The 72,089-nt window shown below is 39.9% G+C and overlaps 3 protein-coding genes across 5 annotated transcripts in view; 2 read left to right on the top strand and 1 right to left on the bottom strand.

Annotated features, from left to right (window-relative positions):
- Positions 1-9,874, top strand: part of LOC143034549 (dehydrogenase/reductase SDR family member 11-like) — a 37,752-nt gene extending 27,878 nt beyond the window's left edge. Inside the window, exon 7 of the mRNA XM_076200758.1 lies at positions 9,687-9,874. Within this exon, the coding sequence (XP_076056873.1) occupies positions 9,687-9,728 (42 nt within the window). The 3' untranslated portion in view covers positions 9,729-9,874. The remainder of the gene's footprint in view (positions 1-9,686) is intronic.
- A 10,678-nt stretch (positions 9,875-20,552) lies between these two features.
- Positions 20,553-58,893, top strand: LOC143034548 (dehydrogenase/reductase SDR family member 11-like). 3 transcript variants are annotated; one of them, XM_076200756.1, is made up of 8 exons: positions 20,553-20,576; positions 31,949-32,041; positions 36,088-36,243; positions 36,552-36,720; positions 37,378-37,507; positions 42,426-42,555; positions 50,287-50,445; positions 58,702-58,893. In XM_076200756.1, the coding sequence occupies exons 3-8, from the start codon at positions 36,112-36,114 to the stop codon at positions 58,741-58,743; spliced, it is 762 nt and encodes a 253-aa protein (XP_076056871.1). In that variant the 5' UTR covers positions 20,553-20,576; positions 31,949-32,041; positions 36,088-36,111; the 3' UTR covers positions 58,744-58,893. The 3 variants fall into 3 exon arrangements, with proteins under 3 accessions (XP_076056871.1, XP_076056870.1, XP_076056872.1); XM_076200755.1 differs by lacking the exon at positions 20,553-20,576 and adding an exon at positions 31,528-31,673; XM_076200757.1 differs by lacking the exon at positions 20,553-20,576 and adding an exon at positions 31,759-31,780.
- A 12,350-nt stretch (positions 58,894-71,243) lies between these two features.
- LOC143034547 (gamma-butyrobetaine dioxygenase-like) overlaps positions 71,244-72,089 on the bottom strand; it is a 38,589-nt gene continuing 37,743 nt past the window's right edge. The window contains exon 10 of the mRNA XM_076200753.1: positions 71,244-71,961. Coding sequence (XP_076056868.1) covers positions 71,801-71,961 — 161 coding nt within the window. The 3' untranslated portion in view covers positions 71,244-71,800. The remainder of the gene's footprint in view (positions 71,962-72,089) is intronic.

Below are 72,089 nucleotides of genomic sequence, written 5' to 3'. Positions count from 1 at the left end.
CTTTCTCTTCCCATTCGATCTCTCCAGGTTGTATGTTCTCCCTTGTAAACACCTATTTAAAATGCTTGTTCATAATTTCTGCTATTTCTATTTCCTCTGTATTCAATTCCTCCTTGTCGTAATTTCTCTAATTCTTGTTTGTTTTTCTGTTTGTTGTTTACAAATCTGTAAAATAGTTTTGGTTGATCTTTACATTTTTCTATGACATCTTTTTCATATTTTCTTTTTTCGTCTCTGCACGCTTGTACATATTCATTTCTATAACTAGTGTATATTTTCCATTTTACAGGTCTTTTGTCTTTCTTCCATTTTGTCCAAGCTTTGTCTCTTTTGTCTTTTAACTCCCTACAACTTTTGTTGTACCAGCATTTTACATATTCTTTTTCTTGTTTTTGTCTTGGGACATACTTTTCCACTCCTATATTATAAATTTTTGTCAAAATATTCCATTTCTCTTCTACTGTTGTATCTTCTTTGTGTATTCTTTCCCAGTTTTCATTTTGAAAGGATTCTCTTATTGTATCAAAATTTGTTTTTTCATACATCAATCTTCCTTTTCTATATTGTTCATTTCTTTTCATGTATTTTTCCTCATTTAGTTCTAGTTCTATCAATATGTGGTCACTTTTACTTATTGGTGCCTGGTATTCTATCTTTTCCACTATTTCAGGTTCTGATGTGATTATTAGGTCTAGTCTCGATGGTTCTTCTTCATTTCTATACCTAGCGTTCTCTTGAATCCATTGTGTCATTGTATGGTCAATAATCATCTCAAGTAGAACATTTCCCCATGAATCTTCTCCACCCTTTACTGTCATCTCTTCCCAGCAGACTTCTTTGCAATTAAAGTCGCCCATCATAACTATTCTTCCTCCATCTTCCATTATCTTATTTAATGTTATTCTTGTGTCTTCTAACATACTTTTATATTCACTCTCTTCCCACGAGGCTGTTTTTGGGGGCACGTAGTTTATTACAAACTTTCTGCTCTTCTTATCTCTGTCTTCTACTTCTATCATAATCATCTTTACTGTATTCTTTCCATATGTGACACTCTTCACGTTTATATCCTTCTTAGTCAGGAACATAACTCCACCCCCTTGTTATCTCTTTGCTTCTAATCCAATAATTATATGCATTGTGTCCTATGCTGTTGGGTGGTAGTGGACCTTTTAATTTTGTTTCTACAATTCCCATTATATCCGGTTCTTTTTCCTTCAGATACTCGTTCAGTTTATTCAGTCCTGTTATTAATCCATCTATATTTGTGTAGGATACTCTTAACTTTCTGTTATTTCCATTGTATTTTCTGTTTCTTTTTTGTTTCTCTCTGTTATGGTCCATTCAGCTTCTTGCCTTTTCATTTTTTCTTCCTCTCTTTCCTCTTTATTCATTTCTCTTTTTATCCATACCTTTTTATATTGTTCACTTGCTGTCAGTTTCCCTGTTTTTGCTAAGATATTCTCTGCTGTTGTTTGTGACCTGAATTTAATCTTAATTGGTCTGGTCTTATCTGTACTATATTTTCCGAGCCTAAACATCTCATCAATCTGTTTCATGATTTCAGGTTGATCTTCCTGAACTAATTCTAGTAAACTGTTTACTTTTTCTTTTTCCTCTTTAATTCTTGTGGTTCTATTTTGGTTAAATTTGTCTTCCATTCCTCATATAATTATACATTTCTTTGTCTGCTAAGTCTCCTACTATATTCTCCTTCTGTCTCATCACTTTAATAACTGAGTCTTCAGTTTGTTCTTTCATTTGTTGCTTAATTATGTCAGTAAATGCAACTTTACTGTTTTCTTGGATTTTTTTCCAACCCTGTGCTTCCTTTGCTATGGCCTCTTTATTGTCTTTATTATTCGTCTTTAATTTCTCATTCTCATCTTTTACCTCTTCTAACTGTTTTTTTTATTCTTCTATTTCTAAAGTTAAGTTTTTGTTCGCCTTCTCTAGTTCTTCCAATCTTTCAACTCTCTGCACAATCTTGGCTACGTTACCGAACTTATTTTCCCAATGCTCGGTCATTTTATCAATTTTTTCCTCTAGTCTTGCTAATCGGGGGAGGTTGGTATCCCCCCACCCTATTTAAATCCCTGGAAACTATTATCATCACCTTCCACTGTGTTGCTCTTATCTTTATTTCTAATCTTTATATTTTTGTTGATCCCGTCATCACCAAAAATCATCGTCATCATCGGTCCGTCTTTTGTTTACAAGACGCCTGGCCTCCTGGACCATGTCCCCCTCTTCCTCATTTCCTTCCATTTCTCTCAATAATTCCTCCCCTTCTCCTTTTTTATCACTTTCCCACTACACCACGAGTTTCCCCTTCCCTATAAATACAATTAAGCACTTCCTTGACGTTGAGATCCACGTATATTTTCCTTTTTCTTCGGAATTCCAATTCTCGCCGTCCATCCGACGAAAGTGTGTGTGTGTGTGTGTGTGTGTGTGTGTGTGTGTGTGTGTGTGTGTGTGTGTGTGTGTGTGTATTTACCTAGTTGTATTTACCTAGTTGTATTTTGCGGGAAGGGGAGCTATGCTCGTGTTGTCCCGACTTTGTATCTTGCAGTGTCTAGTTTGTTTTTAAACTCATGAATGGTTTTTGCGCATACTATTTCATTGTCCAGTTTGTTCCAAGTGTCCAAAACTCTATGAGGAAAACTGTTTTTCTTCAGTTCTCTTCTATAGCTATGTTTTTTTATTTTCTTTCCATGTCCTCTTGTGTTTCTTTTGTCCCAGTTAAGTAAGTTCTCACTATCGAGTACCTCTGTGCCTTTCATGATTCTGTAGATGGTCAATAGGTCACCTCTCTCTCTTCTTTGCTCCAGTGTCGGTAACTCCAGTTTAGCCAATCTCTCTTTGTATGATAGGTTTGCAAGTGCAGGTGCCATTTTTGTAGCTGCTCTTTGGATTCTTTCTATTTTCTTTATATTCTTTTTGGTACTGGGGGACCACAATGTCGCTGCATACTCTAATCTAGGCCTTATCAATGTAACCAATATTTTTTTCATCATGTCTTCGTCCAAGTATGTAAACGCCACTTTTATTGATCTTAGCAAATTGTAAGTCTCCCCGACAATTTTGTTAATCTGTATATCATAGGACAAGTCGTTCGTGATAATTACTCCCAAATCTTTTTCGGATCCTACTTTCTTTACTTCTTTGGTTCCAATTGTATATTTTCCTGATATTCTGTTTTTGCTTTTTCCAAACTCCATTATGCTACACTTCTTAGTATTAAAGTCCACTTCCCATTTCTGACTCCAGTTCCATACCCTATTTAGGTCTTCTTGCAGTGCTTCACAGTCCTCATCAGTTTCTATTTTCCTTAGCAGTTTGGCGTCATCGGCAAAGAAGCTCATGTAGCAGTTCACGTCCTCATCCATGTCATTCATATAGATAGCAAACATTATTGGTGCCAGCACAGATCCTTGCGGTACTCCACTGATCACCTCTTTCCAGTCTGAATATTTTTCTCTGAGCACTACTCTCATCTTTCTACCAGTCAGAAAGTCCTCTATCCATTTTAGTAGGTTTCCCTGTATTCCTCCTATGTGTTCCAGTTTTTTTAGTAGTTTTCTGTGTGGTACTTTGTCAAAGGCTTTTTGCAAGTCTAGGAATGCACAATCAGCCCATCCATTTCTTTCTTGCACTATGTCTATTAGTCTTGAGTAAAAGCATATTAAGTTTGTGGAGCATGATCTTCCTTGTCTGAATCCGAATTGTCTTGGGTTTAATATGTCATTGTCTTCCAGATGTTTTACCCATCTATTCTTGATTATTTTCTCACAAATTTTGGCAATGGTGCTTGTTAGTGATACTGGCCTATAGTTGGTGGGTTCTTCTTTGTTTCCTCCTTTGTGTATTGGTACAATGTTAGCGTTTTTCCAGTCCTCGGGTATCTTTCCTTCTTTGAGTGAGCTGTTTATTAAGATGTGTATTTTGTCTGTTAGTTCTTCTTTGCACTCCTTTAGAATCCAATTTGCAATACCGTCCGGGCCATGTGATTTTCTGACATCCAGCCTTGATAAATGTTCTGATATTTCCTTTAGTGATGCTGTAAACTCATTCATGAGGGGAGATTTCTTGTTTTTGTCTATGTCACAATTCGGTATTTTCTCTCTGGTGAAAACAGATTTAAAGTGATTGTTCATGACTTCGGCCATCTCTAAATCTTCTGTGTATTCTATGTTTCCTTGGCATAGTTTCACCAATTCCTGTTTGTTTTTAAGTTTACCATTCACATACCGATAGAATAGTTTGGGTTGCTCTTTGCATTTGTCTATAATATCCTTCTCATGGTTCCTTTTCTCCTCTCTTCTCACATTAACATACTCATTTCTATAGTTAACATAAATTTGCCATTTGCTTTGTTTTTTGTCTTTTCTCCACTTTTTCCAAGCTTTGTCCCTTCTGTCTTTTGCCTCACTGCATCTTTTGTTGAACCAACATTTAATGTACTCTCTCTCTCGCTTTTGTCTTGGTACATGCCTGTTTACCCCTTCATTGTAGTTTTCCATCAATATATTCCATTTCTCTTCCACTGCTGTTTCTTCCCTGTAAAATATTTCCCAGTTTGCATTCCGGAAGAATGTCTTTAGTTTTGTAAAGTCTGTTTTGTTGTACCTCAGTCTTCCTTTCCTATGCTTTTCGTTCCTCTCTATGTCTATTTCTTCCTTTAGTATAGTTTCGATGAGTACATGGTCACTCTTTCCAATTGGTGTCTCATACTGGACTTTATGCACTATTTCAGGCTCTGTTGTAAATATTAGATCTAGTTTCGATGGCTCTTCATTATTTCTGTACCTTGTGTTTTCATGGACCCATTGGGTCATTGTGTACTCCATGGTCATATCTAGCAGTACATTGCCCCACGAGTCATCTCCTCCTTGCACTGTCATGCTGTCCCAACAAATTTCTTTGCAATTGAAGTCCCCCATAACTACCAGATTACCCTTACCCATTAGTATCTCATTGAGTGATTTTCTTGTGTCATCTAGCATTTTTTTATGTTCAATTTCTTTCCAAGCGCTTGTTTTTGGAGGCACATAAGTCACCACAAACTTTCTACTTTTCATATTCTTGCCTTCGACTTTTATCATGATCAATTCAGCATTACCTTTGCCCTCTGCAATTTTTGTCACCTTTAGGTCTTTCTTGGCCAAGAACATGATTCCCCCTCCCTGTTTCTTGTCCCTGTTTTTTATCCAGTAGTTGTATAAACCTTGTCCGATAACAGTGGATGGTATTTCACCTCTTAGTTTAGTCTCTACAATTCCCATTATGTCTGGTTTTGCTTCTAACAGATAATCATTGAGTTCGTTCAGTCCCGAAATTAGTCCGTCAATGTTGGTATAGGCCACTTTTAATTTTCTTCCTTCTCCCTGGTTTCTTCTTCCCTTGTTTTGTTCGTTTTGAAGCGCCATTGTCTTAATCTCAAGTCTATTACTCTCCACTGGAATTCTTTGCATTCTGTCTCCGATCTTTTCAAGTTTTTTTCCTTTGCTTCTTCTCTTAGCGCCCTTTCTTTTTCTAATTCCTCAGTACTCATTTCTCTTTTTATCCATATCTTATTGTATTTTTCACTCTTTGCCAAGTTACCTACTTTTTCAAATATGTCTTCTACTACCACTTGTGACCTTAGTTTTATCTTTAGAGGTCGATTCCTATCCTTAGTATAGCGACCAATTCTGTAAGTCTCTTCTAAGTCTGTGCCTGAATCACTATCTCCCCCCTGAATTTCATTAAGGATTTCTACTGCTGTCTCTTTTTCTTCTTTTTCTCTCATGTACCTCGCCAATCCTTGTTTTTCTTTAAGCCCATAAACCACAATACATTTCTTCCTATCTACTGTGTCCCTGACCCAATTTGCTTTTTCGTTGTGTGTGTGTGTGTGTGTGTGTGTGTGTGTGTTTACCTAGTTGTATTATATGGGAAGGGAGTCATGCTGGTAGTGACCTGTCTTTGTATCTTTCAACAACATCTAGTTTGTTCCTAAATTCTTGTATGGTTTTTGCACACACTGTTGTCTCATCGAATTTGTTCCAGACATACCACTCTGTGTGGGAACTATTCTTTTTCAGATCTCTTCTATAACTATCCTTTTTGAGTATCTTTTCATGTCCTCTTATTTTATTTATTTTTTTATCCCACTTTAATAAATCTTCTCTCTTGAGGACTTCCATGCCTTTCATGATTCTGTAAATGGCCAGTAGATCTCCTGTTTCTCTTCTTTGTTCCAGGGTTGGGTCGTGTGTGGGTGTATTTACCTAGTTGTATTATACGGGAAGAGAGCTATGCTTGTAGTGACCCATCTTTGTACCTTTCAGCATCTAGCTTGTTCTTAAATTCTTGTATAGTTTTTGCACACACTATTGTCTCATCCAATTTGTTCCAGGCATCTACCACTCTGTGTGAGAAACTTCTTTTTCAGATCTCTTCTATACCTATCCCTTTTGAGTTTTTTTTTTTCATGTCCTCTTGTTTTTCTTTTATCCCATTTTATTCAACCTTCTCTCTTGAGGACTTCCACCCCTTTCATAATTTTGTAAATGGTCAGTAGATCTTCTCTTTCTCTTCTTTGTTCCAGGGTTGGTAGTTGCAGTTTGGACAATCTTTGTTTATATGTCAATTTAGATAGTGTTGGTACCATACTTGTTGTTGCTCTTTGGATTCTTTCCAATTTCTTTGTATTCTTTTTTTGTACTGGGTGTCCATAGGGTCGCAGCGTACTCCAATCTTGGTCTTATCCATATGACTAATATTTTCTTTACCATTTCTTCATCCCAGTGGTCAAAGGCCATTTTCATTGATCTTATTAAATTAAAGATTTCTCCAACTATTTTGTTTATATGCTTGTCTGGTGACATGTCATTGCTGATAATTACTCCTAGGTCCCTTTCCGAGCTAACTTTTTTACTTCCTTTGTACCAAACTTATATTGCCCTGATATTCTATTTTTACTTTTTCCAAAATCCATTATACTATATTTTTTGATGTTGAAGTTCACTTCTCAGTTTTGACTCCATTCCCAGACTTTATCTAGGTCTCTCTGTAGTGATACACATTCTTCCTCTGTACCTGCTTTCTTTAGTATTTTTTAATCATCTGCGAAGAAGTTCATATAACATTCCACACTTTCATCTATGTCATTTATATATATAGCAAACATGATCGGAGCCAATATAGAACCCTGTGGGACTCCACTTATCATTTCTTCCCAGGTCGAGTTTTTGACTCTTAAGTACCACCTTCATTTTTCTCCCATTCAATAAAGCTTCCATCCATTTCAATAACTTTCCTTGTAAACCACCTATTATTTTGATTTTTCTTAGTAGCTTTTTGTGTGGTACTTTATCAAATGCTTTTTGTAAACCTAGGAAAGCACAATGAGACCATCTGTCTCTTTCTTGCATTACTTCTATTAGCCTCAAGTAAAAGCAAACCAAGTTAGTGGCACATGATCTTCTGTGTCTAAAGCCACATTGTTTTGGATTCAGTATATTATTTTCTTCCAGATGTTTAACCCATCTACTTTTGATAAGTTTTTCACATATTTTTGCTATTATGGTTGTAAGGGAGACCGGTCTATAGTTTGTTGGGTGTGTGTATGTATATGTATTTACCTAGTTGTATCTTACAGGAAGGGGAGCTATGCTTATGTTGTCCCATCTCTGTATATCGCTGTATCTAATTTGCCCTTAAATTCGTGTATTGTTTTTGCACATACTATTGTTTTGTCTAGTGTGTTCCATACATCCACCACTCTATGGGGAAAGCTGTTCTTTTTCAGGTCTTTTCTATAACTGTCCTTTTTGAGCTTCCTTCCATGTCCTCTTGTGTTTCTCTTATTCCAATTTAGTAAGTCTTCTCTATTAAGGGCTTCTATATCTCTCATAATTCTGTGATGGTCAACAAGTCACCTCTTTCTCTTCTTTGTTCCATAGTCAGTAATTCTAGTTTTGACAATCTGTCTTTATATGACAGTTTTGATAGTGTTGGAGCCATCTTCGTAGTTGCTCTCTGGATTCTCTCAATTTTCCTTATATTCTTTTTAGTAATGGGTGACCTTAGTGTCACTGCATACTCCAATTTTGGCCTTATCAGTGTGACTAGTATTTTCTTTACCATCTATTCGTACAAGTTAGTATAGGCCACTTTTATTGATCTTAGCAAGTTGTAGGTTTCTCCAACAATTTTGTTTATGTTTATCAGGAGAAATATCCTTTGTGATGATTACTACCAGGTCTTTTTCAGATCCCACTCTCTTTACTTCCTTTGCACCAATTTTATGTTGTCCAGATATCCTTTTTTTACTTTTCCATTTTTTTTACACTACATTTCTTAATGATAAAGTCCACTTCCCACTTCTGACTCCATTCCCAAACTCTTTTCAGATCTCTCTGCAGTGGCTCACAATCCATTTCAGTACTCACTTTCTTTAACAGTTTTGTGTCATCTACAAGGAATGGTCATGTAACATTCCACACCCTCATCCATGCCATTCACATAATGGCAAATGTGTGTGTATGTGTGCATTTAAGGAAGGTAGATGATGCATAGAAATTTTCATAGCAAGACATTTGCAAGAAGTTTTTGGCTAGAGTAAGCTTGTCTTTTGAGCATCTATAGAATTGGAGAAGGCTTATGACAGGGTTAACTGAGAGGCATCATGACATCTGTTGCGGATGTTTGGGATAGTGAGAGAAATCTACTGAGGGCAGTCAATTTTTTTTTTTACATGAGTAGAGCTTGTGTGAAAGTAGGAAATGGAGAGAGTGAATAGTTATGGTAAAGTTGGGACTGTGCTAGGATTGTGTATTATTACCTTGGTTGATGTGTTTGTCATACTTTCTATCTCCTTAAATATATTGTGTTAAGAACTTGTAGGACTGCATCTTGAGTTGTCCATTTTTATTTTCCTAAGTTTTATGGCATAATCTACAAATATATTTCTCTAGTTGTCTGTTACCCCAGAAAATGTGTATTTAAATCTAGTTAGTTATTCTATTTGTATACCAAGGACTTTTTCCCCCTTATAAGGGAGGTAGCTTAGTCAGGGCACACACCCACTCCCATCCACCACCCTTATTTCTCTCTTTAACTCTTAGCTCCTCATGGATGAAGGGTCATGCCTGTCTCGTGCACACTGTCTGGGTCAGAAGCAATGCAGCAGGACACAGCACATCCACAGCAGGGCTGCTTCACTTACACGGCAAACCCCACTTCCCATCCTCTCCTGTGGAAAATAGAGAAAACAGGAAGAAATAATTATTGTTTCTGTCCTTTGTGACACTGTCATGCAAGGGATGGAATCATATAGGTGGTAAAGGATAACTGGGCAGTAGAAATGAAGAATACAAGAAGTTAAAAGAGATCAGAATTGATTGTGGATTATAGGTTACAGGTCTGCAAGAGAGGCCAGGGGCAACGGATTGATTGATTTATTGATAATCATTCTCCATTAATTGAAAAAAAAAAAAAAAAAAAAAATTGTGTGACTCTGGTCCATAGAGATGTCTCTAAAGTCCCTAAATTATTGACTGCATGAAACTTATGCCTGGACTTGCTGTGTTAACAGTATTATGTACATGGACATATAGATTTAAAACATCACTATTAATTAGATGTTTTGATATTTGTTGTGGTATCATCTTTATGGTCATTTCCTTATATTTCAGATCCATGACATCCTGATGAGGGCAACTGAACAAAAAATGTGAAGTATTAGTATCTTAAAATGGTATCAAGATCATATCTTCCAATTTGCCCATAGAAAGACTGATTTGTATGGTATAGATCAGTCCTGGCAAAGAGCATTATTTTGATGGTAGCCAGTACTTGTTTGGGATCATAAAATCGTCATAACTTCAAATTGTTTCTTTTATCCAACATAACTTTGATTGAGCCAGCTTACCTTATATGGGGGTGGTAAGTAAACAAGTCATAGAACAAACCCAGTGCATATAAATTAAAACTCGTGTAATGCTCCTTCCATCTGACCACTCATAGATTGTGAATGAAGGGTGAACCCTGTTCCCAGCCACACTGCTTGGGTTTAGGGCAGTAAAATGAGGCACAGCATTTCCACAACAGGATCTGACAGTCTGAGCTGGTCTACTGCTACTGCTTCATCATATGATCATTCCCTTCCTGATGCTCACAATATAATTCATGGAGCAGAAACGATTCCTTTTGGGCAGAGTCATCCATTCACACTCCTGCCATTCATCCATGTCTTTTGTACTATCTCTTCCCTGCTTTACAGACATTACACATATATCATCAATCCCCTGTACCCCATCCATCTACCTATACAAACCCCTACACCCCCTTACCTCTGCAACAAGAATTCCCAGCTCAGCCCCTTACTCTCTATACATCTGAAGTACAAAAATCCCTATACAGCCCATCTCACCCTCCAGTCCACCACAAGACCAACCCATTCATTTGCCTTGTCTCTTCACCCACCCCAACACCTACAACTCATCCAACCCAAGAAAAAAATACCACTCTTCAGGAGAAGCCAGAGAAGACATAATGGAGTATATCAACTTCACCACGCCAGTAAACTCCTCACCCTAAAAACCCATCAAAACATTTCCCCTCCAAATAACAAACAACTGAAATAAATTTTCATCACCCATAATACCCATTGGAGCACTAGTGGGCTCAAAACTTAAGATTACACCTGGAATCTGTCCTACCCCAATACCAAATGCAGCAAGATGGGGGCGTTGCCTTTGTGTCCTCATACTCATTGCTTTGGTCTTGGCTGTTGAGATCTTCAGTCCCAGCCTTCCACATTCCTAGGAGAGGGGGTTAAGTGTCGTATGAGCCCTGCGAAGGAGACAACTGCCCCCAGTGACCACTAATGCAAGGTCATCCGCATAACAAAGGAGGCAAGCATTGTCCCCGAGATCAAGGAGAACCAGGTTCTCTATGAGCACGTTGAAAAGGGTATGGTATGAGGATAGGTGTCCCTGGAAGTGCACTCTTGCTACTCTCTCCTTGAGATAGTCTACAATCTAGGTCAGGAGTCTGCCTTGGATCCCCTTAGCAGACAGGGATGCAAGAATAGCAGAAGCCCCTGCTAACTCGAATGCTTTTTCCAGACCCAGAAACACCACAATTGCAGGCTGACTATGGACCAATCCAAGAAGAGTTGCTACGACTAATACCATTGTTATTGTACAGTAACATATGCATGTATTCTGTTTATGAGTTGTTAGGCTGGTAGTCTGCCCCATGTTGGGCAGCCAGTTAGGCTGGTTGAGGGCAAACTCTTGTGGAAATAGAGTTGGTTTTATATATTGATGAAATGTTGGGCGCCAGTGTGTGTGTGGGGGGGAGGGAACGAGACAGCAAGGGAGGTGACTACTATGTTTCAAGTCATGTTCCCGGGCAATCTGCTTGAGAGTGAGCACAGGAGGGCGGGGGGGAAAGCAAGAAGCAGCGGGCTATGCTCACGTATGCTTCTCAGAGGCTATTTGAATCTTCGGGCGTTGGTCCATCCTTTATATACACGGGCAGGTCATTACCCGTGCTCCTAATTAGCGTGCGGTCACGTGTGCTGCGTGGGAAGTCGGAGCCAAAACGTTCTGACGCCGCTGACTCACGAAGATAGAGGGTAGGCTTTCCTCAATGAATCCAGTGTTATGTTACGTGGCCGGTCGAGGTAGTCATCGCTGAGGCTGGTGAGCTGCACGTGTGTTTCTTGAAGAGGTCTTTGTTCCCACCCGTGGGCCTCAAGAAAGCTCTGGGTCGCGTCGTAGCTGGGTAGACGCGAGTGTGACCCATGGGACAGCTTGCGGATCAGTAAGGTCATAAGACGCCGAGAAGATGTGAGGCGAGGAAGTGAGGACTGGAGTGAGGACTACTAACACGCCCCCACGGAAGTCGAGGCTGGAAGTGAAGTCATGTGGAGCCTCGACAAGAAATCGTCATGAGAGTCGTCCTCACGACTGGGCCAGAACTTGAAGGCGGGGTTGGAGCTGACCCTCAGACTGCAGGAGTAGCAGCAGGTGGCGGTCCGTTTACCACAAAGATGACGTCGTACGGTGGCATTAGAGTTTGCTCAGGAGATCTCGTACCTTGAACGCGTCCTGGGATCACGTCGTACGGTGGCATTAGAGCGTGGTTACAAAATTTCCCTGAAAAGATAAACACTTGAGAATGGTCATGATTGCTGGGACGTTAGGCCACCCAGGGTGTCGTGGACTTGACAGTTGATGTTGCTAGTCATTAGACTTACCAAAGTCGAGGTACAGGACCTTGTGATCTCCGCTGAGCATGTGAGTGGGTCAAGGTGAGGACACTCACAACTCTAGTTCACAAAATTATCTAGTGGTGGTGTCGGTAGGCGAAGGAGTAGGTAATTGGCAGACCTGGCAGGCAGCGATGGCAGACGGCAGAGCAGGTAGGCGAACTGACAATCACGGTGGCAGGTGATCTAGCACACAATGGCGGCAGGCGATCTGGCAAACGATGGCGGTAGGCTATCTGGTAGACAACGGAAGATACCTGTGGTAACGAGTGTAGGGAATCGAACTGGCAGTCACGTTGGCAGGCGATCTGGCACACAATGGCGGCAGTCGATCTGACAGACAAATGACGGCAGATATCTGGTAGGCGAGAGTGTGGCAGTCGGACTGGCAGTCGGCAGACTTAGTAGGCGAACTGGCTGTCACGGTGGCAGGCAATCTGACAGACGATGGCGGCAGTCGATCTGGCAGACAAGTGACGGCAGATACCTGTGGTAGGCGAGAGTCAATCTGGCAGTCACAGTGGGAGGCGATCTGGCAGACAATGGCGGCAGTCGGTCTGGCAGAAAAATAACGGCAGATATATAGTAGGCGAGAGTAGGGGAAGTCAAATTGGCAGTCGGCAGACCTAGCAGGCAGCGACAGCAGTCGAGCAGGCAAATGGCAGTCTTGGTTAGTGGCGATATTAGGACTATGAAAGTGGGAGGGCCAGCTGAAAAAATAGGGGGGGGGGGCTTCCACCCCACCCCACCCCGGTTTTCAGCCCCCACCCCATCCCGGATCGCCACTGCGTGTGACGCCGTGACGCGGTCGGTACCTCAGTAGTATTTACCAAGGTGTGTGTGTGTCTATGTATATATATATATATATATGTGTGTGTGTGTGTGTGTGTGTGTGTGTGTGTGTGTGTGTGTGTGTATGAGTGTGTGTGTGTGTGTAATTTAAAAATAGGATATGAAAAAAACTGGGGGGGGGGCAACCAGCTGAAAAACTAGGGGGACCATGCCACCCCCCCCCCCGGCGAACTGGTAGGCAGCGGCGGCAGACGACCTGGCAAACACGTGGCGGCATACCTGTGGCAGACGAGAATGTAGGCAGTCGAGTCGGCAGACAGCAGTGGCAGGCGATCTGGCAGATGAAATAGAAGCTGGCAACAGTCGACCGGCAGACGATCTGGCAGATCAAATGGCGGCTGGCGATTCGCAGAGCAGGATCGGGGGGCTCCAAACATTGGGCAGCCAACTGTTAGGCTGATAGTCTCCCCCACGTTGGGTGCCAAAAGTTAGCCTGGTAGTCTGCCCCATGTTGGGCAGCCAATTAGTCTGGTTAAAGGCAAATTCTGGTTTTATTTATCAATGAAGTTTTGGGCGCCAGTGTGTGTGGGGAGGGGAGGGGCAAAACGGCGAGGGAGGTGACGATTGTATTTCAAGTTGTGTTCCCAGGCGATCTACTTGAGAGGGAGCACGGGGGGGGGGGGGGTTAGATTTTTTTGTAACAACATATGGAAATGTGATAGCATCAATTAGTTTCTTGGAGCGGCTTTCGGAGGCGAGGTAAACGGCCGTGCGTTTTCTGTGTTGATTCTATCCCGCTCTCCGAAGAGAGCATTTTCTTTATATACATCAACCGTGGCAAGGTTGCCGACAAGGGAAATACATAGTCGCTGTTTCCAGCGAGACTAGACATTGAAATGGTTTTAAGTTGATATACCAAACAATAGAGAATTATAATACATCGCTGTGTAACAGGTAGAAAAATAACCTTGTGTTTCCTGAAGGAGTCGTTGTTCCCACCCGTGGGCCTCAAGAAAACTCTGGGTCGCGTCGCAGCTGGGTAGACGTGTGCGTGTCCCATGTGACAGCTTTCGGATCAGTAAGGTCGTAAGACGCCGAGATGTGAGGCGAGGGAATGAGGTCCGGTGAGTGAGGACTACTCCTAATATTGGTAAAATGTGTTGTTACAAATATAGGAAAGTGAACGAGTAAGTAGAATGTAATGATGAGTCATAATTGGAAGAAATGAGGGTGTAAATCGGAGTTGAGGTGAAATAGGTGTGGTAGTACTAATTAGTAAGGATGGTTGGGAATGAGTATGCATGCACAAGTAATTTATTTTTGTGAAGATGAGAATGAGTGTTATAAATCTGGTGATTGTGTATACTCTATGTGTACAAGAGGAAGAAGAGAAACGACTTTGGATTGATAAGAGTGGAGTGACTTTTAAAATTGGATAGAAAAATTATAGTTTAAGCGAGGGGCTACGAACCTGGCACTATCGAACACCTTTGTTGATTATTTTGTCAGTACAGTTTCAGTTGTAAGATTGTGCACTTTCTGTAGGGTTGTTTGATAGCTGATACTCGAAATTAAAACTTCTCGTCAGCTATTAGCATACAATGTTTGATTTCACATATAAAATAGTCTTAAGGCCACATAAAATAATCAATTGGTGATTGTCCTTTCAATTATTCAAAACTGGACGGGCGGGAGGTTATTATTATTATTATATTTTTTGAAAATCTAGAGTTTATAATTTGATGACTCTCCTCAGCATTCACATAAAAATACCCTTGCAATAGAAAATTAAGGAGGAGCTGAATTTCCTAAGTTATTGTACATGGGACAAAAATCAAGGACGAACACCAAGGTTTAAAACATATTGTAATATTATTTCAAGATTACATGCGAATTACTAGTGATGTAATATAGATAAATTAGAAACTACATGAATTTCAAAGTTGCACTGAATCATGGAGCTCCAGCAAAGTCAGTTGCTGCAGTGAACCTTTAAGACCGTTATAAGATACCACAGATAAGATAAATTGCACCATTTAAGTTTACAACTTGAGACCTGTAATATTTTCCCTGAACACCTGTCAACAGTGTACGAGGAGAGCCAGAGAGCATGCATCATTGTTGTTTGTTAATTGTTGGCGGGGTGATTGCACTGATCATTTTCGATGTTGCGTTTAGAGCAGGATTTTGTCACACCAATTGATCAGGCGGGAAATACATATTAAGGCGGGCGGGAATAATCAATCGTGTGAATTATTTATTTCTTATCAGTTCCACATGTTACATATTAATATGCATGTTACTCAATTCTATTGACATACCAACTTCCCCAGGTGTTTTTCCTTGTTTCATATTCTTAGAGCAAACTCTAAGTCTTCTTTTGTAACTTCTGGCACACTAATGCCTACTGATGAATTTACTGACTCAACTACGGTCTTTGACAAGTAAAGCTCTCGATAAAATTCTTCTACTTTTTTTTTTTTTTACTATTTTTTCTCTGCATCTAATGATCTCTCCATTTCTTCTGAAAGACGCAGGGAAAGAAGTTCATTGAAAATCGGGTAAGTTGGACACCCAGTATTTATGTCGAGAAAGCGTTCCTGAGTCATGGTGCAATGCTATAGTGATTTTGCTTCATAAAAAAGGAGACCAGAAAGACCTTAGTAACTACTGACCAATTAGCTTGTTATCAAAAGTTTATAAAGTATTCTCCAAGATCCTTACAAATAGATTAAGTCAATTTTTAGATGAAAATCAACCAAGAGAACAGGCAGGCTTTCGAGGCATATATTCGACTCTAGATAATTTTCAGGCGATGAACCAACTAATCGAGAAAACGACGGAATACAATACACCTCTTTGTTTAGCTTTTGTAGATTATAAGAAGGCCTTTGACTCGGTAGAATAAATAGCAATACTAAACTCGCTACACAAGTAGGGTGCAAACAGGTAAGGGTGCTGGAAAATATGTGAAAAGTACCGCTGTAATTCGACTCAATAAATATACAGAAAATATGGAGATCGAGAAAGGAGTACGGCAAGGTGATACATTTACACACAAATTATTTACGGCTTGCTTGGAAGAGATTTTCAGAAGGTTGAGTTGGGAAGAGAAAGGTTTTAAGATTAATGGCGAATATTTGAACCCCCTAAGATTTGCGGATGACATTCTTATTTTAGAAAAAAAGCAGAAGATTTGCAGGGTATGCTAAGTGATCTGAACATCAAAAGTCTCAAAGTAGATTTAAAAATGGATAAGAGTAAAACCAAACTAATGTTCAACACAAAAGTTCAAAGTAAAGATATTATATAATCGATGGTGAGTCTTGAAGAAGTTGAAGAATATAATTATTCAGGCTAGATGGTGAAAGTGACAAAAGATCACGATAACGAAACAAACAGTCATTTTACAATTGATAAGCATGAGAGGCTCTCTACCTCTATGTTTGAAACGCAAGATTTAAAATCAGTGTATACTGCCAGCAATATATAACTAGTCTACGGGTGTGAGACTTGGAAACTGATGAAGGCGATGGAGACAAAGCTAAAGAGTGCGCAGAGGAGAATGAAGAGATCAGTGGTGGGAATAACGATGGGAGATCGAAAGAGAGCAAATTGGGTTTGAGAGCAGACTAGAGTGAAAGATATTGTGGAGGCGATAAAAGAGAGGAAGTGGAATTGGGCAGGTAAGTTAGTGCGAACGACTAATGAGCGATGGAGAAAGTGAGTTACTGAGTAGACGCTGCGAGATGGTGAGCTTGGAAGAGGGAGACGAGACAGAGAGTGGAGAGACGAGATAAAGAAGTTTGTAGGAGTGATGTGGCAGAGTTGGCACAGTCGTTTGAGTTATGGAATGCTATGAAAGAGGCCTTTGTTCAGCAGTAGGCTCAGAATGGCTGATTTATTTATTTTTACTAAGTAACCTGCGTATTTAGAGGATAGTACGTAAACGATGACGAATCAGTCACCTTTTGTGTGGCAATGAAAAGTGTGATTTTCAAAGAAAATACGAATCTTCGGTTAGTTATATACTCCTTTTTGATATACAATTAATCTTCTCTACAAATCTGGTACAAGATTTTTGATGATGAGAATAACTTATAAGAAATAAAGATAAGTGAAAAAAATACAGAAGCGTCAACAACCTTCCCCTTAGTGAAAATTACCTTAATTTGGGTTTTATTCATTCTTTTGTTCTGGGTGCTGCTCCTATCACCTTGCCATTCCATCGGCAATGAAAGTGATGGTGATACATACATATATATATATATATATATATATATATATATATATATATATATATATATATATATATATATATATATGTATATATATATGTATGTATGTATGTATACAAGAGCTTTTTCTCCCTTATAAGGGAAGTAGCCAAGTCGGAGGCACGTACTTATCCCACCCATTTCCCTCCCCCTCCATCCTTTCCACCTGTCCCATCTCCACATCTCATGGATGAATGGTCATCCCTGCATCCGCCAACTGCCCTGGGTCAAATGCAAATCCAGCAAGACACAGTACATCCACAGCAAGGCTGCTTCACTTAATCAGTGACCCACCCCCTCTCCGTTAGTGGGGGATCTAAGACCAGCCCTAAGGCCATTTCGTGCATTTTTGGGTTAAAAGCATGAAACTTGGCACACGTATAGAATAATTATGAGAAAACATTTTGGGATATAAAGACAAGCTGTCAAAGTGCCCTGGTAGCCACAGCAATAACCAATATCTTGCCATATGGTGGACGTCACAGAAATTACTTAAAATGGTCTTAAATATCTTATTCTTAAGTTAGGAATATGAAACTTGGCAGATTTCTAAAATGCTAATAAGAACTATCTCTTGATAATTATAAAATGTAATCAGAGCCCCCTATTGACCAAAATTAACGAAAAATAATTTGCCGCATCCTGTAAAGGGAACCGTGGTTGATAGATATATATATAGATATTTAAGTGTACAACACAAGTGATGTCTCTTTTGTTGTTTCTTTTTAAGTTCTACGATATTAGACTAAATATCATTGAAAACTGAGCATTGAATGTAGTCCATGTCGCATCAGGAGTAGCCATTGGTGGAAAATCCCAAGACCGGTTAGGGGGAAGTAGCAGAAGAACCAAAGTGGAGCTCAACTCACTCAACCGTTCCCACCACCAATCAATGAGCTGGAGTGCATAACTAGTGCAAATCTGTCAAAAGTTGTACACTTTATGTTGATACTGTTATGCATTTACTGTTGTGCACTGAATTACTCTAACGATGTCATTTCAATCAATTGATGAACCAATCCCCAGGACTTCTGGTCAAACAAAACCAGTTATTGTGGACTGGAAGAAGTATTTCCTGTGCCAAGCAGTGACAAGTGAGCCTGCTTCTTCTAAAAGGAAATATAAAGGTGCTGGGTACAAGTACATGACTGAAAATATCAAGAAGTTCCATGAAGTGAACCAGGTACCTTTCTCAGTAAAAGTTGAACAGATGAAGGTCATGGCATGGAAGAAGCCCTCTTATTACATAATGTTGTAGTGCATAAATCTGTCGAGCTAAGATTAACACCAGGATGCTTGAAAGAGCAGTGAAGCGCAAGTGTGAAACAGAAGATATGGCAAGTCCAGTCAAAACTAGGTGACATTTTGTATCAACTGACGACTTTGAGTCAGTATGCTGCTTCTGTGATGAGAGAGGTGGATCATCTGGCCAGCAAGCCAGCCCCACCGACAACATCCAGCTGGTAACATCCATTCAGCTCAGCGCGCAGAGATTTGCTGGCTGGCGAAGGCCGGCACCTACGGCTCAACTGGGTACTCAGTCACGTGGGACTCCGAGGGAACGAGTTGGCGGATGTAGCACCCAGAGGAGCTAGCACCATGCCCGCATTATCCTGCTACGTCCTCCCCAGCCTGCAGCAGAACAAGATGCAGGCTAAGCGGAGCACCTGGCACTCCGCCCATCACCACCACCGCACCATGGAAAGAACCTCGCGGCAGGCTGCATGGTACGCTGCCACCACAAATTACCAGCCGCTACAAAGTAGCCGTCCGCTACCTAGAGCCGACGAGGTTCGGTTGCACAGGCTCCGGCTCGGCTATGGCACGCTGGAGCAGCTGCGGCCCGAGTTCAGTGGTCAGGAGTGCGAACACTGCGGCCTCCAGGCCCGTCGACCGCTGATACACTACCTGGTTCACTGCCCCGCCACAGCTCAACTAAGACAGCAATCCGTCGAGGACCCACAGGATGAAGAAGCTTTGGGGGCTTACTTGGTCAGGCGGGCTCTCAACACACCCAACAAATTGCTCACCATCATGCGAGATGCTCCGCCTCCTTGCTGAAACATGGTAGCGAAATATCGAGGCGCGCGCGAGCGCGAGTGTGTGTGTAGATGAGATGGAAGGATGGGGTGAAAGGGGCTTTGAGCAAAAGTGGAATATATGTTGAGCAGGGAAAGGTGAAGGCTGGGTATAGGAATGAGTGGAGGATGGTTGTGTATGGATGATATTTTGATGCTGCCCAAAGGGATTTCTCCCCGTCTTCTCTATTTTCCACATGAAAGGACGGGGAGGAGGGGGTTCGCTGGTTAAATAAAGCGGACTTGCTGTGGATGTGCTGAGCCTTGCTGCATTGCTTCCGAGCCGGGCACTGGGCACGAGACAGAAATGACCCTTCATTCATGAGGAGGTAAAATGAGAGGGAAACAAGGGTGATGCATGGGACAGGAATGGGTGGAGTGCCTTTGACTTGGCTACCTCTCTGATAATGGGGAAAACCCTTGGGGTAATGTGGGGGTGAGTTGCACTATTAGTGGAAAAATAATGTTCAAAATTCAGTTTATGAGGTGAGAAAAAGTACAATGGGTGCAAGATCAACTTCAATTATCTAACCAAATATGGCATCCACCTCAAGCTTTCCCAGTTAGGGTACATTTTTTTTTTTTTTTTTTTTTATCGTCTCCTATATGGGAGCGACTCATAGTGGGTGCGGTGCGACATGTACAATGTAATTTGACTCCTCACATTGCATCTAAAACATAATTCAATTGAATTTTATAAAAAAAAAAAAAAAAACGGGGCCGACCCATACACCTGATCAGCCTGCCACAGCGAATTTTGACAAAAATCCTAAAATTTAATTAACAACCCTATGTACTAAAGAAAATACACTACCACATTTATAAATGTTCATAATAACTGACAATGTTTTAAAATGTACAACAACAACAACAACAACAACAACAAAAACACGGTAGAAATGTATCAAAATTACACGGATACAAAAAAAAAAAAAAAATAGTCACTGATAGGCTAGCTGTTGGTATAGAAGTGCAAGGATGTTGGATGGATGACCATTCTTTGCGAGAATCTTTTCAGATATCATAGGTTTACGTACAGCCCACTTTGTTCGAGCAAGGATATTTACGAACAGATAACATGCACATTGATAACACGAAAATCCGCTAGATAGGCTGCGTTTGGCGGCAGCCTTCACTTCACTTCACTTCTGTTACCAGGTAGGTCGGCTGTTAGGCAGGCCAGCGTTCTTCTTTTTCTAATATACGGTATATATATATATACATATATATATATATATATACATATATTTATATATACATATATGTATATATGTATATATGTATATATATATATATATATATATTACACATATATATACTGTAGATATATATATATATATATTATACATATATATATGTATATTATACATACATACATATATTTTTGCAGAAACCACCGGGAAATTGAAAAAACAGATACCGAACGTTTTCGTCTATTTAGACATTTTCAAAGGTACAAAAAAGCAATACAGAAAGAAACAATAAATACATAAGAAGACAAGGATAATTTAAAGAAGGATAAAGATTTACACATCACAAAGGCGGATAAAAGTAATTGCTTAGTCATCATGAACAAAAAGGATTACTTAGAAAAAATGGAAATATTACTAAGTGATGAAGAGACATATGTTAAATTGAGCAAGAACCCTCTAGAAAATGTTAATAGTGAATTTAATAAGAAGCTTAAAACAATTTTAAAAGGTAACGACGAACTGATAAAAAAAATGTGTTACTATATCTCCGTCACTTCCATACATGTATGGTCTAATCAAAACTCATAAAGTTAATAATCCAGTTAGGCCCATTACTTGTTCTATTGGGTCTTGCACATATAAGTTGTCAAAATGGTTAGTGTCTCTTCTTAGTCCTCTTGTTGGGACAATTTCCCACTCTCATATTAAAGATAATGTTGACTTAACCGAAAAGCTGCTTGGACATAATATCACATTTGATTTTAAGTTGGTTAGTTTCGATATTAAAAGTTTATTCACCCGAGTCCCGGTTTTAGATTTGTTAGGATTTCTAGAAAAAGAATTAAAGAAACATGACTTTACACTCCCTGCTCATACTATTATTAGTTTAATCAAATTATGTGTAATAGACTCTAAGTTTGAATTTAATGGAAACTTTTATACTCAAACATTTGGTATGGCCATGGGGAACTGTCTGTCTCCAATTCTTAGCAATTTGTATATGGAGTTTTTTGAAAGAGAGTTATTACCAAACATTCTTCCAATTAATGCAGTTTGGTACAGGTATGTTGACGACATATTATGCATTTGGCCTAATGATCAATATTTGGATACTTTTTTGTCAGATTTAAATAATTTGGTGCATTCCATTAAATTCACAGTAGAGGTTGAAGAAAATAATATGTTACCATTTTTAGATGTAAATATTTACCGATGTGAAAGATACTTTAAATTTGACGTTTACAGGAAGCCGACCAATGTCCTCTCGTACATTCATTTTTACTCGTATCACAGTCAAAAATCCAAGCTGTCAGTTTTTTCTTCAATGTTCCTGAGAGCTTATAGAATTTGTTCCCCTGAGTTCTTGGATCAAGAAATACAATTCATCTATGACATTGGAGAAAATTTAAAATATCCAAAACATCTTATTGATAAAACAAAAACCAAAGCTAGGAAATGTTTTCTTAATACGTCGCAGGTCAAACCATTTAATTATAGAAATATGCTAACAATTCCGTACCACGAAAATTTAATCCATCTTCCTAGCATTTTTGAAAAATTTGGTATCCAGATAGTATTCAAAAATAATAACAACATTAAGAGTCTGTTAGTTAAAAATTTCCCAAGAAGTAAAGAAGGATGTATTTATAATATACCATGTAAAAATTGTGATTTTATTTATATAGGCCAAACAGGCAAAGGCTTAGAAAAAAGAATAGGCCAACATAAATATAGTATTAGAACGGGGCAAGTGTCCAGTGGATTATTTGTCCACCAAAGGGATTATGGTCATAATATTGACTGGGGAAATTCTAAAATAATTACTTCTTGTAATAATATTATAGAAAGAAATATTATTGAATCTTGCTTTATAAAAAGAAATTTTGGAAATAACATGAACTTGAGTTTGGGTTTATTTAAATTGGACAATTTTATTATTGACAAAATTGTGTGTGATAAAATGTAACATGGGACCTCTCCGAGTATCCTTGTCTTCTTATGTATTTATTGTCTCTTTCTGTATTGCTTTTTTGTACCTTTGAAAATGTCTAAATAGACGAAAACGTTCGGTATCTGTTTTTTCAATTTCCCGGTGGTTTCTGCAAAAATATTTTATCACGTGTGTTTTGTGATTTCTTTGCATACATACATATATATATATATATATATACATATATATATATGTGTATATATATATATATATAATATATATATATATAATATACATATGGTTTGGATGATGAAGAACATAAACACAGGAGAAAGCACGGAATTCTAATCACGTTTCGTTCGTGTAGGAACTTCTTCAGAGAGTGTACAGAAAACTGATAGAAACTTAAGTACTAAACTCAGTTATCTTGTCGGATGCTTGGGAAAGGTTGCTTATATTTTTCTGGCGAATGCTAGAAATAAAATGCTGGTTTGTCTTACTATATTAGTAAATCCTCCTTGTTTGTTCGAAGAATTCTCTGTTGAAATGTATGTTGCTTCAACAATCCTTCTAGTGAATCTTTCATAACCTGCAGCACTTCGGGTCCTCCCGAATTTGGTAAAAGATCGAATTTTTCCGCATGAACTACTAAAAAGTTAGGTGTCTTATGTGTTTTAATGTAGTTTTTATGTTCATTTTTTTTTTTTTGTCCAATGCCCTTGCTGATTCACCATGAGGCGCGTTTACATCGGTGCGCCTAGTTGCCGTGCGGTTACAGATAACATGTATTGCCTCTCCGCATGCAATACGCACGTTCAAGCACGTTCACGCATGCCATAGTTGTTTCTGTTCACACCAAGAGTGAAGCAGTTGTCAACATGTCTGCTCTCGACCAAGCAGTTGCTGCTGCCGCAGATGGTGTTAGCCTTCCACAGACAAATAAAGGAACGATAATCCACAATAAAGTTAATATTTTTTTTTTCGTTTGACCATACTGGCAATAGAGTTAATACGTGTATATCAAATGGTGGTTGCCGTGCGGGTGGCAACTGTTCCGCAAAGATTTGAGGCATGCCTCTGCTTGCCTCTCCATGAAATAGGAGCATACCTCCTGTGCGCACGAAAAGTTTCACCAGTGTAAACGCGCCCATAGTATGCCATTGTGCAACCCAAGATCTAAGAATATAAGGTCTAACCACTTCCGACCGAATTTCGAGGGAGTTGGCGCAGCGAGCCCGTGAACGTCACTTGGCTGTTCAAAGTGGGGTTAGCGGGTCCTATAGCTGTCAGTTGAAGTTGGTCCGTCGTTCGAAAATGACGTCGCCTTCGCTCGCACCGCTCCACTCAATTATTTATATTCTGACAAATATTATATAAAATATATATATATATATATATATATATATATTTAGTTCCTGTCTATATGAATATATAATATATATGATATATAATATATAAAATATTATAGTTCCTGTCATCCTTGGCGTTTCACAGTTTTCTTCAATGTATCACAAAGAGAAAATGGACGCATCTAAATGACGTCAGAAGCTGCGCAGAACTACTCCAGCGATTAGACCTGTTTACTTAGACCTTGGTGCAACCATTGCATGGGATTTTATATACGACACTGTTTTCGGCGTTGGGTCTCTTTTCTGAAGTCTTTATCAAATCACCTATCCTCTTATTGGTTACTTTAGCTACGTTCATATCCGTTTTTATCAGATATCTGCCTATTGCTGGTGAATTTTATGAGCCTGGTACTGATACAAAATTGGCAATAATTTTATCATTTCTCTTTTTCTCCACGACTATAAATATTAATTCATTTTCTTTTTAATCTCCTCATTAATCCCTTTGGGTATCCAATTTTGTCAAAGGCTTTCATAATATGATAAAATTCTTTCTCTAAGGATTCTTCGCTGCAAATCTGTAATGCCCTGAGAAAAAAGCCTATCACTATACCATTCTTTTTCCTATCATCATGTGCGGAGAAGTAATGTACTAAATCGTCTTTATTTTTTTTTTCCTTTCTGTATACTGAGAATATAAGTTTTTCCTACTCGTCGTATCAGTGTATCAAGGAAGGGCAATTGTCCATTTTGTTCCTCCCCTACGGTAAACTGAATATCACTGCCGAACTGAATATCACTGCGTCAAGCATTCTCATTTTATTTACATAAGTGTTTTCATGGATGATAGCGATGACGTTGTTTACATATCTGAACCAGTGCGATCCCGCACCATTGGTTATAAAGCTTTCTTTTTCTAGTAACTCCATGTATAGAGAAACCATCACTGCACTTAAAAGGCTACCCATAGCAAGACCTCTGTGTTGTACGTACTCCTTACCATTAAGAATAAACGCATCAAAATTGACGCACAAATCTATCAACTCTATATAATCTTGTTTTATCACGGTAGGTCATCATCGTTCACATCTTTAATTGCTTTCTTTACTGCTTCCAACGCACCGTCAGTGGAAACATTTGTAAATAAAGCCTTAACATCATAGCTGACTAACTTTTTTCCCGTGAAATCTAAATCCTTGAGTCTTGTCAATAAATCGTTGGAATTTCTCAAGTGTCCATTACTGATATACTGATAAAGTTTAAGTTGCCGGATGTCCCGACATCAGTCTCAAAGACTCCTCAAAACGTCAGCCGAGGCAAGCCTCAACCCACTAACGAAGTTGCAAGCCACGGAAGTAACCTACCCAGTAAACAGCTTAAGTTCACTGGCCTGGGTGGGGATCGATCTGCGTGCTCCATGCAATCGAAGCCAATACGCTACTACTGCACTCACCTGAACTATCTTCCTAAACTTTACGGCAGACCAACTAATGAGGAGAGAAAAAAAAACAAAAACAAAAAAAAAACAATAACTATCTAAAGTCTTCGAGAGAAATGATAAAACTATTGCCGATATTGTATCAGTATCAGGCACAGAAATTTCACCAGTTATAGACAGATCTGGTAAAAATGATTATGAATGCAGCTAAAGTAACCAATAGGAGGATAGGTGATTTGATAAAGAATTCGGAAAAGTCAGCCAACGCTGAAAACAGTGTCGTGTATAAAATCCCATGCAATGGTTGCACAATGGCATACTATGGTGAATCAGCAAGGTGATTGGACAAAATAATTTATGAATATACTCGTAAATATGACATTAAAGCACATAGGACATCTAATTCTTTAGTAGTTCATGAGGAAAAATACGACCATTTACCAAACTGGGGAGGAGACGAAGTGCTGCATAAAGGTTATGATAGATTCTGTAGAAGGATTGTAGAAGCAGCATACATTTCAAGAAAGAATTCTTCGAACCATCGAAGAGGATTTATTGATTTAGTAAGACAAACCAGTATCTTAATTCTAGAACAAGCCAGAAAAATAATAGCGACCTTCCCAAGCATCTGATAAGATAACTAAGTTTGGTACTTAAGATTCTATCACAATTTTCTGTACTTTCTGAAGAAGTTCCTACACGAACGAAGCGTGATTAGAATCCCGTGCTTTCCCCTGTGTTTATGTTCGCCATCATCCAAATACTTTGTCTGAATTTTTTGCCCATATTACACACACACACACACACACACACACACACACACACACACACACACACACACACACACACACACACACACACACACACACACACACACACAAGATTTTTGGAGAAACTTATAATTTAATAAGAACAATCAAAGTTGCATTTACATACCTGGATGAAGAAATGGTGAAGAAAATCCTAATCACCCTGATAAGACCAAGATTGGAATATGCAGCAACGATATGGTCACCAAGTACAAAAAAATGTATAAAAAAAACTTGAAAGAATACAAAGAGCAATTACAAAACTGGAACCAACACTCTCAAAACTATCATATGAAGAGAGACTAGAAAAACTTGAACTACAGACACTAGAGCAAAGAAGAGAGAGAGGAGATTTGATAGCTATTTACAGAATCATGAAAGGCATAGAAATTACTGACAGAGAGAATCTGATAAAATGGGATGACAGAAATACAAGAGGACACGGAAAGAAAATAAAAAAAGACAGCTATAGAAGAGACTTGAAAAAGAACAGCTTTCCTCACAGAGTAATAAACAGTTGGAACAAGTTAGATGAGAAAGTGGTGTGTGCAAAAACAATACATGAATTTAAAAATAGTTTAGATAAAATGAGATATGAAGACGGGACCTCACGAGCATAGCTCCCCTTCCCGTAAAATACAACTAGGTAAATACACACACACACACACACACACACACACACACACACACACACACACACACACACACACACACACACACACACACACACACATATATATATATATATATATATGTATGTATATATATACATATATATATATATATATATATATATATATATATATATATGTATATATATATACATATATATATATATATATATATATATTATAGAAGAAAGTAAACGCTGGACTTGTCGGGATTCGTCTTCAGTGATATAGAGATAGCATAGGAAATCAATATAAAGGGGTATATGTGCCACCCTGGGAAAGGTCTTCCAAGCAACCGTTACTCTCCAGAAAGTAAATTCATCATCATGTAGGACGCCAGTTCACAAAATACCCACGTCATTAAAAATACAACGCACAAAGTTAAAAATACACACCTAAGTTACTTGCTCTTCCAGTCACACTGAAATACAAAAAGTTTACCTAAAATCTCAGTTGAAACTAACGTGAATAAAATAAAAATACATTGTTAATAGCAAATAAATCAACATAAACTACAGGAATACAATACCCAGAAACAGAACATCAGTTAAGTATAACTCCAGGAACTCAGCAAGACATAACATACCTTAGAATCAGTATAACAAACACAAAGATTACCTAAATACTCAGCCTCTCCTTGAGATAGGCTAGTTCTTTCTGAAAGTGAGGTTCCCTTCAATCCAGACCCCCAGGTACTGAAACTGGTGGACCCAGTCCAGCCTAAGGCCCTGGATGGTGAGGTGCTCCCCCTTACTCCAGAGTCCTAACGCCTTGGCTTTCGATTTGGTAGGGGAGATCTTTAACCCTAGCCTACAACATTCTGTCGCTACGGCACTTAAGCAGCGCTGGGCCCTGCTGAAGCACCGCCGCCTTCCAGTATTTATAAGCGCAAGGTCATCTGCATAAGAGATAACCTTATACCCATTGGGTAGAGTTAGTTCCAGAATGATGGAAATGAGCACATTGAACAGAGTGGGGCTGAGGACACCCCCCCCCCCTGTGGAGTGCCATTTTCCTGCATTCTGGCCTCTAATATGTGACCCTGAAATCTTACTTTCGCAGACCAGTGACTGAGATAGTCAGCAATCCAAGAAAGCAGCTTGCTTTTTACACCCTTGCGAGCAAGGGTGTCTAATATCACAAGTGGACTGGCCAGCTCGAACGCCTTTTCCAAATCCAAAAAGACCACGGTGGATGGTGTGCCACTGACAGCATTGAGGAGTGTTGTTATACTGTTTGCTGTGGCAGTTCCCTTGCAATAAGCATGTATATTCTCATGCATTGGGCCCGGTTTCCACAGCAGCCTGTTTAGCACCATCCTCTCCGCTGTCTTCCCCATGCAGCTTGTCAGGCTGATGGGGCGATAAGCACTAGGTTCCTTTGGCTTTGGATTTGGCGTTATGATTGCCGTCTTCCAGGCTGTTGGTAGCGTGCCAGTCCTCCAAGACGCGTTTATCACCCTTAGAAGTGCCTCATCACCCGCTGGCCCAAGGTTGGTCAGCATGGAATAGGTGACGAGGTCCCCTCCAGGTGCCGTGTCTGAGCTGGTTTTGTGTGTGACCCGTAGCTCCTGAAGCGTAAAGCTAATGTCAGTATCATCCGACCGACTCATCATGTCCTCAACACCAAGGCGCCTCACTCCTTGTAGGTCCTGCAGTGTGTCTTGAACACACTGCGGGAGTGAGGTGCTGCTGGAGCGAGAGGCAAACTCTTGCACCAGTCGCTGCGCCTCAGTATCAGGGGCATGATGAGTGCGTCGCGGTTGAGTCCTGCCAGTTGCTTTACGGAACTTGGACCATAGCTGTGCCAGGGAGGTGTGAGCGTTAAAGCCCTCACACCATTCAAGAAACTTTGCTCTTCTGGCATCTGCAGCCGTGACATGTGCGTCACGAACTGCAGCGCGCAAGTTGGCCAAATTGGTCTGAGTTCGGCGCCGTCGGAAAACACGCCTAAGCATGTTAACCCGATGGTTGGCCTCTCTCACCTCGGGGGTATAGTACCAACCGTTCATATGTTCCCTGGGGGACTGACGAGTTTTTGGGATGGCTCTGTTGGCAGCCACCTGAAGGGTTGCAGAAAAATCAGCCTCTAACGCTTCCTCGTCCTGTGGTGGAACGTAAGAAGCTGTCCATTCTACAACAGATCTCTCAAAGGCTGGCCAGTTTGCCCGAGCAGTCTTCCACCTGGGAACAGGTAATGCAGTCGGTATGGGTGATGCATCCTGTATGTGCACAGAGACACCGAAATAATCACTAGTGACACTAGGATGCACCTCCCAGGTTACTCTAGGGAGGAGAGCGGCCGTCGCCAAGGTCAGATCAAGTCGTCCACCTTGTGCGTCGGATTACCATCATTCAACAACGCAATGTCAGGGCATTCATCTAACATGTAATTTAAGTGGCGCCCAGCCACATTGGGCCTTTGGGGCAACATCAACATAGTATGGTGGGTGCTGAAGTCCCCTCCTGTGATGAGGAGCTTGTCCGCAGCAAGAGCACACACTTCTCCAAGGTCCAGTACCGCACTATGGCCCCTGTATATGTTATAGATGGTGTACGTTTCGTGGGCCCGATAGAGTCGAACCGCAAGAACTTTTACACCATCTCCACATGATACAGGGTCAATGATTTCACTACAGGGGATAGATAATTTGACTAAGATCATGCGCCCCCTAGTGGTGGGTATGCGAGGGAGGGTGAAGATGCGATATTCCGGAAATCGCACCTCATCACACACCAATGTCTCTTGGAAAAGTATGATATCGTAATCATACGAGCTTTTACTGCGGAATCCGTTTATGTTCCACTGTAGCAACCTTAAGTGATTATTGAACTGGGCGATTCTCTTCATTGTCGAGTTCTATTACGTCCTCATCTTGTCCTCCCCGGTCAGAAGACAAGATGGGTTGCGACTTTTGAACAGTGGAAGCATTTTCCTCCTCATCAGAAGAGGAGTCTCCAAGCCGAAGAGCACATTGACGTTGGGGGCTTAGCAGCAGGCACTTTCCTCGTCTTCGATGATGTTGTGGGTGTCGCTTTGCCAATGGTAAAAGTGGGTGTGGCTGGCTTAGGGGAAGTGGAAGGGGAGGAGGAGGAGGCAGAGGCGGGGGAGGAGACAGAGGCGGGGGAGGAGGAGGAGGAGGGTGATGTGGGAGATGAGGAGGTAGAGGGGAGGGAGTCCTCTCCTTTCACCTAGGGTTTTTGGAAGGGTTTCTCTTCTCTTTTATGAGGTCGAGCACATTCGTGACAGCCTTATTCACCATGTCTAGTGTCTTCTCTGCATCACTTGCCCCTAGGGTACTTGCGATCCCAGCGACGACACCAGTCACAATCAGACTGATATCATCTTACCGCAGGGGGATGACATCAGACGGATATTGAAGTGGAGGGGGGCCGCCGTTCCTGTGCTCGTGGGATTGGTGCTGGGGGCGTGGGCATGGGCTTGGATGTGGGCGTGGGTTTGAGCGTAGGTTTGGGCGTGGGGACTTTTTTGGGAGCTGGCTGTGTTCGAGTGCGTGTGTTGGAGCTATGTTGAGTGCAGGAAAGTGCTCCTGATTGTTCAGATCAGGATCACTAGGTGCTGGTGGCTGTGGTGCGGTGGGAGAGTGCTTCCTGCTACTCCACACAAATGTACCGGGGGGGGGGGGCAGGTATGAAGTCCTGTTACTTCCCTGTTCTCTCCTTACAGACAATGGCCTGGGCTTTACGCACTGAACAAGAGGTATTCCAGGAGTGGTACTTCTTGCCACAATTGGAGGACTTGGCAACAGTCTCAGTGCCAGCCTTAAACTTGTTAAGACAAGTCTCAGTGGCATATGAGATGCTACAAATGCCGCATTTGTGTTGCTTAGCAGCGCACCGCGCCTGGTGATGACCATAGCGTTGACATTTGAAGCAACGGAGAGGATCAGCGATGTACGTTAGTACATCATACCTGCCATAAATGTACTGGGGTGGCTAATGAGTGCGCAATTTAAAGACTTAAAGTTTATATTTGGATACACACACAAAATGACACAATCACAAATGCGTGCACCCTCAGCAAGGCCGTCTTCGATACTGACGCCACGCTCCAATTCGCGCCAAAACAAAGGCGCGCATCGCATCTGCGATATATAACACAACCAAATCTTATACCTAATATAAATACATAATAACATAATATGAATAATACAATAAATAACAAAACAACAAAATACAATTCTACACCACACCAACACATACATCCCCAGGTCAATCTTATTAAAGGGTTCACCTTTAATGGTGATCAAGACCTGGCGTGTGGGCGTCTTATCCCAGCGGCGCATTTTCGTGGCTCCAATTACCTGACTGTGGTCTTCAATGGCTTCAGTCATGCAGGAGGCCGGGTAATCGTGTACCACAAGTATGTGCCGCTTGTCCTCGGGATTAAGTCACTCTAGGGTCAGAGGCTTGCCATCTAACGATGTGATTGCCTCTAGCTCCTCAGCGAGTTGATAGCTGTTTGGTAACAAAAGCAAGTTACCATCGCCAAGGGGTCGGAGGGATACAAGCTTGCCATGGAGGGGGCCTTTCTCCAAAGCTCTCACCACCTCAAACGCTGTGTCGTATCCTGCCGAGGGTACGATCTTGAAAGTGAGGAGCTTGCCACCCTTGCTACAAGGAGGGGCTATCACCACAGCAGCTTCATCGTCTGGCGGAGGCTCAGATCCTGGAGCGCAGCGCCGTCGTTTCGGCACGCCAGTCAAGTTATCAGTAGCCCCGAGATTCCACAAGAAGGGGGGATTAACTCGAGTAGCAGTACTTTCATATAATCAATAGGGTTTGGCACGTCAAACAGAGCTAGAGTCTGGGGTGAATGACGGCACAAAAGGCGTATATTCAGTGGTGAGGCGATCCAGCGTGGTGTTCTTGTCCATAAAATCTTAATCTATCTTTTCTCTGATAGCGTCATAGCAATGTGGTTCTGTTTTTAGGATCCGCGGATCACTATTGTACTCAGTCTACCTATCTTGTTCTACCTTTTTGAAACATATTGATATTGGTACCAGGACTGATTCAAATATTATTTTCTTTGCCTCAACCGTAATCCATTTATCCTTTAAGATAGGGTAAAGGGTACATGTTCCTAACTCCACTTTTGTACTTTTATATTCTTTTAGTTGTCTTCACCCGCGTGAACAGATTCGAATGAAACGTAAACAGACTTTATGGTGTGGTCGAGGGACAACTAACACGTCGTTGGATTAGATAAGGTGAGTTGATGTTTCTCATTTACACTTTGATTAGGGTTCCTTGGTGTAATTCAGGAGTATCCATACATGTGAGTTTGTTTTGACATCTTATTTGTTCATTATTTTTCTTACTGAGGTATTTTTTTTAGAAGTGCACACCTACGCGGTATAGGGATCTCACTAAACGCCGACCAAAGCCGACCAATGATGTTTTTTTTTATCAAATGCATAATTTATATATAAAAATAGCATATGGTTGCATTATTTGACCTATTTTCTTTAAAATGTGTGATTTCCATGTAAAATCATCAAAGAGAAGTTACATTTTTATCCTCTGTAAAATTACCAACGCCGACCAAACCCAAACAGTGACGGCTTTTATTCAAATGACAAAAACGTATTCTCTGATGATTTTACATGGAAGTCACACATTTGAAAGAAAATAGGTCAAATAATGCAACCATATGCAATTTTTTATATATAAATTATGCATTTGGGCAAAAACCGTCATTATGTGGTTTTGGTCGTCTTTGGTCGGCGGTTGGTAATTTTGCAGAGGTTAAAAACGTAACTTCTCTGATGATTTTACATGGAAATCACACAATTTAAAGAAAATAGGTCAAATAATGCAACCATATGCTAATTTTTTATTTTATTTATACATTTGAGCAAAAACCGTCATTGTTTGGGTTTGGTCGGCATTGGTTGCCGGTAGGTAATTTTGCAGAGGATAAAAACATAACTTCTCTTTGATCATTTTACATGGAAATCACACATTTTAAAGAAAATAGGTCAAATAATGCAACCATATGCTATTTTATATATATAAATTATGCATTTGAGCAAAAACCGTCATTGTGTGGCTTTGGTCGGCGTTTAGTGAGACCGCGGTATAGCATTAGATTAGAAAATGTAATTGTATTACTCGATTTATTAGTGCTCCCCACCCAAAAACCCCGATTTCCCACAGGTCCCCCCCCCCCAGATCGTTGGGGAGATGTAGGCATAAGTGCATAATTTCATTAATTAATTACTGGAAAAGTACGCATTTGCGACGGAAATGATGTACACCATTGTTCATATCATTAACATTTCTCACCAGAAACACATAAGCCACATATTAAAATCGTTGGTTGGGTGAAACTATAAATTGTCCGTAAATTAAAATACATTGTAATAGATATTTTTCTTGGTGGCTGTTTCTATTATTGGTTTCTGCAAATAATTACATATTACGTTAATGTGTTATAATTTAAAGATTATTATTTAATTTTCTATTACTCTATATTGCGGATTTGAAAGAATCTGGTGTGTTAACTGTTATCAGTAATACCCCATCCCCCCCAAAATTGGGAGACCACGTAGGGAAGTAGTGGTTATGGGGGGGGGGATTAGAGAGGGAAAAGAGGAAAACATGATTTCTGATAGAAACAAACAACAAAATAATTAAAATCAATAAAACAAATTTTGCTCAACTCTGACTAGACCGTACCTAACCTAAATAGATCCAATCTTACTTAATCTAATTGATATAAAGTAACCTGAACTTATCCAATTTAACTCATAGTAAGCATAAACTGACCTAATCTAACCTATCCTAGTTAACATGCTATTATCCAAATGGAGGGGGGGAGTCAATGCCTCTGCCTCCCCCCCCCCCACACACACACATACACACACACACACCAAACCTTAGTGGGAGGCATATTACCTAATAAAGAAATGAGACCTGCTATGCTTGATATGTGGCTTACCTGGTTCTCTTACCTGGTGGGCTTCTCATCCACATCCTGTTTTTGATGTAGGCAAGGAAGCCGCACTCTGCTGATACGCCAGCCCATAATTCTACACATGACCTTTATATATTAATTGCAACTGGCTGGATAGTGTATCATAAGCAGCAACATTGCATGGAGCTGTGTCAAGGTGTCGATTGGTACTGCCTTATGCAATATAATCAAATAATATATCACCGAGATAAGCTGCAAGACCTCGTTTAAACACATCAATATCACTGCAGTTAACAAGTTCTGCTGGCAATTCATTCCACAGATTCACACATCTAATACTAAAATACCTTCTCCGTACTTCTACTTGTGTTCTGGTGTGACCAATTTTGAAGTTATGGCCCCTTGTGCTACTCAACAAGGGTCGAGGGAACAAGTCATCATGAGAAATCGCTAGTTTCCCATGGAAAATATGCCAACATTTAATTATATCATGCCTAAGTAATCTCCCTTTAATTGAATATAAGTTAAGAGTCCTAAGTCGCTGCGAGTAATCCAAATCCTCCAATCCATGTATCTTCCTTGTCCATCTCCTTTGTACAGACTCCAACTGTCTAACATCTCCTACATAACCCAAGTTCCAAACTGAGGATGCATATTCAAGCAAAGGACGCACATGTGTGGTGAAAAGGGGAAGCATAAAAGAGTCTTGCCGATTAACTATTGATCGGAGAATACTGGTTGATACTCCACTTGCTTTATGTACAATATTAGAAATATGTTGGTGAAATTTAAGTTTGTTATCAATACACACACCCAAGTCCGTAACTGATTCCTGAAATGGAATAGATACGTTATTGACATGATAATGAACATCTACCAAACCTGCCCAAAAAGCATTGCTTCTGGTAAACCTTATGGCAACACACTTTGCTGGATTGAGTGCAAGTCCCCAAGATTCAGATACCTGGTAGAGAGAATCAATGTCCACCTGACATCTTCTCACCGCAGTCAAGGCATCTTCTTTTGAACATACCTCAATACTAACATACAGCTTCAAATCATCGGCAAATATCTTAGTAGGAGACCTGGTATTTGATGTAATGAAGTTAATGTACAGCAAGAAGAGTAAAGGCCCCAAAACTGATCCCTGAGGGACTCCACTGGTTACCTGCTTAGGGGAACTCTTAGCATGTGCCACAACAACATTCATCACCCGTTCTGTAAGAAAATCTTTAATCCAGAAAAGAACTTTGCCTGTAATCCCTAGGTTTATCAATTTGTCCAACAAAATGTCATGATTAACAACATCAAAGGCCTTGGAATAGTCAAATAAAATCAAGTCAACTGTTTTTCCACGATCAAGTGCCAGAGTAATTTCATCATACGTGATCAGTAACTGGTGAGAAATGTTGTGATATGAACGATGGTGTACATCATATCTGTCGCAAATGCGTACTTTTGAAGTAATTAAATATTGAAATTATGCACTTATGCCTACATCTCCTGAACGATCGGGGGGGACGTGTGGAAAGTCGGGGTTTTTGAGTGGGGAAGACTAATAAATGGAGTAATGTGCATTGCAAAACTGGTATAAAATGGACAAAAACACTTTAAAAATATAAAAAAAAAATCACATTCTACGGCTGGAGTCCAGTGGTAGCCATCTTTTTTTTTTACCAACGATTCGAAAAAGGTCTCGCTAGATCTGTTACACTTAGCGAAGTCCACTCCAGCCGCGTAAAACTTCCTAACCGTAAACTAACGTTACCTCCGATAAGTTAAGTTAGGTTAGGTTAGTTTACGGTTACCAAGTCTTGCATGAGTGTCTTCCCTAAATGTAGCGCTTCTACTCATAAATACTTACAATCGTTAGTAAACAAACATGGCGCTGCTCGTGGTACCCGCCGATATGGGATATTTTTTTTTTTCTTTTTTTTTTGTGTTTCTTTAGTCTTCTTCATTTTACACCTGTTTGGCAATGCGCATTACTCCATTTATTAATCTTCCCCACCCAAAAACCCCGATTTCCCACACGTCCCCCGCATCATTCGGGAGATTTAGTCATAAGTGCATAACTTCAATATCTAATTACTTCAAAAGTACGCATTTGCGATGGAAATTATGTACACCATCGTTCATATCACAACATATCTCACCAGAAACACATAAGCCACATATCAAATTCTATGGTTGTGTGAAGCTATAAATTGACCGAAATGGCTTTCTAGGAGCGTAGCTTGCATAAGTAGTTGTCCTGAAAAGGTAGTCCTGCTGATCTACTTGATTAAAAATATTTTAAGAACTTCAGTGATATGTGAATTTTTTTTTATCATGCAGCTTAGGAACTGTCAAGGTAGGATCATGGAACGCTGGCATGGAAGAGTTGCCTTGGTAACAGGTGCAAGTGCTGGCATTGGTGCTTCTATATGCAAATCACTTGTGGCTGCGGGTATGAAGGTAGTTGGAGCAGCTAGGAATGTAGATCGTATCCAAGTAAGTTATTGTGATTAACTTTATTTGTTTTTATATATTTATTTTTTATTGTTAATTTTTTAAAGTGGTTTCTAATGAATATGCACAGAATTGAAACATGTGGTTGAAGAAAGGTGATATATTTGATATATTATTGGTTATGCCCATAGAATGATGAAGTTTGTGAAATTAATCTGTTCTGAGTTACTTTAGGCTTTCACGTTCCTTTACCTTCATATGTACCTGCCTCCTTGTGTAAAAAAATACATTGAAAAATAGCAACAAAAACATATGCTTGTGTTTTTTATAACAATTTAATATTACTCTAGACCATGGCACAGGAGTTAGCAAAAGAACCTGGAACTTTGGTTCCTGTCAAGTGTGACCTGACTAAGGATGATGAAATTCTGTCCATGTTTGAGAAGATCAAGAATGATTTTGGAGGAGTAGATGTTTGTATTAATAATGCTGGGATGTCCTTCAATCACTCTTTATTAGGTTAGTAATAGTCGTTTCTTGTAGATAATTAATAGTATCTTCTCACAATTTAGGAATTTCTTTGCATTATAATTTTATCAACCATCTTTTGCAAGGAAACATTGTAACTATAGATTGACATTTTCCAGTAAGAATAATTTGTTTGTTTAGAGTAATAATAACTCATAAAGTGGTATCAGTGATGGGTACCTGTATGTGATCTTTCAAGATTTGCAGAAAAGCTGCCCATTTTCATAACCCATTCTCCTCCTCCCATCCATAAGGAGGTGTAGCCCTGAGTGGCTGACACTTGGTCTCTGGACTGGACCCAAGATCTGTCACTAACAACTTGAACTGTATTTCTTATAACTTTTCACACATAGAAAGCTGACATCTGGTGACAGCTCCCCATACTCTACCATTTTCAGCAGATGACATAGAAATAGTCTTAAACTAATACAACACAGAAAACAGTGTAAGTTTCTCTTCAGAGAAATCTTTGCCAAGGCCCAAGGCCAGCCACTGTTGTGTTGCAATTTTTCTAACTAGTGAAAATTAAGGCAACAATTAATGAATCAACTTATCCATAGAATATATATTTTTTTCATTTAGCATATGACCTAAATGTTATACTTACATATGTCACCAGGACTAACCTAAAAGAATTTGTGCCAACAGAGGGGACTCCCAAGGAATGGCGAGAAATGCTAGATTTGAATGTGGTGGCATTGTGCTTGTGCACAAAGGAGGCTGTGGCATCTATGAGGGAACGTGGTGTAGACGATGGACACATATTTCATATAAACAGGTTAGTTCTGAACTGATCTTCATTATGATTAATGGGTTTAACTTTGAAGAGAGGTTAATGCAATAATGCTATACATAGCACTTACATTGTTTAAGTTTTTCCTTAGTGTTTTTGGGATGAAGTGTTTGAGAAATATGAATGTTGCAAGAATGAATAAAATAAAAAAAATGTGGAGGCAAGGAAGAAAATGGTGATGGAAAGAAAGCTGTTTGGGTAGAATAGAAAGTGCTAAGGTTGTTATGCTTTGAAGAAAGAATGAATAAAAAAAGATGCTGTGTTTTGCTGAATTGGTGTTGATGCTGGACAATGGGTAGGGATCATGTATGGACCTTTAACCATAAGGAACTAAGGTAACAGGAGAAATAAATGGGTACGAGATTGGTGAAGGGTAGGTGCATCCTTCGACTGGCCAACACCCTTATAAGGAGAAGAGGCCTTTTGATGTGTGTGTGTGTATGTATATATATATATATGTATATATATATATATATATGTATTAGCCAACATAAGTTTGGACGTGATGATACTGACATCAGTACTTGTGCCACAAATTGGAAATCCCTCACCCTCAATATCCCGAGCAAGCTAAATATTTTTTTGAATGCCTGGCAGCAAGACTAAGGTTGGCTGCCACCAGGGTATGCAGTGTTTCCAGGCTTGGTGCTGTTTGAGATTCAACAGGGAAAGGATTATGTTTGTGGAGCTCTGCTCTTTGCCTTTGATTTTGCGTAAATTCTCAGTGGTTTGGCGTCTGTGTTGCCAACTATGGGTAGTGGACGTGAAATCAAACGTGACAAGATTGCTCCTAGAGTGACCCTGTTTAAGGCAGGGCATTCTGTGAAGGAAATCTCTGAAAATACAGGAGTTACAGTGTGTTTAGTGCAATGCTGGTTATTATGATTCAAGGATGGTTGGGGGGCATCACTACTGATCCCATGTCAGCACTTTGGCAGACCCAGGACACTCACACCACTCACTTTAAATGTTATTAAACATGAGATAGACAAATCTCCTCATAAATTTGCTAAACAAATTCAGTAGGAAAACCCAAGGTTACTAGGTGGTGTATCTCTTCATACAGTGCAATGCTGCTCCCCCACCCACCCTTGAAACATAACAACCAGCATTGCACTGAATGCACTGTAACTTCTGTATTTTCAGAGATTTCCTTCACAGAATGCCCTGCCTTAAATAGCGTCACTATAGCAGCAATCTTGTCATGTTCAATTTCACATCTACTACCCATAGCTGGCAACACAGACGCCAAACCACTGAGAATTTACATAAAATCGAAGACAAAGCATGGAACTCCAGAAAATTAATCCTCCCCCTGTGGAATCTCAAACAGCACCGAGCCTAGAAACACTGCATGCCCTGGTGGCAGCCATGCATATGAAAAAATATCTGGCTCACTCAGGATATTGAGGGCGAGGAACTTCCAATTTGTGGCAAAAATATCGACTTCCGTATTATCGCATCCAAATGTATGGCGGCTACGAGATATATATATATATATATATATATATATATATATATATATATATATATATATATATATATTTATTTACCTAGTTGTATTATACGGGAAGGGAGCTATGCTTGTTGTGACCCGTCTTTGTATCTCTCAGCATCAAGTTTTTTCTTAAAATCTTGAATAGTGTTTGCACACACTTTGTCTTATTTGTTCCAGGTATCTATCAATCTGTGTGGGAAGCTTTTTTTTCAGATCTCTTCTGTAATTATCTTTTTTGAGTTTCTTTTCATGTCCTCTTGTTTTTCCATTGTCCCATTTCAATAAATCATTCTTATCTATGATTTCCATTCCTTTCATAATTCTATAGCTAGTAGGTCTCCTCTTTCCCTTCTTTGTTCCAGAGTTGGTAATTCTAATTTGGATAGTCTTTGTTCATATGTCATTTTGGAATCAGTTGGTGCCAGTTTGCTCTTTGTATTCTTTCTAATTTTTTATATATTTTTTGGTACTGAGTGTCCATAGTGTTGCAGCATACTCGAGTTTTGGTCTTATTAGTGTAGTTAAATTTTTTTTCATCATTTCCTCATCCAAATAAACAAATGCCACTTTTATTGACCTCAGTAAATTGTAGGTTTTTCTGACTATTTTATTAATATTTTTGTCATTTTGGAATCAGTTGGTGCCAGTTTGCTCTTTGTATTCTTTCTAATTTTTTATATATTTTTTGGTACTGAGTGTCCATAGTGTTGCAGCATACTCGAGTTTTGGTCTTATTAGTGTAGTTAAATTTTTTTTCATAATTTCCTCATCCAAATAAACAAATGCCACTTTTATTGACCTCAGTAAATTGTAGGTTTTTCTGACTATTTTATTAATATTTTTGTCTGGTGTCATGTTTAGGACAGGTAGGGGTTGTGCAGATCAGATTTTTGTGGTAAGACAAATATGTGAGAAAGCTATAAGAAAAGGCAAGGATGTATTTTGTGCTTTTATGAATCTGGAAAAGGCTTATGACAAGGTAGACAGGAAGGCACTGTGGGAGGTTTTGTAGATATATGGGATAGGAGGAAAGCTTTTGAGAGCAGTCAAGAGTTATTATGAGAGTAGTAGAGCTTGTGTTAGGGTTACAAATGGAGAGAGTGAGTGGTTTGAGGTAAAGGTGGAACTTAGCCTGGGATGTGTTATGTTGCCCTGGCTGTTCAATTTATACATGGATGGGGTGGTGCGAGAGGTGAATGCAAGGATAATGAGTGGGTTTGGAGATGGTTAAAGAAAATGGAGAAAAGTGGGAGATAAGACAGTTCTTGTTTGCTGATGACACTGCACTTGTAGCAGGATCAGAGGAGGGATTGAGGAAGTTAGTGACAGGGTTTGGGAAAGTTAGGTGATGAGATGTACAAGGGGAGAAAGTGGCAGCAGACTGGTAGTGAATATTAAAGGAGAGAGACTTGAGGAAGCGGATAGTTTTAGATACTTAGGTGCTAATGTGGCAGGAAAAGGAAAAGTAGGGGTGGAGGTAGCATGAAGATAGAGAGAAGCAAGTAAATACCTTAGTGGATTAAAAAGTGTAATGATAAATAGACATTTGGGAATGGATGGTAAGAGGAGATTGTATGAAGGAGTGATTGTGCCGACAGCACTGTATGGGGAAGAACCATGGAACATAAGAGGAAGAGAGAAGGAGTTTGAATGTGTTTGAGATGAAATGCCTGAGAAGTATGATAGGGTTTACTAGGCTGGATAGAGTGAGAAATGAGGAGGTGATGAGGAGAACAGGGATGGGAAGGGAGTTGGAAGATTGGGTGGATGAAAGAGTTTTGGATGGTTTGGACACATGGAAAGAATGAGTGAAGAAAGATTAGTAAAAGAGGTGTGGAGGGAGTGAACATGAGGGGGTGACCTAGGATGAGATGGATGGATGGGGTAAAAGGGGCACTGGGAAAAAGGGGAATGTCTGTTGAAGAAGGATGGGAGAAGACAGAAGATAGGGGTGAATGTAGAAGGGCTGTGTATGGATGATGCTGTGCTGCATGAGGGGGAGTGGGTGGTGGATGGGGGGTGAGGGAGTATGTGTGAGAAATAATTTGATGCAGCCTGAAGGGATTTCTCCCTGTCTTTTCCTTTTCTGCATGAGGGGATGGCCTTGGTGTGGATGTGCTGTGTCTTGTGACACTGCCTCTGACACCGGGCAATGCGTGAGATGCAGGGATAACCTGTCATCCAGGAGGTGCCAAGATAAGAGGGAGGGAAGAGGGTAGAGGGGAGTGGAGTGTTTAGGGGATGGAATGGATGGGAGTGGTTTCCATGCCTTTGTTTTTTGGCTACCTCCCTTATAAGGGGGGAAAAGCATTTGGTATATGTAATACTCTCATCTTTCTACAAGTACCATTCAGAAAGTCCTCCAGCCAGTTTAGCAGGTTGCCTTGTATCCCTCCTATATTTTTAATTTTTTTTTTAATAATTCTTTGTGTGGTACTTTGTTGAAAGCTTTGTGTAAGTCCAAGAAAGCACAATCAGCCCAGCCATCTCTTTCTTTTATTATATTTATTAGTCTTGGGTAAAAACAAATTAAATTTGTGGTACATGATCTTCCAGGTGTTTTACCCATCTATTCTTGATAATTTTCTCAAAATTGTTTACTACAGTGCTTGTTAGTGAGACCGGCCTGTAATTAGTTGGTTCTTCCTTGTTTCCTCCTTTATATATTGGTATAATGTTGGCATTTTATTAGTCTTTTGGTAATTTTCCTTCTTTAAGTGAGCGACTTATTATATATTTTGTCCATTAGTTCTTTTTTGCATTCTTTTAGTATCCAATTTGCAATTCTGTCTGGGCTGTGTGATTTCTTAACATCAAGGTTTGTTAATTGCTCCATTGTTTCTTTTTGTGTTATTATTATTTCACTCCGTATGTGAGTTCAGGAGAAAAATGGTAAAATCTACTATTATTGAATACCAGCCCAATATGAATATTTCAAAGGGGCAATGGTCCCCGTATATAATTTCAGGACTTTTTATCACCAACCTTGTAAAAACACATTTGCCTCCTGACCTCACATACGGAGTGAACCGAGGGTAGAGACCTCTTCCTATGTTCCCCTTTCTCATGTTAAGGGTGCTACTTAAGTAGCACGCTCTTTCTTAATTGTATCTACTGAAGAGGATTGCAGTTTGCAATTGAAATATATAGATTCCCCATCTCCAGTCTTTTCTACTCCAACAGTGGTTTTTAAGGTGATATATATATATATATATATATATATATATATATATATATATATATATATATATATATATAGATATATATATCTAAATATATATATATATCTATATATACAAATAAATTTGTATTAAGTCTTAAGATATGAATTCTCATTTTCCAAAGTATTGTTTTGAAAATCTAACATTGGCTTCACAAAGTTAAATGATGTATTTCATTCCAAAGCTTATCAGGACACAGAGTACCTGTAAGAAGTTCTGCTCACTTTTATGCTGCCACCAAGTTTGCCGTTACTGCTCTAGTGGAGGGACTTAGACAGGAGCTAGTAGCTGCCAAGACACACATAAGAGTTACAGTAGGTATAATTGTTCTTCTGTTGTGTTCTCACATGAGATATGTTTCTATTTTTGTTTCCTCAGTTTGAACAGAAAGTTCTCCCCAGTCTGAACTCCCTTAGTCAGAATTCTCAGGTTCAGAAAAAGGCAATATTTTCTGCAGAACATAGGTGAATTTCCTACTTGCTTTTGAAATTCTCTTAGTTTCCAGAATCTAAAATCCACTAATCATTCTCTCCATTCTTTTAGTTTCCAACTCTACCAGCATTATGCTAACAAACAACCATTATGGTTGCCATAGGTATAAACAAAGCCCAAGATCCCCATACACTTACTGTTCAAAAACATCATAGAGACAGGCATTCATAATAATGACATGAAGTGGTTTACCAACTCTATGGTAAAAACACAATGTGATGATGATGATATGAATTAACATTACAAAATCCCCCCCTATTGGGAGGATAGGTATCCTATAGAGAGGACTTTTATAGCATGGGATTTAATGAACCATGCCCTTGGTTCATGTCATCTAGGAGGTGCTAAGATGGGAGGGAGGGTGGAGGGGTGTGGAGTGTTTTCGGGGATGGAATGGGTGGAAATGATTTTATGCCTTGTCCTTTTTGGCTACCTCCCTGGTAAGGGGGAAAAAGCCTTGGTATATGTATGTATGTATGTATGCCCTTGGTTCAACTTTACCAGTGGCTGGGTTGGAACCACCATCCTCTCAACCTATGCCACAAGTAAGAACACCCTTACCTACTCGGCCAGTAAAGTAACCCAAAACAGCCAAGTCTCAGATACAAAAAGGCTATACAGTGGAATCCCATTATATGCTAACCTTTTCATGAGTGATCTCCCAACATAAGAACCAGAATTAGTGTACTCATATGCAGATGACCTGATGATAATAACCCAGCAAGTACAGTAAGTCCTCGTTATACGGTACATATGTGTTCCTGAAAACCTTACTGCCAATTGAAATTACCGTATACTGAACCCATTATAACATGTAATAATAGGATATGTGTTCCAGCATGTCGAAAGTCACCCCTACAGACATGAAAATACATGAAAATAGTCACATAAGAAAATGTAAAGTACTGTGCAGAAGAAATAAACAGAAAATGTCTTTATTTACCTTTCACTTGCCACGTATTCTATCAGATGATGTCCCTCCCGAGGCTAAGGGACAGTAGGGATCTCAGCCCTTACTCATCATTTGCTGAGTGGGCAGATGAAGATGAGGGTGAGGCAGGAGGCTGAAAACCCTTAAATACTTTGTTGTTTGCACTGTCGGAAGCATGTGTGGAAGGGCCAGCTGTTGCAGGGTCGGCACATTTGACTGGTTTGAAGAAAGAAGATATGGAGGAAAGACCAGCTGTAGAACCGTCAGCAGCGGATGTGGAAGGGCCAGCTGTGTGTTGTGATAATAATATCCACAAAAAAAACACCGTAAGGATTTAACTTGTGGAAACGCAGGAAGAGACTGATTGTTGTGGTGGCCGCACGGCGTGGTGGCGCTATGGTATGCTGTAAACAAAACGCGAGCAGATACCGTATCTGTGAATTTTTCTTACCGTAAATAGAATCAAGGGTAGTAATTACCAAATACCGTAACCGTGAATTTACCGGATAAAGAATTACTGTATAAGGAGGACTCGCTGTATATTAAAGAAATAGCAAAGAATACTGAAGCCTACTTGAAGAAACTGGGAAAATGGCTCAAAAATAACAGAATGGGAGCTTCATTCCAGAAATCAACAGTGACATTACTCATACCAGATAACCATGAATCAAAAAACCCACCCTATAGTAAAATTAGATGGTCAAATCCTTCCTTTGGAAAAGAACCCAAAAATTCTGGGCCTCACATTTGCTACTCGCATGACTTTCAGCCTACATTTCAAAGATCTGCCAGATCAACAGGAACATGAACTTGCTCAAATATATCACTAGCACAGACTTTGGACAACAGAAAGAAACTAATAAACCTATATAAACAATTCATAAGAATTGCCTTTGACTATGTTTCCACAGTATGGTTCCCAACAATCAAGGACAAATGTAAACAATTTACAGACTTTAAAGAATAGAGCACTGAGAGTAATAATAAGATGCACCAAAACCACTCCTGTTGGACACCTACATACAGAAACCAAATTCCTTCCAATAGAATATCACATGAAAATGACAAGAACACAATTTTATGCCAGAACCCTAAGCACCACCAGCAGAATGCAACAAAAAATTACATCAGCAACATACTACTCAAACATCTATAACAACCTACCATCTATACCACAAAACATCCACACAAAAACACATACTTCCTCAGATTGTTAAACAAACTCTTCAAAAAAGACTGTCAAACTCAGTATTCTGACAACAACCCCCAGATATAAGCCAGACATACAAAACCCTCCCACACCTGACAAGAACCACACTACTTTTGTCACTGTCCAATAGCTCCTTTAGTAGGAAAGATGTGTCTGAAAACATTACCTGGTATTCATCTTCATTCAAAGCTGTCATCTTCTAGGGAATGTACACAATTTCTCTTCCTTTGGTTCAGATTTCCAGATGTATTACTTCAGCCTTCCCCTGACTCATATTTGATTCCACTATTGTAATTTCTTACAAGTCATCACCTCGCCTCCCATTTTATCTTTCATCATCAGATGGTGTATGAGTTTATATATATATATATATATATATATATATATATATATATATATATATATATATATATATATATATATATATATATATATATATATATATATATATATAGACTAGTAAAAGAGGTGTGGAAGGAGTGAACATGAGGGGGCGAACTAGGATGAGATGGATGGATGGATGGGGTAAAAGGGGCTTTGGGGAAGAGGGGAATGTCTGTTAAGGAAGGATGGTAGAGGACAGAAGATGGGTGAATGGAGAATGGTTGTATATGGATGATGATATGATCCATGAGGTGGAATGGGTGTGGTAGTATGTGTGAGAAAAATTTGACGCAGCCTGAAGGGATTTCTCCCCGTCTTCTCCTTTTCTGCATGAGGGGACAGAGAGAGGGTCACCAATTTAATGTAGCGGCCTTGCTGTGGGTGTTCTGTGTCTTGTGACACTGCTTCTGACCCAGGGGCAGTGGACAAGATGCGGGGATGACCTGTCATCCAGGAGGTGCCAAGATAAGTGGGAGGGAAGAGGGTGAAGGGGAGTGGAGTGTGATAGGGATGGAATGGGTGGGAGTGGTTTTTATGCCTTTGATTTTTGGCTACCTCACTTGTAAGGGGGAAAAAAAGCCTTTGGTATATGTGTGTATGTATGTATATATATATATATATATATATATATATATATATATATATATATATATATATATATATATATATATATATATATATATACAGTGAGACCTCTCATTAACGGACGTTAATTAGCTGTGTTTGTGGTGTTTTTGCTGTGTTTTTGGTGCTGTTGTTTAGTGTGTGCAATCACTATGCCACCCAAAAACCACTCCAAATCAACGGATTATTCACATCAACAGACACTGTTACCCCCCTTTTAGTCCGTTAATAAGAGGTAGTACTGTATATATACATACATATACATATATATATATATATATATATATATATATATATATATATATATATACATATATATACATATATATACATATATATACATATACATATATATATATATATATATATATATATACATATATATATATATATATATATATATATATATATATATGTATATATATATATATAATATATTTCCACAGCTGTACAACATTTTTTGGAAGGTTGTGTCTACTAAGCACAGAGATGTTCATTTATCAAGTAGTCATTGATATCCAACCTGGATGATGGGAAGCCAACTATATTAGAATAAGCCACATTTAATTTTCTAGCACTGCCTCCAGCACTTCATGAAGCGGCCTTGCTGTGGATGTGCTGTGTCTTGCAACACTGCTTCTGACCCAGGGCAGTGGACAGGATGCAGGGATGACCCGTCATCCAGGAGGTGCCAAGATGAGAGGGAGGAAGGATGGGCGAGGGGAGTGGAATATGTAGGGGATGGAATGGGTGGGAGTGGTTTCTATGCCATTTTGTCTTTGGCTACCCCCCATGTAAGGGGGAAAAGAACCTTTCATATATGTATGTATGCCTCCAGCACTATCTTAATCACTTCTCTCAACTGATACTATTTCTTCCATCTCTGATTTAGATCTCCCTAGAAAAGTTGGCACTTTTCCTGATGCATCATCTTCATGTTCCTATCCTTGGCATGATATATAAGTTTACATTTACCTACCTAGTTGTATTATATGGGAAGGGAGCTATGCTCGTAGTGACCCATCTTTGTATCTTTCAGCATCAAGTTTGTTCTTAAATTCTTAAATAGTATTTGCACACACTATTGCCTCATCTAGTTTATTCCAGATATCCACCACTCTGTGTGGGAAGCTATTCTTTTTCAGATCTCTTCTATCATTATCCTTTTTGAGTTTCTTCTCATGTCCTCTTGTTTTCTCGTGTCCCACTTTAATAAATCATCTCTATCTAGAACTTTCATTCCTTTCATAATTCTGGAAATAGTCAATAGATCTCCTCTTTCTCTTCTTTGTTCCAGGATTGGTAGTTCTAATTTGGACAATCATTGTTCATATGTCAATTTGGAGAGTGTTGGTGCCATCTTTGTTGTTGCTCTTTGTATTCTTTCTAATTTCTTTATATTCTTTTTAGTACTGGGTGTCCATAGTGTCACAGCATACTTCAATCTTGGTCTTATCAGTGTAACTAATATTTTCTTTACCATTTCCTCATCCAAATAGTCAAAAGCCACTTTCATCAACCTTAGTAAATTGAAGGTTTCTCTGACTATTTTGTTGATATGCTTGTCTGGTAACATGTCTTTGCTGATAATTACTCCTAGGTCCCTTTTTGAGCTCACTTTTTTGACTTCGATATTCTATTTTTACTTTTTCCATACATGGATGGGGTGGTGCAAGAGGTGAATGCAAGGGTAGTGGGTCAGGGGATGGAGATGGTTAAAGAAAATGGAGAAAAGTGTGAAATAAGCCAGTTGTTGTTTGCTGATGACACTGCACTTGTAGCAGAATCAGAGGAGGGATTGAGGAAGTTAGTGACAGAGTTTGAGAAGGTGTGTGAAAGAAGGAAGCTGAAGATAGATGTGGGTAAAAGTAAGGTAATATGTACAAGAGGAGGAAGTGACCGCAGACTGGAAGTGAGCATTAAGGGAGAGAGACTGGAGGAAGTGGATAGTTTTAGATACTTGGGTGTGAATGTGGCAGGAAAGGGAGGAGTGGGGGTGGAAGTAGAATGTAGATTGAGAGAAGCGAGTAAATGCCTTGGTGGATTAAAAAGTGTAATGATAAATAGACATCTGGGAATGGATGCTAAGAGGATGTTATATGAAGGAGTGATTGTGCCGACAGCACTGTATGGTGCAGAAACATGGAACATAAGAGAGGAAGAGAAAAGAAGTTTGAATGTGTTTGAGATGAAATGTCTGAGAAGTATGATAGGGGTTAATAGGCTAGATAGAGTGAGAAATGAGGAAGTGAGGAGAACAGGGGTGGAAAGGGAGTTGGGGGATAGGGTTAATGAAAGAGTACCGTATTTTTCAGACCATAAGGCGCGGGAAAAATCCTTAAAATCGGCCAAAATCGGGTGGTGCGCCTTATCGTGCGGGGTGCCTTATGTGTGGCTTCAGTGCAAAAAAATGCCTCTGATAGTGACGTACTATTTTGACACGTTTCGTAGCTAGCCTGCCGACGGCGACAGTGCATGATAGGCCTAGCAAAAGTTACAACCAAGTTATAACAAAGATGCATGTATCTTGACAAGAAAATTGCGAAAACTTCGACAGTTTTCGGGTCCATGCCAAAGCATTCATTCACGCCATCATGGCTATGACATGATAGCGTCCACAACACAGACAGCCATTTTGCATTGGTATAGTCTCGCTCCACTCAGACTGTAGTCATTTGGGTATTTTTTTAGTTTCGATCATGAGCGCAACATAGCAATATAAAATTAATTATTAATTTTGTAAATTAAAATGTATTAACGTAATATACAATTTTGTGGGTCGAAATGAAAATAAAAAATACCTTGCTACTTGCAAATATGCTAATGAATGAAGTCGGTAGCATAGGATCGGGACGCCAACGTCTCTCACGACGACGACAACGAGGACGAGCCGGATGACATTTAATTTGCAGGTAATGATTTATTAAACACAGGTCAGGTTAGGTTAGACGAATTTATCACCCTTTCATATCTTCGACGTCGGCATCTATCATAACAAACATGGCGTACGATTCGTGCGACACGACTTCGTTACTTACGAAATCTGTTTCAGCACATTTTTTGTTTTTTATTTCCGCTCACAAAATTGCATATTACGTTGATACATTAAAATTTACAAAATTAATAATTAATTTTTATTGCTATATTGCGCCCATGGTCGAAACTAAAAATTTACCTTCATTTGTAATCTTGTGTTTTTAAGTGAATAGAGAATTCCGGGAATAAAACTGCTAATGTTGGTTTTATTCCCCACAATTCCTGTAACGTGTTTGTTGTTTTTTAGGAGTATTGACAGGGCAGACTGTCCATGGAGGTGGTCTGATTTCACTGACCTAAATAAAAACATATATCATTTATTTTTGTAATTTTGCTAAATCCCAACCGATTTTTCTCATTCAACAACAAAAATGTTGTTCTGAATGCACTCACATATGCATGATTATCCGATGACGAGACCAGGTGCGCCTTATGGTCAGGTGCGCCTTATGTAAGGACAGGGAATAGCAAATTACGGGTGCGCCTTATGGTATGAAGCGCCTTATGGTCCAAAAAATATGGTATTAGGATGGTTTGGACACAGAAAGAATGAGTGAAGAAAGATTAGTAAAAGGTGTGGAAGGCAGAGGTGGAAGGAGTGAATATGAGGGAGCATCCTAGGATGAGATGGATGGATGGGGTAAAAGTGGCATTATGAAAGAGAGGAATGTCTGTTGAGGAAGGATGGGAGAGGACAGAAGATAGGGGTGAATGGAAAAGGGTTGTGTATGGATGATGCTGTGCTGCATGAGGGTGAGTGGGTGGGGGATGGGGGCTGAGGAAGTATGTATGAAAAATAATTTAACGCAGCATGAAGGGATTTCTCCCTGTCTTCTTTTCTACATGAGGGAATGGAGAGGGGGGGTCGCCGAATTAATGAAGCAGCCTTGCTGTGGATGTGCTGTGTCTTGCAGTACTGCTTCTGACCCAGGGCAGTGGACAGGATGGAGGGATGACCCGTCATCCAGGAGGTGCCAAGATGAGAGGGAGGGTGGAGGGGAGTGGAATATGTAGGGGATGGAATGGGTGGGAGTGGTTTCTGTGCCTTTTTCTTTTTGGCTACCCCCGCATAAGGGGGAAAAGAGCCTTTGGTATATGTATGTATGCCATAGCTTGCAATTTGAACTTGATTTTTAATTGTTCATTTTATCTATGTTACATTAGACAAGACACATTTTCATTCTGGTTAATCATGTTCAAGTTATTTCCCATGATTATGTAAATCATTTCTCAAGCATTTTGCTTTATTTGTTCATGATGGTCCATCCATGAAATAATGTGAGCCTCTTTCTAGCCAGCAATAATAATAATAATTGGTCTTATCCACTACATGCCTGACAAGATACTTTATTTTTTAATAACTTTCAGTCAATTAGTCCAGGGCTGGTGGAGACTGAGTTTGCATATCGAATGATTAAAGACAATCCAGCCCTAGCAAAGGATTTATATTCATCGATAAAGTGTTTGGAAGGAGAGGATGTTGCTGCATCAGTGGTTTATGCATTGTCTGCTCCTCAACATGTTCAGGTGAGTAATTTATTTCTTAACAGAAAAAGTAATGTTTTGGGAGCCTTAATATATTGATGTGTGTATTCATTTACTTGTATGAAAGTGGCAGTTGCTGACAAGTCTATCGAAATAAATACCATGTGAGAACAGAGCCTTTACTAGTAGGATGTTTCACTTGTTGTTACAGCTTTTTCCAAGTACATGTACTAGAAAAAGCTGTAACAAGTGAAATATCGTACTAATAAAGGCTCCATCCTCACATGGTATTTATTTCAATAGATTTATTTACTTAATTGTATGAGAGGTACAAAGTAAAGAGAAGGGAAGTTAAGCATAAGATAAAGGAAGCAAAGAGGAGAGCAGATGTGAAATGGGGAGAGAGTGACAGTAGGCTGGAAATGAGCATTAAGGAAGAGAGACTGGAGGAAGTGGATAGTTTTAGATACTTGGGTGCGAATGTGGCAGGAAAGGGAGGAGTGGGGGTGGAGGTAGAATGTAGATTGAGAGAAGCGAGTAAATGCCTTGGCGGATTAAAAAGTGTAATGATAAATAGACATCTGGGAATGGATGCTAAGAGGATGTTATATGAAGGAGTGATTGTGCCGACAGCACTGTATGGTGCAGAAACATGGAACATAAGAGAGGAAGAGAAAAGGAGTTTGAATGTGTTTGAGATGAAATATCTGAGAAGTATGATAGGGGTTAATAGGCTAGATAGAGTGAGAAATGAGGAAGTGAGGAAGAGAACAGGGGTGGAAAGGGAGTTGGGAGATAGGTTTGATGAAAGAGCATTAGGATGGTTTGGACACATGGAAAGAATGAGTGAAGAAAGATTAGTAAAAGAGGTGTGGAAGGCAGAGGTGGAAGGAGTGAATATGAGGGGGCATCCTAGGATGAGATGGATGAACAGGGTAAAAGGGACATTATGAAAGAGAGGAATGTCTGTTGAGGAAGGACAGGAGAAGACAGAAGATAGGAGTGAATGGAGAAGGGTTGTGTATGGATGATGCTGTGATGCATGAGGGGGAGTGGGTGGTGGATGGGGGGTGAGGTAGTATGTGTGAACAAAATTTGATGCAGCCTGAAGGGATTTCTCCCGGTCTTCTCCTTTTATGCATGGGGGGACGGAGAGTGGGGGGTCGCTGAATTAATGAAGTGGCCTTGCTGTGGATGTGCTGTGTCTTGCGACACTGCTTCTGACCCACGGCAGTGGACAGGATGCAGGGATGACCCGTCATCCAGGAGGTGCCAAGATGAGGTGGAGGGTGGAGGGGAGTGGAGTATGTAGGGGATGGAATGGGTGGGAGTGGTTTCTATGCCTTTTTCTATTTGGCTACCCTCCTGTGTAAGGGGGAAAAAGCCTTTGGTATATGTATGTATATATATACCTAATTGTAGTTTACAGGAAAAGAGCAACACTCGTTGGGTCTTGTCTCCTATTCTCTAATTTTCTTACATACCTAGACTCAAATTCATGTATGGTCCCAACGTAATCAATATCTTTGATTTCCAATTATCATATTTAGATTTGAACTCGTGTATTGTTTGAGGTTGGGCTGTATCACCTAAGTTATATGGAAAACTATTTCTTCACATATGTTTGACATGTGATCTTTCTAAATTTACTTGCAATATCTCTTAAAGCCCTCCCATCTTTAATCAAGAGATGTCTTCTATCAATGCAATCTATCCCTTTTAGTGACCTGAACACTACAGTCATGTCACCTCTTTCTCTTTGATCTTTCAAAGTTGGCAAACCCAGTACCTTTAGTCTTTCCCCATATGGTGTATCTGCCAGGTTGGGGATCAGTTTGGTTGTTGCCCTTTGTATTCTTTCAATCTTGCTTCTATATCCTTCACTCTGTGTGGGGACCATAATACATACATATACCAAAGGTTTTTTCCCCCTACATCATGGGGGTAGCCAAAAAAAAAGGCATAGAAACCACTCCCACCCATTCCATTTCCTATATATTCCACTCCCCTCCACCCTCCTCCCTCCCTCTTATCTTGCCACCTCCTGGATGACGGGTCATCCCTGCATCCTGTCCACTGTCCTAGGTCAGAAGCAGTGTAGCAAGACACAGCACATGCACAGCAAGGCCGCTTCATAGATTCGGCGACCCTCCCTCTCCATCCCCCCATGCAGAAAAGGAGAAGACGGGGAGAAATCCCTTTGGGCTGCATCAAATTTTCTCATACAGGTAGTCCTCACTTTACGCGCTAGATGCGTTCCAAAAGGCAGCGCGTAATGTGAATTTCGCGTAATGTGAGGAATTAAACTCACTACTTTGCTGTTACAAGTGTTTCCAATACCATAATCCTTCCTGCAGCTGAGCCACGAGCTAAGCATATAACCTCTGACCTGCCTTGTTGTTGTTGATTTACCACCACATATGGGATCACGGGTTAATTGGCCTTTACGCCTTGATAAGTAGCGTCCCTCTGCTGATCTGCACGCTGTTGTTGTTGTTGTAGCGGCAGCTTATTGCGATTCAAGGATGAATAAATTTCTTTCAAGTTTTTTTCTACATTCATTTTTATTTTACTTTTATGAAAATAAAATTACCCTTGGACAATGAAAAAAATCATGGGTCAGGAAACCATCCCGCAAGCTGAGATGTTGCTCTCACACGTTTCCATACTGACAACAACACAACACTCACCGCTCGCTGTGTACTATTGTAGATTCCTAACTAGGCTTCACCCCCTGACGTGTCACTGCGCGCTATATCGGACTCGGTGTGTGTGTGTGATGTTTGTGGTGAGGCAGGGGCGGCAGGGTCATCGGGAGCGTCCATCTCCGATTCGGTGCCTGTCTCCGATTCGCTGGTTAGCTGACTTGGTGTGCGTTGTCGGAAGAAGTTTGTGATCGGCTGTTGTTTTGTCTTTTGTTGTTTTTCTTTTAACATAGCATTATAGCAAGCCATGTTCTCCATCACACGTCGTATGATGGTGCTGCTCCTCTCGACATTAGGATCATTCTCCTCTATGACCCTCATTGCATGCATCAACGAATCCATACACTCAGACAAGTTGGCAGCTGTGAGGGCTCACTGTGGTCCTGGTGATGCTGCTGCTGCTGCTGCTTCCTCTTTCTCCTCCATCATTTTCACTCTCTCTTTCTCGATGATGATTTGATGAACACAGAGATGCTGACACAACGAAGCGTTGGTAAACAATGAGCTTGGTGGCGAGAGGGATGCGGAGGCTGGAATCAGCTAGCGTCACCTAGCGGCTGCCTTACGGAACTAAATCGCAGCCCGCGTATTTTAACTTTCCGGATTTCGCGTTACTCTGAGGAATTTGTGTAATGTGAGGAATACCCCCTAGTTTTGGACACCGCTTTAATGTGAAATCGCGTAATGTGAACCCGCGTAAAACGAGGATTACCTGTACATACTTCTCATACTTCTCATACTGACACATATTCCAGTCTTGGATGTATCAAGGTTTCAATGAGTTTTTTCATCATCTCTTCATCCATATAATGGAACACAAGTTTAAATTTTTGCAGTAGTCCATATTTCTCTCCCACAAACCTGCTGATATGTCTGTCAGGTGACATGTTGTCTTTTATCAACTCTTCCAAGTCTTTCTCCTCTTGCTTTTGTAATGGGTTTGCTTCCCAAGGAGTAGTTTAAGGATGGCCTTTTGCTGCTATTGTTCATTTCCAGAACCTTGCATTTATTGGTATTGAACTTCATTTCCCATTCTTGGCTTCATGCAAAAATAGTATCTAGATCCTTTTGCAATATTCTACTGTCCTCCTCATTTTTCACTATTCTCATGATTTTTGCATCATCTGCAAACATGCGGGCGTAGCTTGTTGTTCCTTCCATCCTGTCATTGACATAGACAATAAACATTATTGGTGCAAGCACTGAACCTTGTGGAACTTCACTTGTTACTACTCTCCAGCTTGACATCTTGTCTTTTATTACTGTCCTCATGTATCTCTTCTTCAAAAAGTCTTTAATCCATTCTAATAGATTGCCTCTCATTCCTCCAACATGCTCCAATTTCCACGTAAGTTGACTGTGAGGTGCTGTATCAAATGCCTTCTCTAGGACCAGGTACAACCAGTCTGTCCACCCCTCTCTCTCTTGCAGTATATCAATCACTCTCGAGTAAAAGCTTAAAATGTTTGACACACATGACCTTCCAGATCTGAAAGAGTATTGTGATGGTTTTGACAAATGGAAAGAATGAATGAAGAAAGTTTAGTAAAAGAAGTGTGGAAACCAGAATTGGATGGAGTGAACATGAGTGGGTGACCAAGTATGAGATGGATGGATGGGCTGAAAGGAGCATTGGGAAAGAGGGAGATGTCTGTTGTGGAAGGAAGGGAGAAGACAGAAGATAGGGGTGAGTGGATAATGGTTGTGTATGGATGATGCTTTGATGCATGGAAGGGAGTAGGAGGGTTAGAGAGTATGTGTGAATGATATTTTAACACAGCCTGAAGGGATTTCTCCTTGTCTTTTTCTACATGAGAGGACGGAGAGGGGAGGGTCACCAATTAAATGAAGCAGCCTTGCTGTGGGTGTGCTGTGTCTTGCTACATTGCAATGGGCAAGATGTAGGGATGACCTGTCATCCAGGAGAAGCCAAGAAAAGAGGGAGAGAGGTATGGTGAATGGGAATGGAGTTTATGGGGATGAAATGGATGGAAATGGATTTATGCCTTTTGTCTTTGACTACCTCCCGTATAAGGGGAAAAAGCCCATGTTATATGTATATATGTATATTTAGATTTCAACTAGTGTATTGTTTGAACTTGGGCTATATCACTTCCTAAGCTATTCCAGGTAAATATGCATCTATATGGAAAACTATATTTGTTCATATCATTTGGACATGGAGTCTTTTTTCATTTGTTCCCATGACCTCAAGTCCTTCCATCTTAAATCAGATCTCTTCTGTCAATGCAATCTATCCCTTTTAGTGATCTAAACACTAATCATATCACCTCTTTCTCTTTGATCTTTCAAAGTTGGCAGACCTAGTGCTTCTAGTCTTTCCTCGTATATTTTATCTGCCAGGCTGGAGACCAGTTTGGTTGTTGCCCTTTGCGCTCTCTCGACCTTGCTACATCCTTCACACTGTGTGGGGACCATACTTCTGATGCATATTCCAGTTTTGGATGTATTGGGATTTTGATGATTTTTTTCATCATTTGTTCATGCACGTAGTGAAACATCACTTTGATCTTCTGCAGTAGTCTGTATATCTTTCCCATAATCTTGCTGATATGTCTGTCTGGTGACAGATTGTCTGTTATCAACACTTCCAAATCTTTCTCTTTTACTTTTGTAATGGGTTCACTTCCCAAGGAGTAGTTTAAGGATGGTCTTTTGCCACTACTGCCCATTTTGAGTACTTTGTATTTTTTGGTATTGAACATTATTTCCCATTCTTGGCTCCATGCAAAAATAGTGTCTAGATCTTTTATCCAATAGTCTACTGTCCTCCTCATTTTTCACTCATGATTTTTGCATCATCTGCAAACATGTTGGCATAGCTTGTTCCATCCATCATGTCACTGACATAGACAAGAAACTTTATTGGTGCAAACACTGAACCTTGTGGTACTCGGCTTGTTACTGTTCTCCTCTTGACATCTTAATCTTCTACTACTTTCCTCATGTATCTTTCTTCAGAAAATCTTTAATCCATTCTAGTAGTTTGCCTCTCAGTCCAACATGCTCCAATACTCACAGCAGTCAACTGTGAGATATTTTGTCAAATGCCTTCTCTAGGTCTATGTACACACCGTACACCCTCCCCTCTCTTGCATCACATCAGTCACTCTCGAGTAAAAACTTAAAAGGTTCGATACACATAACCTTCCAGACCTAAAGCCAGAATGTTAATCTTTTTAAGATATTTGGTCCATCAATCTTTGACAATCCTTTCACATAATTTCACTCTCATGCTGGTCAGTGATATTGGCCTGTAATTTAGTGGTGTCTCCTTATTTCCACCTTTGTGAATTGGCACCACCTTTGCCCTTTTCAAAATGTGTGTATTTACCTAGTTGTATCTTACAGGAAGGGGAGCTATGCTTGTGGTGGCCTGTCTTTGTATCTCGCAGTGTTTAGTTTGCTCTTAAATTTGTGTAAAGTTTTTGCACACACTAATGTTTTGTCCAATTTGTTCCAGACCTCCACCTCTCTGTGGAAAGCTGTTTTTCAGGTCTCTTTTATAACTGTCCTTTTTGAGTTTCTTTTCATGTCCCACTTTAGTAACTCTTCTCTGTCAAGGACTTCCACACTTTTCATGATTCTATAGATCATTTAGCAAGTCCCCTCTTTCTCTTTTTGTTCCAGAGTCAGTAATTTCAGTTTTGACAATCTCTCCTTATATGACAGTTGGGGTATCTTTGTAGTTGCTCTCTGGATTCTTTCAATTTTCTTTATATTCTTTTTGGTACTGGGTGACCATAGTGTTGCAGCATACTCCAGTCTAGGCCTTATCAGTGTGACTAGTATTTTCTTCACCATTTCTTTGTCCAAGTAGGTAAAAGCCACCTTTATTGATCTTAGCAAGTTGTAGGATTCTCTGACAATTTTGTTTATCTGTTTATCAGGAGACATGTCATTTGTGATGATTACTCCCAGGTCTTTTTCAGATCCCACTTTCTTTACTTCCTTTGTACCAATTTTATATTGTCCTGATATTCTTTTTTTTACAATTCCAAATTCCATTATGCTACATTTCTTGATGTTGAAGTCCACTTGTATGTGTGTCTGCATGTGCTTAGGAAAGGTAGATGATGCATAGGAATTTTCATAGCAAGACATGTGCAAGAAATTTTTGGCTTCTATGGATTTGGAGATGGCATATGACAGGGTTAACTGAGAGAGAGCATGGTATGTGTTGCAGATGGGACAGTGGGAGAAATCTACTGAGGGCAGTAAAAAATTTTACGTGACAAGTAGAGCTTGTGTGAAGGTAGGAAAAGGAGAGAGTGAATAGTTTTGGTGAAAGTGGGACTGTGCCAGGGTTATGTAATATTATCATAGTCTAGGAGGTGCTCAGATAAAAGGGAGGGTGGAGGGGTGTGGAGTGTATTCAGGGATGGAATGGGTGGGAATGATTTTATGCCTTTTCCTTTTTGGCTACCTCCCTTGTAAGGAGGAAAAAGCCTTGGTATATGTATGTATGTATCATAGTTGAGGTGTTTATCATACTTTCTAGCTCCTTAAATATATTTGTAGGACTGCTCTTGAGTTTTTCATTTTTATTTTCCTCAGTATTATGGCATAATCAGCAAATGTATTTCTCTAGTTAGTTGTCTGTTCCCCCAGAAAATGTGTATTTAGATCTAGTTGGTTACCCTGTTGCCGATTTAATGAAGCGATGCTGTGGATGTGCTGTGCCTTGCGACACTGTCTCTGACCCAGGGTAGTGGACCAGGTGCAGGGATGACCCTTCACCCAGGAGGTGCTAAGATAAGAGGGAGGGTGGAGGGGAGTGGAATGTATTTAGGGATGGAATGGGTGGGAATTGTTTTATGCCTTTCTCTTTTTGGGTACCTCCCTTGTAAAGGGGAAAAAGCCTTGGTATATGTATGTTTGTATGTATGTAGTTACCCTGTATACCACAGAGTTCTTTCTCATAAAAAGGGAGGTAGCCTAGTTAAGGCATGCACCCACTCACATCCATTCCACTCCCATCCTCCACCCTTGTTTCCCTCTCATCTTAGCTCCTCATGGAGGTCATGCCTGTCTCATGCCCACTGCCTGGGTCAGAAGCAATGCAGCAAGAGACAGCACATCCACAGCAGGGCTGATTCACTTACACAGCAACTCCCCCCTTTCCCATTCCCTTCTGCAGAAAATAGAGAAGATGGGGAGAAATAACTGGTGTTTCTATCCTTTAGGACAATATCAGGCCGGAGATAGAATCATATAGGTGGTAAAGGATAACTAGGGTAGTAGAAAGGATGTTAGAGGTTAAAACTGATCAGGATTCATTGTGGATTATAACCAATTTCCTGAAGGTTATAGGTCTTTTGCAAGAGAGGCCAGGGGCAACAGATTTATTTTTTGATGAGGATTGTTCTCCATTTATTAAAAAATGCATGATTCTAGTCCATAGAGATGTCTCTAAAGTCCCAACATTTTTGACTGCATGAAACTTATGTCTTCACTTGCTGTGTTATCAACACTATATACATGGGCATATAGATTTAAAACATCACTGGTAATTAAATGTTTTGATATTCCTTGTGGTGTATTCTTTTATAGTAATTTCTCTGTATTTCAGATCCATGATATCATGATGAGACCAATTGAACAATCACAATGAAGTATTAGTATCATGAAGTGGTATCAAGATCAAGTTTTAAGGTCTGCCAGTAGAAAGATGGATTTGTATGGTCTGGATCATTCTTGGCAAAGAGCATTATTTTGATAATAATCATTACTTCCCAGGGTTTATAAAATGTAAAAATTTTAAGTTGTTTCTTTTATCCAACATAGCTTTGATTTAGCCACCCTTCTTTATAAAGGGGTGGTGGAAAACCAAGTCACAGGACACATCTAGTTTATGTACATTAAAACTTGTGTAACGCTTCTCCCATCCACTTCATGAGTAGTAGATAAAGGATGATCCCTGTCTTCAGCCACACTGCTTGATTTAAGGGCAGTGCAGTGAGGTACAGCATTTCCACTGCAGGGCCTGACTGCCAGATCTGGTTTAGTCATATTGCTTTATCATATGTTGATCCCCTTCCTATCTATATATGAAAGGCTTTTTCCCCTTTATAAGGGATGTAGCCATGTCAAAAGGCACACCTCCACTCCCACCCATTTCACTCCCATCCACCACCCTTTCCTCCCTTTTATCTTAGCTCCTTGTGGATGACTGGTCATTCCTGTATCCCACCCACCACTTTGGGTCAGAAGCAGTGCAGCAAGACAGTACATCTACAGCAAGGCTGCTTCATTTAATTGGTGATCCCTCTCTCTGTCCCTTCATGCAAAAGAGAGGATGGGGAGATATCCCTTTGGGCTGTGACAAAATGTCATTCACACATAACCACACCCTATTCCTCCCCTATCCCATGCCTCCACCCATCCTTGCATCACAGTATCATCTATATCAGTGTTTCCCAACCTTTTTTGGCTGGGACCCTAAATCCACTCTTAGCCTGGAGTCGCGATCCTAATTGTAATAAATTCAACCATTTCATGTTATATTTCTACGTACTTGCATAATGTTTATAAACTTTCGTTTTTATAGTTCAGTTTATATTTACTAGCACAATGTATTTAAATACATTTGAAACTTGAATGAAAAAAAAGTTAAAAAAGAAAGGAAACTTTATTTCATACCCTCTGGCGACCCTCAAAAACACCCTCGCGACCCTAGTTTGGGTTGGGAACCACTGATCTATACCAATGATTCTTAACCTGGGGGGGCGTGCCCCCCCCTAGGGAGGCGTAAGTTATTTTTAGGGAAGGGGGCTTGACCCTCAAGAGAAAAGTAGAAATTTTACCAGTTACGTGTTATTTTCTTGACAAGAAATGGGTCAGTAATGTAAAGGTAAGTTTATGAGATGATGCCGAAGTATCGTCGTTACAAAGGAGGAGCATGCTGACAGGAGACTTTTTGGTCCATAATTAACTCTTTATTTTCAAAAGTCTCCCAGGCATGCCAGTTTTCCTATGTACTGACTGCCCCCCCCCTACCTGCAAGGGGGGCCGTGGAGGGAAAGGACAGTTCCTACAGGGGCGTGATAGTAAAAAGATTAAGAACTACTGATCTATACACAGCCATTCTCCACTTACCCCTATCTCCTGCCCTCTCCCTTCCCTGCTCAACAGGCATTCCATTCTTGGTTAAAGCTCCTTTGATTCCATCTATCCATCTCATCCTTTGTTGTCCCCTCAAATTCACTCCATCTACCTCTACCTTCCACACCTCTTTTACTAATCTTTCTTTACTCTTCTTTCGATGTGTCCAAACTGTTCCAATAGTCTCATCAGCCCTATCTGCCATCTCCTTTTCCACCCCAGCTCTCCTCCTCACCCTTTTCTCACTCTATCCAACCTTGTAACCCCTACCATACTTCTCAGCCATTTCATCTCAAACACATTTAAACTTTTGTTCCCTGCTTCTCTTAAATTCCAAGGCTCCACTCCATACAGTGCCATCAGCACAATCACCCCTTTGTATAATCTTCCTGATCCTCTAAAAACAGTTTATAAAGCAGAAGAGAAAAACATCCATTTTGAGCAGTAACATCTATTCACACTCTGGCCACTCACTTGTATCTTTTGTACTCTCTGCTTGGCAGGCATAGAACTTGCATCATCAATCCCTTTCACCCCACCCATCTACATATACAAATACCTATACCACCTCACCTCTGCAACTAGAACCCCAAACTCAAGGTGGTGGCACACTTGTGTTAGCATGGCACTTGCTTTTGCTACTTTTGAGTAGAATTGACTTGGGTTACAATATTATAGACTTCTGTAACAGCTTGCTAATGTGTTTTAACACTATGGCATGGCACTTACTTTTGCTACTTTGAGTAGAATTGACTTAGGTTACGATATTGTAGACTTCTATAACAGCTCAATAATGTGTTCAACATTCATATAGGTTTAGCTTCTAGTTTGTCATTCAGTTTAACATTCATATAGGTATAGCTTCTAGTTTATCATTCAGTTTAACATTCATATAGGTTTAGCTTCTAGTTTATCATTCAGTTTAACATTCATATAGGTTTAGCTTTTAGTTTGTCATTCAGTTTAACATTCATATAGGTTTAGCTTGTAGTTTATCATTCAGTTTAACATTCATATAGGTTTAGCTTGTAGTTTATCATTCAGTTTAACATTCATATAGGTTTAGCTTCTAGTTTATCATTCAGTTTAACATTCATATAGGTTTAGCTTCTAGGTGATGGCCAGTTGACATCGCCATAGCGAGAGATAATCCTGTCTCCAAAACATTGCCTCAGCAACTACATTGTGTCTCTTGTGGAATGAGCAGTTGCCCCATTTTGCTGGAACCACAAATCTGGCCTATTTTGAATTGCTGGGTGCAGGAAGTTCTCAATCGCATTTCCCAGACTTGACCAGTCCTGACTTCTTGTGGGGGTATCTCAAAGAGGTGTATGTCAACAAACCTCAAATCCTGGAACAGTTGGAAGAGAATATCACAAGGGAAATCAGGGAATTGAACCAGGAAACTCTCGAAGCCATCATAGAGCATGTTTTAGAAAGGGCATGAATGTGCAAAGCTGAAAATGAATGCCATTTAAAAGACGTAATTTTTCATAAACGAGTGATTTCTCATCTTTTTTGTAACTTTGTGCAAATAAATTTCCATAATCTTTTTCATATTGTGTTAAAATTCCATAACTGTACATATCAAAATAAAGAAGCTATTAAAATTCAAAATCCTTCAGTGACTTGGACCACCCTGTGTGTGTATTTACCTAGTTGTATTTTATGGGAAGGGGAGCTATGCTTGTGGTGTCCCGTCTTCATATCTCATTTTATCTAGACTGTTTTTAAATTCATGTATTGTTTTTGCACACACCACTTTCTCATCTAACTTGTTCCAAATGTCTATTACTCTGTGAGGAAAGCTGTTCTTTTTCAGATCTCTTCTATAGCTGTCTTTCTTGATTTTCTTTCCATGTCCTCTTGTATTTCTACTATCCCATTTTATTAGATCCTCTCTATCAATAGTTTCTATGCCTTTCATGATTCTATAGTTATCAAGTTTCCTCTCTGTTCTTTGCTCTAATGTCTGTAGCTCAAGTTTTGCTAGTTTCTCTTCATATGATAGTTTTGAGAGTGTTGGTGCCAATTTTGTAATTGCTCTTTGTATTTCAAGTTTTTTTATTCATTGTTTTGTACTTGGTGACCACATGGTTGCTGCATATTCCAATCTTGGTCTTATCAGAGTGATTAGTACTTTCTTCAACATTTCTTCATCCAGGTATGTAAATGCCACTTTGATTGTTCTTATCAAATTATAAGTTTCTCCAAAAATCTTATTTATATGTTTCTCAGGGGACATATTATTCATAACAATGACTCCCAGGTCCTTCTCATTTTCTAATTTTTTTATTCCTTCTCCCAATTTATATGATCCTACTATTCTTTTTTTACTTCTTCCAACTTCCATTATACTACACACTTTGATATTGAATTACATCTCCCACTTCCTACTCCATTCCCATACTTTATTGAGATCACTCTGTAGTGACTCACAATCTTCTTCAATGTTCACTTTTTTCAACAATTTTGCTTCGTCCACAAAGAAGCTCATATAACTTTCAATTCCTTTATCCATATCATTAATATATATAGCAAACATTATTGGGGTCAGAACTGTTCCTTGTGGAACACCACTTATCACTTCATCCCAATTAGAGTGTTTGTCTCTTATCACTACTTTCATTTTTCTTTCATGCAAGTAGTCTTCCATCCACTTCAGCAATTTCTCCTGTATTCCTCCTGCAGTTTCTAATTTCTCAAGCAACTTATGTGGCACCTTATCAAAAGCTTTTTTCAGGTCTAGAAATGCACAATCAGCCCAACCATCTCTTGTATTACATCTATTAGCCTTGAATAGAAACACATTAAGTTTGTGATGCATGATCGTCCATGTCTGAATCCAAATTGCCTTGGATTTAGTAAGTTTTTTCTAAATGCCTTACCCATCTACTTTTGATAATTATTTCACAAATTTTTGTCATTGTACTTGTTAGAGAGATCGGTCTATAGATAGTAGGGTCTTCCTTGTTTCCCCCTTTATATATTTGTACTATATTTGCTCTTTTCCAATATTTTGGAACTTTTCCTTCTTTCAATGAACTGTTTATTAGCCTATGTATTATGTCTGTTAGTTCATTCCTGCATTCTCTGAAAATCCAGTTTGCTATTTCATCTGGCCCATGTGATTTTCTGACATCGAGATTACTCAAATGTTTCATTATTTCATTCCTTGATACTTCTATCTCTTTCATAGGGGGGACATTCTCCTCCCACTTGATATCTCTAGGATTTATGTTTTCCCTTGTAAACACCAATTTAAAATGCTTGTTCATAATATCTGCCATTTCTATTTCCTCTGTGTATTCAACTCCTCCTTGTCGTACATACATACATACATATACCAAGGCTTTTTCCCCCTTTCAAGGGAGGTAGCCAAAAAGGGAAAGGCATAAAAACACTCCCACCCATTTCATCCCTAAATACACTCCACACACCTCCCACCCTCCCTCTCATCTGAGCACCTCCTGGATGACGGGTCATCCCTGCACCTTGCCCACCGCCCTGGGTCAGAAGCAGTGTCGCAAGACACAGTACATCCACAGCAAGGCCGCTTCATTTAATCGGCGACCCCCCCTCTCCGTCCCACCCTTGCATATAAGGAGCGGCCGGGGAGAAATCCCTTCGGGCTGCGTCAAAATTTGCTCACACATACTATCTCACCCCCGAAAATGCAATCACAATCTCATCCTCCTCATGCAATCACAACATCATCCATATACAACCATTCTCCACTCACCTCTGTCTTCCGTCCTCTCCCTTCCTTCCTCAACAGACATTCCCCTCTTCCCCAAAGCCCCCTTCACCCCATCCATCCACCTCATCCTAGGACGTCCCCTCATGTTCACTCCCTCCTCATCTGCCTTCCATACCTCTTTTACTAGTCTTTCTTCACTCATTCTTTCCATGTGTCCAAACCATCCTAATATTCTTTCATCAACCCTATCTCTCAGCTCCTTTTTCACCCCTGTTCTCCTCCTCACCTCCTCATTTCTCACTCTATCTAGCCTAGTAACCCCCACCATACTTCTCAGACACCTCATCTCAAACACATTTAAATTCTTCTTCTCTTATGTTCCACGTTTCTGCCCCATACAGTGCTGTTGGCACAATCACTCCTTCATACAGTCTCCTCTTCGCATCCATTCCTAAATGTCTATTCCTCATTACACTCTTTAATCCACCAAGGCATTTACTCGCTTCTCTCATTCTACTTTCTACCTCCACCTTCACTCCACCTTTTCCTGCTACACTTGCACCCAAGTATCTAAAACTATCCACTTCCTCCAGTCGCTCTCCCTTAATGTTCACTTCCAGTCTACTGTCACTTTCACCCCTTGTACATCTCATCACCTTACTTTTACCCACATTTATCTTTAGCTTTCTTCTATCACATACTCTCCCAATCTCTGCCACCAGCTTCCTCAATCCCTCCTCCGATGCTGCCACAAGTGCAGTGTCGTCTGCAAACAACAGCTGGCTCACCTCCCACTTTTCTCCATTTTCTTTAACCATCTCCAATCCCTGACCCACTACCCTTGCACTCACCTCTCGCACCACCCCATCCATGTATAAGTTGAACAGCCAGGGTGACATAACGCATCCTTGACGAAGTCCCACCTTTACCTCAAACCACTCACTCTCTCCATTTCCAATCCTGACACAAGCTCTACTACTCTCATAAAAACTCTTGACAGCTCCCAAAAGCTTTCCTCCTACCCCATAAATCTGCATAACCTCCCACAGTGCCTTTCTGTCTACCCTATCATAAGCCTTTTCCAGATCCATAAAAGCCCAAAAAACATCCTTCCCCTTTCCTATAGCTTTCTCACATATCTGTCTTACTACAAAGATCTGATCTACACAACCTCTACCTGTCCTAAATCCACACTGTTCCTCACCAATTACTCCTTCTGTTCCTCTCCTAATCCTCTCAATCAAGATCCTCCCATAAGCCTTCCCAACTACACTTAACAAGCTAATCCCTCTGAAACTACTACATTCACACTTGTCCCCTTTTCCCATGTAAAGAGGAACTATACAGGCACTCCTCCAGTCCTCCGGTACTCTACCTTCTCTCCAGCAAACATTAAATAACCTCACCAACCAGTCCACCATCACTTGACCTCCCTTTTTCAGACATTCTGCATGGCATCCATCCAGACCAGGTGCCTTACCTGCTTTCATCATCTTAACAACTGCCTTCACCTCATTCTTCCTTATTTCTCCTCCATTCTCCTCACTCATCACTCTCATTTTCTTAGCATTTCCCACTGCAGCTATCTTTCCTTCTCTATCCTCCTTCACATTTAGCAACTACCTAAAATATTCTGCCCATCTTCCCCTTACTGCCTTCTCTTCCATTATCATCTCTCCATCTGCACCTTTTACCTTTTCGTCCCTACTTTCGCCTCCTCTTCCTCTCTTAATTTCTTTCCAAAACATCTTTTTATTACTTTAAAAATTTTCTGTTATACTCTTACCCCATTTCACATCTGCTCTCCTCTTTGCAACCTTTACCTTTTGCTTTACTTCTCTTCTTTTCTTTGTACATCTCATATGACTCCCTCGTCCTCTTTTGTAACCAATCTGTGAATGCTCGCTTCTCTTCTACAACCTTCTTTGTTTCCTCATCCCACCATTCACTACCCTTTCTTCTATTTCCCCCTGTCTTTCTTGTTCCACACACCATCCTTGCACACTTTATGACTCCCTCCTTGAACCATCCCCATTCCTCCTCCACACCCATCTCTACTCCATCCTTTACTCCCTCCCACTCCTCCTTCAGCTTCTTCTTGTACTCCTTCTCCTTTTCCTTTTCATTCAAGGAGTTCACTCTAAGAACCTCCCTACCTTTTGTCCCTTTCCTCTTTCTCCATCTATCCTCCACTCTCAGCTTACCTTCCACCAAAAAATGATCTTATATTCCCCCATCCTCTCCCCTTAGCACATGTACATCCTTAACTCTTCCTATCATAATCCTATTTACCACTACATAATCCATTAGCGCTCTATCTACCACCCTTCCCTCCACCACCCTCTCCCATGTGTACTTATTGACTTTCTTCCGAAACACTGTATTTGCTATCATCAACTCTCTAGACACATCTCCACCATTAACTCTCCACTACGATTCTTTCCTGAAACTCCACACTTCCCAACCACTCCATCGATTGGACCATTGCCCACCCTAGCATTAAGGTCTCCCAGTACTATTACATTGACCTTTCTTCCTAAACCCTCTATGCACTCATTTAAATCTATCCAAAAGGCCTCCCTTTCTTCTACACTCTTCTCACTGCCAGGCCCATATGCACTTACAAAGACCAACATCTCCTTTCCCAGTTTCACCTTCATCCACATTATCCTTGAGGAAACCTCCTTCCACTCCTTGAGGGCCTCCTTGTCGTAGTTTCTCTAAATCTTGTTTGTTTTTCAGTTTGTTGTTTATAAATCTGTAAAATAGTTTTGGTTGATCTCTACATTTTTCAATTACATCTTTTTCGTGTTTTTCTTTTCTTCTCTGCACTCTTGTACATATTCATTTCTATAACTAGTATATATTTTCCATTTTTCAGGTTTATCTTTTTTGCATTCTATTCAAGCTTTATCTCTTTTGTCTTTTAACTCCCTACATCTTTTGTTGTACCAGCACTTTACATATTCTTTTTCTTGCTTTTGTCATGGGACATACTTTTCCACTCCTTTATAAACTTTTGTCAAAATATTCCATTTCTCTTCTACTGTTGTTTCCTCCTTGTATATTCTTTCCCAGTTTGCTTTTTGAAAGAATTCTCTTATTTTATCAAAATTTATTTTTTCATAAATCAATCTTCCTTTTCTATATTGTTCATTTTCTTTATGTATTTTTCCTCATTTAGTTCCATTTCAACCAATATGTGGTCAGTTTTACCTGTTGGTGTCTTATATTCAATCTTGTCCACTATATCAGGTTCTGATGTGATTATTAGGTCTAGTCTTGATGGTTCTCTTGAATCCATTGTGTCATTGTATGTTCTATAAGCATATCAAGTAGTACATTTCCCCATAGGTCATCTCCACCCTTCACTGTCATCTCTTCCCAGCAGATTTCTTTACAATTAAAGTCACCCATTATAACTATTCTTCCTCCATCTTCCATTATCTTATTTAATGTTCTCCTTGTGTCTTCTAACATACTTTTATGTTCTCTCTCTTCCCATGAGGCCATTTTAGGAGGCACATAGTTTACTACAAACTTCCTTCTCTTCCCATCTCTGTCCTCCACTGCCATCATAATCATCTCTATTTTTTCCATACGTGATATTTCTCACATTTATATTCTTCTTAGTCAAGAATATAACTCCACCCCCTTGTTTTGCCCCTCTGTTTCTAGTCCAATAATTATATGCATCATGTCCTACACTGTTGGGTGGTAGTGGACCTTTCAATTTTGTCTCTACAATTCCCATTATGTTTGGTTCTTTTTCCCTCAAATAATCATTCAGTACTTTCAAGCCTGTTATTAAGCCATCTATATTTGTGTAAGACACTCTTAATTTTCTACTACTTCCATTGTGTTTTCCGTTTCCCTTCTGTTTTCCTCTGCTATGAACCATTTCCTCACTTTCATATTCACTACTATCCAATAGAATTTCTCTTTTTCTGACTGTTCTTTTCTCAATTTTTTTCCTTAGCTTGTAGTCTTTTTGGTTTCTCATCCTCTCTTTCCTCTTTATTCATTTCTTTTTTTACCCATACTTGTTTAAATTGCTCACTGTCTGCTAGTTTCCCTGTTTTTGCTAAGATATTCTCTGCTGTTGTTTGTGACCTGAATTTAACCTTAATTGGTCTAGTCTTATCTGTATTGCATTTCCCGAGTCTAAAATTTCTTCTATTTGTTTTCCTATTTCTGGTTCATCTTGAACTACTTCTAATATCCTATTTGCTTTTTCCTTTTCCTCTTTTACTCTTGTGGTCCTGTTTAGATTATACTTCTCTTCCATCCCTAATATAATTATACATTTCTTTTATCCGCTAAGTCTCTTACTATATATTCTCCTTCATCACTTTGATAACTGTGTCCTTAGTTTGTTCTTTCATCTACTGTTCCATTGTACCTCTAAATTCCATTTTGTTCTCTTGTATTTTTTTCCAACCACTTATCTCTTTTGCTATGGACTCTTTATTCTCTTTATTAGATGAGGTGTCTGAGAAGTATGGTGGGGGTTACTAGGCTGGATAGAGTGAGAAATGAGGAGGAGAACAGGGGTGAAAAAGGATTTGGGAGATAGGGTTGATGAAAGAATATTAGGATGGTTTGGACACATGGAAAGAATGAGTGAAGAAAGACTAGTAAAAGAGGTATGGAAGGCAGATGTGGAGGGAGTGAACATGAGGGGACGTCCTAGGATGAGGTGGATGGATGGGGTGAAGGGGGCTTTGGGGAAGAGGGGAATGTCTGTTGAGGAAGGAAGGGAGAGGACGGAAGACAGAGGTGAGTGGAGAATGGTTGTATATGGATGATGTTGTGACTGCATGAGGAGGAATGGGGTAGTATGTGTGAGTAAATTTTGACGCAGCCCGAAGGGATTTCTCCCCGTCCTCGCCTTATATGCAAAGGGGGACGGAGAGGGGGGGTCGCCGATTAAATGAAGCGGCCTTGCTGTGGATGTACTGTGTCTTGCGACACTGCTTCTGACCCAGGGTGGTGGGCAGGGTGCAGGGATGACCCGTCATCCAGGAGGTGCTCAGATGAGAGGAAGGGTGGGAGGGGTGTGGAGTGTATTTAGGGATGAAATGGGTGGGAGTGTTTTTATGCCTTTCCCTTTTTGGCTACCTCCCTTGGAAGGGGGAAAAAGCCTTGGTATATGTATGTATGTACTCTTCTTCAATTCCTCATTCTCATCCTTTACTTCTCTTAACTGTTGGAGGAAATAGGAAAAGATACACACCTTGGTGGAATGAGGAGGTCAAACAGGCAGTAAAGAACAAAACATTAAAGTTAAAAAAGTGGCTAAGGAGATGAACACCTGAAAGCCGAGCAGAATATGCACTGTCAAGGAAAGAAACATATCTAGCAAAAGATCGAGCAAAGACCGAGGCATGGAAAGATCTAGGAGATTGACAGAGGATTTGCAGAAAGGAAAAAGTTATTATATGGTGTATCAAAGTCATATAGGAAAAGCAAGGCAAAACAATATAAAATTAAAGACCTAGAGGGGAATGTTCTAACAGATCAGGATAAGATAGACAACAGATGGATAGAATACTTCCAAGAGCTCCTAAATGCAGGAAATGAGGAACAATGGCAAGAGAAGGAGGAAGATTTGGATGGAGAAGAACATGATGAAATCATAGAAAATGAATTTGAATGGGTATTGAAAGAAATGAAAAATTCCAAAACACCAGGAGTAGAAGAAATATCAATAGAGCTAATAAAGGAAGGAGGAAATGTAGTACAGCAAAATATATTGAAACTCATAAATAAGATCTATAGAGAAGGAACAATACCAGAGGAGTGGAGTAAAACTCTAATAGTCCCAATTTTCAAAGGTGAAGGTGATGCTGGAAATTGTAACAACTATAGAGGGATTTCCCTCATGCCCCACATCACAAAATTATATGAGAGAAGAGTAAGAGACCTTGTAGAACCAATTTAGGAGAGGAGCAGCATGGTTACAGAAGTAATAGATCATTAACAGACTTAACTTTTGGACTAAGGATGGTGATAGAAAAGGCATGGGAGTATAACCAAAGCCTGTAGATCACTTTTATTGATCTACAGAAGGCTTTTGATTCAATACCTTGCAAAAAGGTATGGTGTCAAGGGACATCTAAAGAAAGTTATAAAAAGTTTGTATTACCCGTGTATGCAGTGTTAGAACATCAAAGGGGTCAGAAAAGTGGTTCCCTGTGGAAACGGGTTAAACAAGGAAGTGTGTTATCTCCTCTGCTCTTTATTGCATATATGGAAACTAATAGAGGGTTTTGAAGATAAAGAAGAAAACTATAAGAACAGAATAATGGCTTATGCAGATGCTATAGGTGAATGGAGCACAGATAGGGAAGGGATCAAAGAAGACTTAAAAAGGTGGAATTAATGCTTTATAAGGAAATGCATGAAAATGAATGTAAAAAAGACAGAAATACTGACTATTAGCAGAAGAGGACATGAGTTCAGCATCACCATAGGAAATAAGATGGTAAAAAATATAAACATCTTCAAATATCTTGGAAGTGTAGTCATTAAGGAGGGTGGAAATAAGAGGGATATTTCAGAAAGATTAAATAAATTTAGTGCAAACGTTGGAGCTCTGGTCAATAATAAAGGAAAAAACATGTACCTTTAAAAGTGAAAAGGATTATTTTCAATACTGTCTTGACACCTAAGTTGGGTAATGACAAACGTAGACATGAGCAGGATTCAGGCAGCAGAAGTGAGACCACTGAGAGCCATAGTTGGAAAGACAAGGAGAGATAAACTAAAAAACGAAGATAGAAGGAAAAACATTGGCATCTGTTCCATGCTATGCAAAATAGATGCTGCCCAGTTAAGATGGTTAGGACATTTAGAAAGAATGGAGGAAGAAAGAATTGCAAGGTGATGCTGGGAGTGGATGTCGGATGGAAGAAGGCCAAGAGAAAGACTGAGAAAGAGATGGAAAGATAATGTTGAAGAAGTCCTCAGCAGACAGGACTTGCCCAACATCGAAAGTCTAAGGGAGGAAGCGGCCTTCCATGGAAGAGCCAGATGGAGGAACGTGCTGGGACCACTGACAGGCATAACGCCTACTACTGGGAGCTAAAGAAGTAAGAATATATAAAGCCATTCACAAGATTCTTGCTCAATTTTCAATATGTGTTGTATGTGGCAAGGAGAATTAGATAAATTTATTTTGATTTATTTCTTTTTTGTCGAATTAGGAGGCTTGGAGAATTCTCGAGATGAGAAAAAAATACACCTCAGACTTCTGTAAGAGGCGATGAAGTGGCTTCTGCCAAATTTGGATAATTCAGGGATATAAGTATTTATGTAGCATTTATTTTTTATACAAATCCGATAAACATATGAATTTTTTAGACCCACATGTCCAGTACTATATTGGATCAGTCTCAGATTTGGGACAGAAAGATAGGGATACTCCAGTATCCTGTTGTAATAATTTGACTCAACGATCGCAATGCCATCAACTAAAGGGGTTATCACACTGGGCTATTTTTGCTACCACATCTTACCTCCAGCCCACATTGGAATAACTACAATGGGTGTTCGCTTACAAAAAAAAAAAAAAAAAAAAAAAAAATGTACTGTGAAGTAGACACTGAGTAGAAAGTATGTAATGATGATACTACTCGGAAACAAGTTTATTTGTACACTGGAAGCCATACACAGGTGCAAGCAAATACAATTTTGAATGAGACACATCCCAATTATCCATGGCCCTGGTGATTTTATCTATTAATTCATTTATTTATTCATCTATTTATTTTTAAGTTTGCGGGGCTGGCATCAACCCGGACTTCAACCTTGCGCGGTCCGGAACATTGAGCACATGAAACACGAGGTGGTGTCGTGTCCGTGGTTACTGGAGGTGGAAGAAGCCTAGCCTGTCCTGGAGTTCTCGCCGTCTGCATCTGGCCTCGTCCAGGTCAAGGTAGGCCGACACGAGGTGCCGCGTGCTTGTAGCTTCGAATTCGAGGCGTCCATGCTGGCAACGTCGGTTGTCCAGTGCGACCATGTCCCCTGTAGGAATTGTTTTGATAAGTTAGTCGTCTCTAGCATGAACACCGGCTTAGTCTGTGTCGTTTAGTCTTTCGCCGTGCTCAGTATTAATTGAACACTTTTTTATACATGGAAAAGGCGTCGTAGTT

The sequence above is a fragment of the Oratosquilla oratoria genome, chromosome 17 (assembly GCF_046742065.1).
Source record: "Oratosquilla oratoria isolate Oo_2021 chromosome 17, ASM4674206v1, whole genome shotgun sequence".
In the NCBI taxonomy this organism is placed as follows: Eukaryota; Metazoa; Arthropoda; class Malacostraca; order Stomatopoda; family Squillidae; genus Oratosquilla; species Oratosquilla oratoria.
This window is presented reverse-complemented; position numbering and strand designations above follow the sequence as displayed.

Bases quoted from the DNA above. Each gene is read 5' to 3' on its own strand.
- LOC143034548 (XM_076200756.1), top strand. From the start codon at position 36,112: ATGGAACGCTGGCATGGAAGAGTTGCCTTGGTAACAGGTGCAAGTGCT. The intron at 37,508-42,425 runs GTTAGTTCTGAA...TTCATTCCAAAG, and splicing joins CACATATTTCATATAAACAG to CTTATCAGGACACAGAGTAC. The intron at 42,556-50,286 runs GTAGGTATAATT...AATAACTTTCAG, and splicing joins AGACACACATAAGAGTTACA to TCAATTAGTCCAGGGCTGGT.